This window comes from Mirounga angustirostris, unplaced genomic scaffold, assembly GCF_029215605.1.
Source record: "Mirounga angustirostris isolate CCGP_5_RB_7025 unplaced genomic scaffold, mMirAng1.0.hap1 SCAF_13, whole genome shotgun sequence".
Taxonomy (NCBI): Eukaryota; Metazoa; Chordata; class Mammalia; order Carnivora; family Phocidae; genus Mirounga; species Mirounga angustirostris.
Window position 1 is genome coordinate 81,316,964 of NW_026991721.1, and position 72,089 is coordinate 81,389,052.

A 72,089-nucleotide genomic window follows, 5' to 3' on the forward strand; every position below is an offset into this window, starting at 1 on the left:
AGCCATGGCACACTTGCCTGACCACGATTGGACTGGCATTAGGGGGAAGACAAATAGAAGACAACCAGCAGTAAGATAAGAACCACAGATGTTTTCCCTCAAGAACAACTGAGCAGAAATCACAGGAAGAGAAAAACCCTTGTTGCAAGCAGGTGGACTTTAGTAGCAGCCTTACAAATTGCGGCTCTCAGGCCCATCTGATGATCTGTGAGCCTTTAGGCAGGACTTACTCTTTCCTGATGGGATAAAGGCCTTATCAACTGTCTAGGATAAGCACAATCTGCAAGGGGCCTTCCTGAAGCATGGCTTCTCTCTGTCAAGGAAGAACTCTGGGGATGAAACTGAACTTTCCTAGGATGTGATCCCTTTCCAGGACTAGGAATCTTATGCCACTGGGTCGCTATGTTTGTAAAGGTGGTGGAAGAATCAAACTAATACATGACATCTGTCTCTCCGAGTGCCACTTTTCTCATCCATAAGTTTAGGGTGTTGGGGTTCCTGATTCCATCTCTCATGCTACCTGTCAAATCCTTTGAGGAAAAATCAAGGGAAGACAATTGTGCAATGTCCTATGCACAAAGCTCAGACATGTGGGTTTTTGAAAAGCTTGTCCATCCATCCATCTGTCCATCCATCCAATCATCCATCCATCCATTCATCCATCCTTATGTCCATCCACCCACCCACTCACCCATCTACCATCCATCCATCCATCCATCCATCCATCCATCCATCCATCCATTCATCCACTGATTCTTTGGCACTTTAATTATTCATTCATTGATTCAGTGAATAACACTGAGCACTTAGAGTATAGCCAAACTCATGATACTTTAAGCTCTATGAGGGCAAGGACTATCTCCTTTTGTTGACACTGTATCTGTCCCTAGTGCTTGACAAATCATCAATGCCAAATCATCAATTGCCAAATGAATGAGAAAGATAACTACACTACCTGTTTGATAAGAACACAGGGTGGGGAGTGGTTCTGCTTCACTCTACTCCATTTTCCTAATATCTTGGCAGTTGTACATACTTCAGTGCTAAATAAATGTTTGTTAAAGGAAGGAGTATCTGTGAGGCTGCAGTTATTTGTTTCACAAGTCTTGGTCATATGCTTGTGTACCATGTCCTTAGGCAGTCTGGTGTAGTGAGGAAGGCATGATGGGTCTGGAATTGGGGGACCTGGATTCACCTCCTTGCTCTGTTTCTAGTAAGCTGTGCCAATTTGGATAAATCATGTAGTCTTTCTGGACTCTCTTTTCTCATCTGTGAAGTAAGAAGTCTCTTTTGGCTCCTTCCAGCTTTAAAATACATGATTAGAACATGAGAAATAAAAATGAAGGCAGAGGGTATGCCCCTAAAAATGATAGCTGTTATTATTTTAAAGACCAGGGCTTATTTTCATTACAGTATTAAGGAAAGGGTTGCATATCCTTTAAGTGTAGTAAATGCTTCTGAATTACAATAATAAAATAATTGGGAAGTGTTTACTTAGACACATTCATGGGGCTCACTGTGGGCCAGGCACTGTTACACAGGCTTTACAACTATTAATAAATTTAATCTTTATAACAACTAAATGAGGTAGGTACCAATACTGGCCCCAGTTTACGTAACAGAAAACTGGGACCTGGAGGGGTGAACTCAGCTCCCTGTAGTTACCCAGCCAGTAAAGGGCAGAGCCAGCATTTTGAAGCCAGGTGTTTGGGCACTAAAGCCTGTGATATTAACCACCTTGCTATGCTGTAGTGTGCTTGACAACCACATTATCCTGTGATGGATAAAACAGAACATGAACCTTAGTCCCTACCATGAGGTGCTCACAGTCTAATTGGGCACATGAAATATTTAGAGAATAAGAGAGTGGGCGATAAAGCCTCAATGGGAGGTATAGATCATTGGAGAACAGGAAAGCATATAATAGGTACCTTACTTTTATATAACACTTTATGCCTTTCTGTGTGTTTTTATATCCATCATCTCATTTGCTCCCCATAACAGCTATCATTATTTATTGAGAGCTTACTATGTGCCAGGCACTGGGCTAAGTGCTTCACTTATATTATCTTAACCAAGCCTCACAGCAGACCTATTATACAGGGACCACTTCTATTCTAGTGTTAAAAACCTGATTTGATTCATTCATGTAAACACAAAGTGGAGGAGTTAGGATTGGCTTCAAACACAGCTGGTTCCAGGGCCTCAAACACTGTCACTGGGATGTGGTCTGTCGGTCTTTCTCTTCCCTCTCGTCCTTCCTCTGTCCCTCTCCTTTCCCATTGTGGCTCTGGGTTCCTTTATGTTGGCTTCATACTCAGATGAATTCTTTCCTTAGAGCGGCCCCAGGCATCCTTATTGCAAATGATCCCAGCAGAGAGAGGACCTCTCCTTCTCAACATTTCCTACAAACATCCTGGAACTGAGCTCCATGCATGTGGCCTGTCTCTGAATGGATCACTGTGGCCAGAGGGATGGAATATATTTATCGGTCAGACCTGGGTCACAAGACAAGCCCCATACCCCCTGGAAGGAATTGGCCCATCAGACCCCAAAGGAAAGCAAAGATGATGTTTCTAGAATAAGGGAGGATCAATGCTGGGCAGACACAAAAGTAAAAAAAAACATGATTATATACCCCATTTTATGAATGGGCTCTGGGAGGTTAAATATTTTGATGAGGACCACATATCTAGAGAGCAGCAGAGCAGGAGTTTGTGTGATGCGTATCTGGTTCCTCCTATCCATTTTACAGATGGGAAAAGTGAGGCACAAAGTGGTTGAATGCCTTCTTGATATATCTAGATAGAGGGAGATGTTCTAGGATTGAGGGCAGTGTTTTCTGCAGCGCAGCAGCTGACAAAGACAGCCCTGACACAGACGTCTTCACTGTGTTAGGGAGCCTATCCAAGGTGTGTAAAAAAAAAAAAAAAAAATCTGGACAATTGGCATTGCATTCTGTATCAAACTTTTGGGATACCTGGCTGGCTCAGTCATTAGAGCATATGACTCTTGATCTTGGGTGGTGGGTTTGAGCCCCACATTGGGTGTGGAGATTACTTAAAAATAAACAAAATTAAAAAAAAAGTCTGTGACTTAGGCTTTTGAACCACAGTTTATGGTTGCAAACCCACACAATCCCTAAATTTGGAGTAGAGACATGAGTGGCTCCTGTTGGGTAGCTTCTTTCATAAGCTGGTTTTCAAAACATCATGCTGCTGGTGGCACCAGGCCCAGGGAACGGGGGACTCTGGCTGTGAATTAGAGGCAGCAGACTTGCTCGTGGACCTCCACCAACACCACTGCACACAGACAGCCAAAGTGCTGGTGCTTGTGGGCTGTGTGCAACAGTCTTGCTTTGTGTCTGGTCCTTGGGAATGTCCCTGATGAGCGTTCAAGAATGATCTCAGTGAGAGATCTGCAGGCAGCGTTGTGAGTGGGGAATGCATGGATGAAAGAGTCAGAAGCCCTAAGTCTAAGTTTTGATTCTGTCCTTATCAGCTGTGTGGCCTTGGGTGTCTTAGCTCTGCAGCCATTTCCCCATCTGTGAGATGGGACCTGTGGGTCAGGTCTCCTTAGTCAGGAGACAGGTGTCCTTAGAGCTAAGACCACAGCTATGGAAAAGGCCCCACACTGAAGACAGGTCTCCCCAGCTAAGGCAGAAATGGATAATCCAGCAGTTCTAAGCAGTTGTTCTGGAGGGAGTGTGCTCAGAGAGCTGGCTTCTATGTCACCCTTTGTGCCCATGGGTGCATGTGACTATGCTTGCCAGTGGTAGACAAATGCTCTCCTTGGCTCCTACCTCCCACAGCTACAATGATCTGTACTCCCAGCTCTGTGCCTTCATGTTGTCTGCCCAGTCTCCCAAGGCCAGTGAGCATAAATTTGCTTATAGCTCACTCCTGTCCTCCTTGTCTTTCACTCAAAGACCTGAATTCAAACCACAGGGGCCAGGGCAGGGATCCCGATATGACTAACCAGGGTTCAAATCTCTGTGCCTTAGCTGTGTACACAAGAACAAATCTCTTTATGCATCCTAAGCCTTGGTGTTCTGATCTGTTCTTATAAAGAATAAATCAGATAACATTTGCAAGTGCTTAGCTGATTATTTTGTCATGTTATATGGAGACTGATAATGTGACTCTTGAAGACTTGGGGTCTCCATGTTGTTTTTCTTCCCTGACAGGCCCAGAAAAACACACTTCTGTGTGTCCTTGAGGGGCATGGACCTGGCTGCCCTCCCAGGACTGAATGTGGCGTAACTCCTGAGCAGCTCTGCTCCCTTCCAGCCCTCCAGTGCTCCCGTGGCACATGGCCATGCTTCATGGCCTCCTAACCTCTGTCCAGCCCAGCTATCAGCCCTGCCCTGGCTCAGTTTTCTCTCTCTATCCCCTCACTTATCTCTGTTCTGGCTGATCTCAGGAGCTATTTGTATCCCGTCAGGTCCTAAAGGACACTCGTCAGAGTGAGTTCCCAGTTCTATACAATGCAGCTCCCTCTCCCCAACCCAGGGGATTTGGGGAAAAGGGAAATTGTTCCTGGGTCATAACCTTTTCCAGCCTGCTCACCCATAGGGCTTTAGTGAGGGCCACTTCCACTGAAATACATCTCCTCCCTTGCCCTCCCTCCCACGTTATGCCTCTCCCTGCTTTCCACAAGTTTCCCTCTCCTTCCTATCTCTTCCTGAGTGTCCTTACCCAAGTCCTGGCTAATCACCTCCTGCCCCTCTCTCAACCTGCTCTTCTATGCCTGTCTTTTTTAGCAGGATATTCCTCACTATAGAAAGGAAACTGTCTCCTCCATTGGCTCCAGGCTGAGATGTGAGTATAGGGTGAAGATAATGTGGTGTTTTTTCTTCTGTTCTACTTCTCAAGTAAGAAGTTTGTCTTTTTTCCCATTCCAGACTTCCTGCTTATACACCACCATTGCAAAGGGGATAAAATGGAATTCCTCACCAGCACACCGCACTGTTAACCCCACTTTATTTAACCTTTGTTAGTAAGAGCATGTGTCAGTAGCTTTGTTCCTTGTGTGCTGACCAAGCAGCACATGTCCTGGCCTCAGTGTGGATGTGCAGTGGCAAGAATGTGGACCCTGGGTGAGAAGACCAGGAGCTCATCCCCAGGTCCTGCTTGTGACTCCAAGGCAGGCAGCGCTTTAGCTCCCTCATTTGTGAAAGGGGAATGATAACCAGGCAGAAGGGGGGAGTAGATGGCATGCGTACCTTATATGAAAATGCTTTATAAGGTACAGAGAATTATATAAACGGTAGGTTTTTTTTTTTTAATTGTGGTGAAATACACATAACATAAAATTTAACCATATTAAATTCAGTAGCATTAAGTACATTTATAATGTGCAACCATCAGCACAGTCTAGTTCCAGAACATTTCCATCACCCCAAACTGAAACCCATTCCCATTAGCAGTCACTCGCCAGTCCCAGCTCTCACCCCAGCCCCTGGCAGCCAGTAATCTACCTTCTGTATCTATAAATTTGCCCAGTCTGGGTATTCCATATAAGTAAAACCATACAATATGTGGCCTTTTGTATCTGACTTCTTTCCCCCAGCACAATGTTATCAGGGTTTATCCACATTGTAGCATGAATCAGTGCTTCAATCCCTTTTATGGCTGAATAATATTTTACTTTGTGGCTATACAACATTTTGCTTATAAAAATGATAGTTCTGGTTTGAAATCTCATCCAGAGAACTATTAACCATCATGGAGAAGTGGTAATTTGAGATGAGGAGACAGGGATGCTTAATTTGGAGAACAGGAGCCCTGGGGGAAGTCATGAGACCGGCTTTGAAACATCTCAGAAGCTCTCATAGAAGAGCAGGACCTAGTCTCCATGCCTGCCACTGGGAAGACCAGGGCCAATGGGACACAATTTTTGACCCACTTCTGATGTGCTTGAGAACCCTCCATGGGCCGGTCCTGGGGAGGGATGTTTGGGTGCTTTGGAGTCATTGAGAACTGTGATCTATATGCAATGGAATACTACTCAGCCATCAGAAAGGATGAATACCCAACTTTTACATCAACATGGATGGGACTGGAGGAAATTATGCTAAGTGAAATGAGTCAAGCAGAGAAAGTCAATTATCATATGGTTTCACTTATTTGTGGAACATAAGGAATAGCATGGAGGACATTAGGAGAAGGAAGGGAAAAATGCGGTGGGGGGGAATTGGAGGGAGAGATGAGCCATGAGAGACTATGGACTCTGAGAAACAAACAGGGTTTTAGAGGGGAGGGGGGAGGGGGGATTGGTTAGCCCGGTGATGGGTATTAAGGAGGGCACGTACTGCATGGAGCACTGGTTGTTATCCGAAAACAATGGATCATGGATCACCACATCAAAAACCAATGATGTATTGTATGGTGACTAACATAACATAATAAAATTAAAAAAAAAAAAAGAGAACTGTGATCTGATAGAGAAGAGCAAATAGAATGAAGAAGGTGTCAAGCCAGAACCGAGGAGCAGCCCAAGAGTCTGATGAGAGATGGTGTGAGGCCCTGGGCCAGAGCTGAGGCAAGTGGGGAAGGTTATGGATATGCAGAGAGGCTGCAATTGAGGTAGGATAAGGAAGGGGCTTAGGACCCAGGCCAGGAACAAAACTTGGGAGCTGGCTGTAAGGGCTCAACACCTCATGGAATGTCTCCACCCTGGCTGTCACCACCCTAGTTCATTTTTGGATCATCTCTACAGCTTGCCTACAAGTCCCATGGCCCAGTTCTTGTCCTGACTTCCCCCACCTCATTCCTACCCCTTATTCCTCCTTTAACCTGCTAACTCTTAAATCAGGTTTCCACTTGGATGTTCTTCCCAGAAAACCTTTCCTGATCTGCATCTTCACAACCCACAAAAATATCTTGGCTGGCATCTCTCCTATTTGTCCCCAAAAGTCCCTGTACTTTTTCTTTTGCAGCACTAGACTGTGAGTGCCTGTTTGCTGGTGTCTGTCTCTGCAAGACTGTGCTTTCCCATTCAGGATGGGAATCAGTGTGTCTTGTTCACCATGGCATCTCTGACATTGTAGACCAGTGCCTGGCACATGCTTGGTGATGTGCACATATTTGCTGAGTGAATGAATGAATGAATGAATGGGGCTGGTGCAGATAACAAAGTGAGGGAGGCTTGAGCTTATTTTTCCGACAAATAACCATCATGGAGTAGAACACTTTGTGGAGAAGTGAGGTCTCCCACAGTAGAAGAGTTCCATCGGGAGTTTGGATGACCATGTCTCTGCTGTATTGTAGGTGGATTTGAACCAGTTAGGGGAATGGGCCACATGGCCCCCAAAACCCCATCCAGCTCGAATCCCCTGTGATTTGATGACTCAAAAAACTGCACTGTGTCCTCTGTCTGGGGCATTTCTCACACCAGCAGAAACCCCATAGGAGACCAGGTGCAGCACAGATGCTGACCAGGATTCTTCAACCTTGCAGGTGCTGCTTTTTATAGAATTTACTCTAGTAATGCATTGCCTCCATGGCCTTTTCATTAACCACCCCCTCTTATGTGGAGCCTGGAGTGGAGGCCAGGAGGCCATAGAGAAGAGAAAAAGGAGAATCTGATGTCTTAAGTAGCACTGTCCTGAGCCAGGAGAAGGCACAAGTTGTGAGAAGCATGGACAACATGGGGCTTTGAGGGATGGAGAGGGTTGAAGAACAAGATTGTGGGCTGATGGTGAACTGGACAGAGATTTCAGTGTTTCCCTCTTGGTGGAAGCTGTGCAAGTTCAAAACCAAGTATTTTCTCCACCAACTTTCCTAAAACTCTTCATGCTTGTTTCTCCTAAAGGTGGCAAAAAACACTCAACTCCTTTGTTGGAAGAGTGCTCTACATCCAACTAGTTCAAAATACTTTCACATCAAAAGACTATTATCCTCTCAATTCTCTTGATGTAGATGGGGACATTACTAGAGTATCCCTTTTATAGAAAGAGAAACTGAGGCACTGAAAAGTTCTATAGCTTGCCTGGAGACTGGCCCCTTTCTGGTATGCACACTATCCAGGCATCTTTAGCAGTAGCCAAAGGATAAAGAGAGATTAGAACCTATGTAGAAGTTGGGGTATGGTGGTACAGTGACAGGATGGAGAACTAGTAGATATGGTAAAACAGTCTTAGAAGCTCACTACAGGCGTAACCTTGTTTTATTGCACTTCACCTTACTGAGCTTCGCAGGTACTGTGTTTTTTACAAAGTGAAGGTTTGTGGCAACCCTGCATCAAGCAAGTCTATCAGAGCCAATTTTTTTCCAACAGTACTTGCTTCCTTTGTATCTCTGTGTCACATTTTGGTAAATCTTGCAATATTTCAAACTTTTGATTATTATTACATTTTTATGGTGGTCTGTGATCAGTGATTATGACTCGCTGAAAGCTCAGATGATGATTAGCATTTTTAGCAATAAAGTACCTTTTAATTAAGGTTTGTACATTGTTTCTTTAGACATAATGCTGGTGCACACTTAATAGGCAATAGTGTAAACATAACTTTTATATACATTGGGAAACCAAAAAATTCATTTGACTTGCTTTATTGTGATATTCACTTTATTGCAGTCGTCTGGAACTGAACCTGCAATATCTCTGAGATAGGCCCATACTCTTTTTGATTTCCTAGCAGGTGCCCAGAGACCGTTTGGTTTTGTTTTTCAGGAATATTTTTACTTCAGTTTCCTTCTGCAAAGTTACTTGCCTCACAGGGCCTATTCTGTCCATGACCCTTTTATTCTGGAAACAGAGTATTCAGTGAGCTATTTTCTTCTCTCTGTCCACTCTCTCCAAGATTTTCCTTCTATGCAATGCATGCAAAGGCCTTTTCCTCAGAGGAGCTGGCCCCACCAACACACACAGAGTCTCCCTTTGGTTACTTTCTTTTTCCCCCCTGCACTTTGGATAATGAAAATTGAGAAATATAGTAAAAGGCAGAAATGTGCACAGAGATAAGCTCATGAAGCTGAGCACAGGGAATGTGGCAAATTAAATGCTGCCCAGCAAGCATAGGGAGCCTGAGAACAGAGAGATGGGAGCATAAAATGCAGGTCAGACAAAGCAGGAGAGTGCGAACAAGCAAGGGCACTCTGGAAGCCCAGGTTTCTGGGAATGGAGGCCTAGCGTGCCGGTGAAATAATGAAATAATGGTACCCTCCTGATGGACCCCCGCCTCATCCTGGCCTGCTGTGCCCAGTCGGCTGTCCTCTGCTAGCTGTGGCAGTAATTTATCTTCCAGTGGGAGCCCTCACTCATTGAGGTGGTGAGGACTTGATTAATTAGCGGAGATCTCCTTCACACAGCCAGCTGGCTTGCTGGGAAGGCCAGAGCTCTTTAAGGATGAAGATGCACAGTGCTGGAGCTGCCTCCTGGTCCTGGGCTTGCCACCACGCCCTCACCTGAGCGCAGCCCATGCTCCCAGGCCTGCATGCACACTCAAGCGCAGGTTCAGCCCCACTCGTGCACATGCCCTCCCTCTCCACTTGCCAATGCAAAACTCCATTGTTTTCCTTCCTCTTGGGACTAATTTCGAAGGTACCCGCAATGAGACCTCTGGAAGGAAATGGCACTTTCTCCCTTAGAAAACAGGGTGTAATGGTTGAGGCGACAGTTGGATTAGGTGGGCAGAGGGTGGGATCCATTTCTCTTTTTAACAGCTTTGTCCGGTGATCAGGTCTGGGGGGTTCAGGGATTCCCCCTTTTCAGGACAAATGCATCCATCTGGGGTGCTTAGCAGGGGGGTCCCCACACTGCTCATCTCATTAAAAGAGAGCCTTGCCTTAGAGTGGCACAGGTAATGAAGCATCACGGGGTGCCTGCCGGCTCTAATAAGATGGAATGAACTGAGGGGAGAATTAACCTGGTAGGATTAGTTCACTCTGCAGCAAGATACTTGGAATCACCTCTTACATCCCGTGCAGGGAATCTTAAACACACTCCTCCCTCAGGAGGTGTGCTGGCTGGGGAGGAGGGCACTGGGCTAGGCTGAGCTAGAAAAGACAAGCAAGATGCAGAGCAGAGGCCTGTGGCTTAGGGGCTGAAATGCTGGTCTTTGCTGGGAGGAGGCCAGTTTTCTTTCCCTCACATGCCTCAGGCTGGTGGGTTGAATCGGAACTGTAGACCAGAGGCCCCCTGCTTTGTCCAACCTGTTCCCATCACGAGGTCCAGGCTGGGCCAGGGTTGAGAGGGGAGGGGAGAAAGCAGCTAAGTCTCTAGGGACCATGCTGCACTTGGTGATACTAGGGTGCCCTGGGCCCCAGACAGATGCCCAAGGTTGAAACTGTAGACATTTGGCTTGCCAATTCTGATCCTAATTCAAGTGTTTCCTGGGTCACAGCAGGAGGTAGAAAGAACAGAAAGAACACAGACCTATAGAACTAAGGGCATCATCATTCAAGATTCAGTGGTATATCTACTCCATGCCACACACTGAGTTGGTGCTGTGGATGGACACATGAGTAAGATATGTCCTCTGCCCTCAAATTGTTCATAGACATAAGAGAGAGATGAGAGGGCAGCTAGCTCCAATACCAGGCACATGCTTAAAGGCAGACAGGAATCAATTAATTCTGCTTAGCAAAAGTGGTGGGAAAATGCCCAGGGGGCCTTTACAGCAAAAACAGGTTTCTTTACCTTCTTCTTCATTCCACATAGGCTGTTGCATCAAACGAGAGGGTCAGATGGGGTGCTTGGGTGGCTCAGTTGGTTGAGCACCTGACTCTTGATTTTTGCTCAGGTCATGATCTCAAGGTTGTGAGATCGAGCCCTGCACATTAGGCTCTGCACTGAGCATTGAGTCTGCTTGGGATTCTCTCTCCCTCTTCCTTTGCTCCCCCCAACCCCACCCGCCCCCCACCCGCAAAACAAAAACAAAAACCCAGAGGGTCAGAGAACACCGGGGCATATGCGGTCTCAGAGACCCAGTGGTTCCAACATTGTGATTCACACTGGGCCCATGTTAAAAATACAGATCATGAGCTGATACCCAAGACAGACTGAATGAGAATTTCCCATTGTGCCTGGGAACCTGCATTTAGACAAGTGTCACAGGTGATTCTGGTAATTAGTTAAATTTGAGATATGCTGAAGTAGACCATTCTCTCCTGTTAGAGAGGGGGTAACTTTGGTCCCAAGATGGGGGTGTATGATGACTAGTTCAGGACAATTAGCTGCTACCTGGGCAGCACCAGGCTCTGAGCTCAGATTCATTTATCTCCAGATTTGGCCCTCTGTTCACTAAGGAGGCTGCTTATGGCATTTCACACAGCAGGGGAGGAGCTAAGAAACAGTGCTGGGACCCATGACACAGCATTCTGTGTCAGGGCAAAGTCTCCTGTGGGACTCAAGGAGCAGATCCAGAAAAGGGGGGAGAGCTGGGGTGTTTGGCAGATTACCATTGATCTGCTGGCTCTGGCTAGCTATATCCCTTGTTAACCCCACCTGCTCCAGACTGCAGCTCGCCTCATTCCTAGAAGGTCATGTCTTCCTGCTTTGAGGCTAACAAAATGCCAAACCAACTGGTGGTTTTCTCATACTCTAAATACAGATGGCGGTATTTAGGAGGGAACAAAGCCTTACCACAGAAAGTTGCCAAACTCTTGTTTCCAGAGACAACAGTATAAGAAAGCCAGGGAGCAGAAAAAAACGTAACTTTAGGGCATAATAGTTTTCCTGAAAGAGCACCAGATGCCTTTTCAATCCTGGGGTGATGCCCTTTATAAAATCTCTCCTTGTCGAGCAGGAAGCTGCTGTTGCTTGCTAGCATGTGGCCCTGGCTCACCAGCCATCTTATATTTAACATGAAAAAAGAAATGTGTTTCCACAAAGTATACATCCAGTTACATCTAAGCTGAGAAGCCTTCCCTGGTTTCCCAAGGCAAACGTTCTAAATCTCAGTTTGGCTTTCAAATTGTGGGTGGGCTGGCCCCATGCCCAAAGCTGCCTCACATCCTGTGTGTCTCCTGTGGGCACAGCCCTTTGACACCAGCCCTTTCTCTGAGCCCACCAGAGCTCTCTGATGTACAAAAGGAAGGACTACAGGTAGTATTTCTTCTATTTGGCAGGTAAGGCAAAAGACTCCAAGAGGTTAAGGACTTTTGTCCTAATGCTGTGTAAGTGGTAAATTTGAGACCTACCCACATATCTGGGTTCTAGAACCTCCCTTCCAGATAGTCTTAAATCTGATCAGGCAAGTTGTACCACCCCAGGTGCATGTCCACCTCTGAGACTGTGCAGTTGTTTTCCCCTCTGGAAGGCTTTCCTTTACTTCAACTTTCCATACCCTTCAAAATGTAGCTTGAAACTCCTCCAAGAAGCCATTTTCAAAGACTAGCCCTCAATCCTCTCTGAACCTGAATGACACTAGTTAGTGCTTAATTATGTTCCATCATATTGTTTGCTAATTATTTAATGTGTGCCATTTTTCTTGGCACATCTCTTTTATAAATTTCATGACAATGGGTACTCATGATTCTTTGATCATAGTCGGCCCAATGCTAAGCACAGAGTTTAAAACTTTTTGCTGAAAATCTGCATGGAGAAAGCCAGTGGCATTTATCTTCCTAAGGGAATTAACGACAATGACCCCATTTAGCATATCTCAATGTGTTTGGTTTCTCCCCATCTTATTAGCTTCCCAACAGAAGCTTTCTGGCTCAGAAAAAGCATCCAGCTGTTCAGAGCAGCTGGAAGCCAAGTAAGGGTTATTTTGGGATGAGTTATTTCTTGCTTCTTAAGCCCTTTCAAATAATATTGGCTGAGATGATGCTGCCTGATGGAGAGGAGTCCCCTCACTCCCACAAAACTGAGATAGAGAAATTGCTCCTGAGAAAGACCAAGGATGGGCTAAGATGAGCAGAAACGAGATCACTCAGCTTTGGCGGCCAGATGTTTTAGGTCTTATTTGGTCCTCATCACTGCTTCTGTACAACACCTGTTCCTAGGGGCAGAGAGGGATAGCTGATGGCTTCAGAGACTGCAGTGGATCTAAACTCGCTTTCATGTATCCCTTCATGCATTTTGGGGTCTACTATTTGCTTATTCCTTATTCTTTCTCTGCCTCTAAGGATGTCACACTCTCAATGCAGATAGAAAAGAAACATGCATATAAAGAAATAAGGTAATTGCAATTTGGTAAGTGTTTGGAGAGAAATAATCTACATGAAGGGAATAATGGGAGGGAGTGTATGGGTGTTGGGGTGGGAGCCACTTTAGACAGGGTGGTCTGGGTGGTCACTGAAGGTGCACTGAAGAGATTTAACTGAGACATGAGGGGGAGAAGCCCACCAGCCAAAGACTGGGGAAGCGTTCAGGGGAAAGGCATGCACACATGCTGGAGAAGCTGGGTAGGGACAGATGGAGACCAAAGTTGTGAGAGGAGTGAGGCGGGGGAGTATACAGGGGGCACCCAAGAGAGGCAGTGAAGAGCCATTTCAGCAGGCTAGATGGAGGTGAGGTAAAGAGGAGCAAAGGATGGATTCAGGAGCTGTAGTTGGGGTGCATGTTGAAGATTGAGTAGCCAGGCCTGTTGTGGACTGGATCGGGGGGGGGCATGGGGGAGGGAGGGACTGAGGATGAATCCCAGCTTCCTAATTTGATTGAAGAATACTGGGCAATAAGTCAGGAGTGTGTGCACTTGTGTGTGTGTGTGGTGGGGGCTGGCAGTGCTGTAAATCAAGAACTCTAGTCTGGTTGTATTGATATCAGACAGATAATAATGGCTATCTGTTATTTATTTAGCCACTGCTCATTGTGCACCTATTATGTATCAGGCAGGAAACAAAACAGACAAAACTTCTCTCCCTCACAGAACATAGTCTGGAAGACAGTAATAAATAAATAAAATATATATTATGCTAGAAAGGGAGCAGTGCTTAGGAGAAAATAGAAAAGGGGAATACAAAGAGGTTTGGTTTTAAATAGGATGTCCAGAGAAATTCTTACTGTTGATGAAATTTAAGCCAAGACTTCAAAGAACTGAGCAGGTTTTGGAGGAAAGACTTTCAGGCAAGGGGGAACAGTAAGTGCATAGGTCTGAAGGTAAGAGAATGCCCATGCTGACCCAGGAGCAGTAAGGTGTGACTTTACACTTTAAAGTGTGACCAGAGCAGAGTGAGCAGAACTGACAACAGGGATGTCACAGAGGTAGGGGGATGGCAGACCATGTGGGCCTGGCAGTTCAGAGCAAGGCCTTGTGAGGTCACCTGGACTGAGCTGGAGCTCAGTGAAGGGTTTCAGCAGAGAGCTAAAATGATCTGGCCTCTTCAATGTTGCTCTGATAGCTGTACTTAGGACAGACTGTGGAGTGACAAGGGAAGAGCAGGAAGTAGGTCCAGTAGGTCTTTCCATAATCCAGTGTGGTTGGATCATGGGGCCTGCAGTAACATGGTGGAAGGGGAGTCCAGAGTGGACAGATTCTCTGTACATGCAAGGGGATGCTGACTGTATTTACTAAAGGATTGGATGTGGGATGAGGAAGAGGGAAATATCAAGGGTGACTCCAGTGTTTTCGGCCTTGCAACTGAAAGGATGAAGTTGTATTAACTGATACTGAGAAGAAATGGGAAGAACAGTTTGAACATTGAGAGCATGATTGTAAGCATATTAGATGTTAAAAATCTGTTAGACATCCTTATGGGACTATTTACCAGGCAGTGTAATAAATGAGTTGAGTGTGGAGCAAAGTTCAGGGCTAGAGATACAAATATGGAGTCATTACACAGAGATGATATTGAAAACCAGGGACTGGATGATCAAACCTAGGCAGTGGGAGTAGCTAGAGAAGACATCTAAAGTCTCAACCCTGGGGCACTCTAGAGTTTAGAGGTGAAGCAAGGTAGAACCAAAGTCAGAAACTGACAAGAGATGGTCAGAACATTGTTGGAAACCAGGTGGGTGTGTGATCCATGGAGCCATGCTAAGAAAGGTGTCTAAGGAGGACAAGTGATCAACAGTGTAAAATATTACTGATAATTAAGAAAATAAGGACTGAAAATTGACATTGGCTTTAGCAAAGATGACATTAATAGCCTTAATAAGGGTTGTTGGAAAGGTAGGAGAGGACATGGAAGTAGAATGATTTCAAGATAGAATGGGAGGAGATGCATATTTGACAATAGGCACAGACAAGCTTTTCAAGAAACTTTGCTCTAGGGAAAGAGAAATGGAGAATAGCCAGAGGAGGAGGCATGGTTGAGAGATTTTTTTGAATAGGAAAAAGAACTACATGTTTGTGTGTTGATGGAAAAAATCCAGTAGAGTGAGAAAAATTGATGTTGCAAGAGAAAGAGGGGGAAATTGCTAGAGCACCATCCTTGAATAGATGAGGAGGAATGGGATAAAATGGGCCAGTGGAAGGCTGGCCTTAGACAGGAGCACAGTCACTCATAACATTAGGGGAGAAGGAAATGTTACATTCCAAATGCTGGAAGGTGGATAGATGGGTGGTGGAAGCCTGTGGCTGTTCTTTTCATATTTTTTCAATTTTCTTAATCATATAGAAACAAGGTCATTGCTAAGAGTGAGGACTGGTGAGGTGCTGTTCTCCATTAAAGACGAGAACGCATGACAAATCCATATGACAGAGCACGAGAGTATACTAGTATACCATAGCTATGAATGCTAGTCCAGGATCCTAGGCCCTCTTGGTTGCCAGCACAGTTGTGTGCTTTTCTTAAACATATTCAGTGCAGGTGCAGTCCAATTTGGTTGGACAAATGGGATTGGGATTTAGCTGAGTGCAAGAGAGTAAGTGGTAGTAGAGAGGAGGAGGGCAAGAGCACTGAAGGGTAGAGCATAAACACTGACACGGCATTTGCCTTGGCAATGTGGGAAGTTAGGGATGGGACAGGTTGGAAAATTAATGCATTAAAAATTCTGGGGGTGGAGGGGTAGGATAATCTCTGGAATTGAGCAAATGGACTTGCAATTTAGGAAGTGGTGGTCAGAATGCAGGACGTCTGAAATTAGGCGTATGAGGAGACTGTGGTTCTTGGTAATGACGAGATCAAAGGTGATTGGATGAATTAGGAAAGAGGAAAAGCTGCGTGGAGCAGTGGAGGTTGGGGTATTTGAAGTATGATTATTTGTTTAGTAAATCAGCAAAGTGAAGAAAAGAAGAATGTCAGAGAAAGGTATTATCAGGAGCTAAATTCTTCAAGGTAAAAGAGGCATGAGATAACTGTGACAAAGATGGGAAGCAGGTGGTTTTGTCAGGTGACATGAGATCTCACGCAAGCAGGGCACAGGGAATATGGGGAGATAGCCCTAAAGAACAGGCAGATGCATTCCAGGAGGGCCAGAGGCCAACAGAGCTCTTTGAGAGGACAGAAGAGGAAGCTGTGTCCCCAGGGAAGAGCTGTATTTTAGTTTAGAGGCACAAGGTGGAGAAGGTGAGGACATGATTGACCTTGAGTTCTGGAGGGTGAGAAGTAGGGTGTCAGGAGAAGGAGAGAGATTAGGAAAAGGTGATGTGGAGAGCCTGCGGGTGTCAGAGTCTGGGGCTTGAAGGCTGCTTGTGGTGCCTGAATATGAACAGGGAGAAAGGTGAACAAAAATACCTAAGATTCAGTGGGTGCATTTTATGTGCCAGACATGTTTTTAATCTTTTTCCTTGTATTAACTCACTTGATTCTCACAACAACTTTAGGAAGTAGGCACTGTTATCTTCATTTTGCAGATGAAGAAAATGAAGCACAGAGAGGTTAAACTCACCAAGGTCACACTGCTTGTTGAGTACAGAGCTAGAATTTGAACCCAGGCAGAGAGATTCCAGAATCCATGGTATCCCTGACTACTTCATTCTGTTTTCAGGTTAGTGTTTGCACTGCCCCTAATCCATTATGTTGTCTTGGAAAAATTGGGTAACCTTTCTGAGGTTAACTTTTCACATCTGCAAAACAGGGATGATAATACCAGAATTAGTGATGCTGTACCTGGCGATTGTAGTGAGGGACTCAGAAAATTAGTAGCACATGGCTATGATAAGGGGCTAGGTAAGAAATGCTATTTTAATAGAGGCATCATATGCTATGGAAGCAAAGAAAGAGAAATATAAATTCCTGGTGATTCAAGCAGGGGAGGACTTTCCATTCATGAAAAGTGGCTGGAATTTTGGGGGTGGGAGGAGAGCAGAGGCGCCAATCCTGTGCAAACTATGGCCAGATTGCTGACCCTGTTTTCTGCATAAGAGGAGCCACTCAAGACTTACCTTACTCAGAACTCCAATCTCTCCAAATACATGCCTGTTGCCTTTCTTTTGTCTTTCTTCATTTCTTTTTTTTCCCCTTTTTAGCCATCTTCTAAAGAGTAGAAATGGAGAGACTGGATAGTGGAGGAATAGAGTGGAAACTGCCTTCTCAGTAATGATATGCTCTGGAGACTGAGATAACATAAATGAAGGTGCTTAGTAAATTGTGACTGGAGGTGTTCTTGCTGAAGAAATGCAGTGTGGTAGAGTGGCATTGACATCAGAAGAAATGTGAGTTTTCAGATGTGGACCAGATATCTTTGGAAGAGTCCTCTTGGCCTAGAGATTGATAATTATAGGAAGGCAGCAATTCCTTTTAGAGAGAATGGAAGACAGAGAGACTCTTCCAAGGTTCCTGTTCTAGTATTGAGCACCAAGTTTGGGCTGGTCTCAGATGTACCTGCTTGCACTGGCAGTCAGAGGGGAGATGAGGTGCATCTGTAAGAGCAAAACAAAGTACCCTTGTCATGTGGCTGCTCATCTCCGTATATATGGGGTGAGTCTCAGATTGCCTGCTTTGTACCACAGAGGCTTTACATGTTGCCACCACCCTTTGAACCAGTAATGTTAAAGCGGACCCTGCCCCAAAACAACAGTCAGAATGTCCTAATTCACATAGATTGTGGAGTTGGCCTCAGGGATCTCTAAGGTCTTTGATATTCCACCTTGCTGAGATTCCCTTACTAACCCAGGGGTAAATCAGGACTCATGAGAGCAAACTGCTTGGAGGAATAGTGTCTGAAGACTCTGATCACTGACCTGGTGGCAGGGCAGTCGGGGTTTGGAAAGTAACCAGACCCTGGAGAAGGGAACTTGAAGACTTGAAAATGCTGGTCTGATTCCTGCAAATTCCCATGCTCCCGCACAACATTCCAAGAAGTTCTCTGAGCCAATATCTTCTGGGACAGAGAGGATGGTGGCACTTCGCTGTTCCATGTGCACTGAGCAACAGAAAGAGAGACAGTGATTTCAGCAGGAAGATTTTGAGGTAGACTCATTCCCCTTGTTTCTCCCCTGCAGCTTGTAAGGGTGGCTATAAGAGATAAATGTCCAGCAGGTTAAACTTGTCTTCACCCTCCTTAAAAGTATATCTGTGGCAGCTGGGGCACCAGACAGGTGGGAGGAGTGAAAGCAGGGGCAAGAGGGTTCAGGCTGAGTTAGCCTTGACATAACACTACCCCAGAGCCAAGGGTGGCTAGATTTTCTGAAGGTCTTGATTTTCCAACAGGCCTGTTTGCTAAGCTGGGGGCATTTCAAGCTCCTGTCTCTTTTTTCCTCCTTGGAGCTCCAGCAGGTTTTCTCTCCTGCTGCATACAACATGCATACTAATTGGAACCTCTCCCTCAGAAGAAGCCTTCTTTCTGACAGATTCTTTAAGAATAGACGTAGGTTTTGAAAAACCCAAGATGGCATTGCCTGTAATTATAAAGTAATTGGTGTAATTGAGAGCTCAGGGTCTTATGCAAATCACTCTCCTGTTTTTAACTTTACATCAAGACTATTTTTATTTTTGAATGCCAAAAAGCTCCAAAAACCCAACATGTGCCTTTGGGTATGGCACTTGTGCATTTTGGCCTAGGACCCTACGTGTGCCAAAATACTAGAGTAGCTGTGGAGGAGGATTTGGCCTTGGATGGAAGATTAAGCCACTTCTGGTCTTCATGCATCTTGCAGAAAGTCTCCAGGCTTCTCTCAGACTTTTTCTTCATCTGTGTAATGGGGAATATAAGAGTAAACTCCCATTGTTGTGAGAATTAAAGAATATAGATGCATGAGCACTGTAAAGTATACAGGGCTGTCATGGTGTTATGTTTCCCCTTCCTCTTTGTTATTCCTTTCCTCTTCTCTTGCAGGTGGAGTGTGGGGCAGTGGGAAGGGCAATGCTTTGGAGTAGAAGGCTGGAGTGCCTGTCTCAGCTCCTGTTTATAAACTGGGTAAGTGACCCTATTTTTTCTCTTTTGTGCAAAAAAGATTAGGTGGGATCAGAGGATCGACTGATGGGATAAATGGGAAAGCACTTTGAGAAGTTCCTGGGCCATCAAACTACTTGTTTAACCAGTGACCCAACCCTCTGTACTTCGTCTTCATTGAGGTCTTGTGAGTACTTCGGTAGTTGCTATGATTTCTGCTGAGGGGAAATCTTCCAGTATGAGACCTAACCAGCATTCTGGTTAGGAATGATTTGAGTTTCTTGTGGCTGCTGTAACAAATAACCACAAACTTGGTGGCCCAAAACAATAGAGATTTATTCTCTTACAGTTCTGTCCAGGAGTACCATGCTCCCTCTGAGGACACAAGGGGAGAATCACTCCACTGACTGCCTCCACATTTACCTGGCTGTCTTCTCCTTGTGTCTCCACAGGTGTTTCCATATGTGTCCGTGTAATCTGCCCCTGTGTCTCTTCTGAGGACACTTGTGATAGCATGTAGGTTCAGGCAGATAATTAAGGGTATCCTCACCCAAGATCTGTAACTTAATTACATCTGCAAAGAGCCTTTTTTTTTTTCCAAATAGCAGAACATTTATGGGTTCCTGGGATTAAGACTTGATATATTTGTGGGGCTATTATTCAGCCGACCAAAGGAGTGAAGGCTCCCTGGAGCTTCCCAGATTGGAATCATATCTTTACTACTTTGCAGCTGTGTGACCTTGGGCAAGTTATTTCATCTCTCTGCATCCCAGTTTCTTCATCTGTAAACTGGGGGGGAAATAATAGCATCTACCTCATGGGGTAGTTGTGAGAGTTAAATAAATTAATATACAGAAAACACTTAGATGAGTCCTTGGCTCATAGTAAGCTCTCTCAAAATATTTGCTGTTATTATCTTTGGTTTTCCTTTAACACCTGGTTCTAGATTTGCCATCATAATTTCCTCCAAACTCTTCCAGAACTTGATTATATTTGGCCTATACAAACATTGTGGTGTGAGTTACTTTTCATTTGCTCAAAAATTATTTTTTTCATGTTTAAAAATATTTAACAATTTGTAAAAGTTTTTGCTTTTACAATCATTTCATGATTTTATAGAATTTCATTGTATCCCTTCTCAACATACAATTTTTCATGTTTTTCTCTGAAGAAACAAAATATTTCTACCCATACAAAAGAAGGAAATTTTTGACTCTCATGATATATTGCATTATATAATATCCTGGTTCTTTCTAATGTTTCCTTATCAATAATTGTTACATTGACTCCTCTCCTCTGTTACCAACCACCAGGAACCACAGGTTTTGAAATAATTTTACTTATGATACAAATATAATTAAGTACCAATTAGTTAAGTTTTAACCAATGAAGAAACATATATGCTTGCCAATCAGTTTGTCATCAAGCTGATTTGAAATACTTATATCAAAGGGCAAAAACACTTTTTATCTGGGGCATTCCATTCGGTTTTAAAATAGCAATAGATCTTCAACACATTAAAGACCATATATGAAAAACACACAATTAACATTATACTCAATGGTGAAAGACTGGAAAAATTTCCGTATAATCAAGAAATAGATAGGGATGCCCATTTAGACCACTTCTACTCAACAGAGTATTGGAAGTTCTAGCCAGAAAAACTGGGCAAGCAAAAGAAATTAACAAGTATCCAAATTGGAAAAGAAGAAGTAGAAATATCTCTGTTAACAGATGACATGATCTTATATGTAGAAAACCCTAAAGGCTGTTAGAACCAATAAACAAATTCCATGAAGTTGTGGATACAAAATCAACATGTAAAAATCAGTTGTATGTCTATACACTAATGATGAATAATCTTAAAAGGAAATTAAGAAACTGATATTATTTACAATAGCATCAAAAAGAATAAAATACTTAGGAATAAACTTATCCAAGGAAGTGAGAGATTTGTATACTGAAAACTACAAATTAATGCTGAAGGAAAATAATGAGGACATAAAAAGGGAAAGGCATCCCATATTCATGGATTGGAAAACTTAATATTGTTAAAATGACATTACTACTGAAAGAGATCTACAGATTCAATACAATCCCTATCAAAAAAATTTTTAAAGATATAATTTGTTTATTTGAGAGAGAGAGAGAGAGAGAGAGAGAGCATGCATGCATGACCAGGGGGGAGGGTCAGAGGCAGAGGGAGAAACAGACTCCCTGCCGAACAGGGAGCCCGATGTGGGACTCGATCTCAGGACCCTGGGACTTAACCAACTGAGCCACCCAGACACCCAATCCTTATCAAAATCTTAACTTGTTTGCAGAAATAGAAACACCCACCCTAAAATGCATATGAAATCTCAGGGATCCTGGATAGTCAAAAACAATTTTGAAAGCACAAAACCGGAAGACTTACATTTCTTGATTTCCAAACTTACTACAGAGCTACAGTACACATCCCTTTGAGTGTGGTACTGGCATAAAGATAGACATATACAATGATGGAATAGAATAGAAAGCTCAAAACTAAACCCTCACATATACAGTTGACCTTTGAACAACATAGGGTTTAGGGGTGCTGACCCCCCATGAAATCTAAAATCTGTATATAACTTTTGACTCTCTAAAAACTTAACTACTAATAGACTACTGTTGACCAGAAGCCTATCAATAACATAAAGCCTGATTAACCCATATTTTGTATGTTATATGTTTTATATACCATATTCTATGATAAGCTAGAGAAAAGAAAATGTTATCGGAAAAATCATTAGGAAGAGAAAATATATTTACAGTACTGTACTGTATTTATTAAAAAAATCCACACATAGGTGGAACCATACAGTTCAAACCCATGTTGTTCAAGGGTCAACAATATAAAAAACCGATTTTCAATAAGTTGCCAAGACCACTGAATGGGGCAAGGACAGTGTTTTCAACAAATGGTGCTGGGAAACTGGATATTCACATGCAAAAAAGGAAGTTCAACTTCTTCCTTACACCATATACAAAAAGTAACTCAAACTGGATCAAAGACCTATATGTAAGAGCTAAGACTATAAACTTCTTAGAGGAAAGCAGGGGAAAAGCTTCATGATATTAGTTTGGGCAATGATTTCTTGAAAATGATAATAACAGTATAAGCAACAACAATGCAAATAACTAAATTGGACTGCATCAAAGTTAAAGAAAACCTTCTGTGCATTAAATGAACCATCAGCAGAGTGAAAAGGGAATCCACAGAAAGGGAGAAAATATTTACTAATCACATATATGACAAGGGATTAATATCCAGAATAGCTAAAGAACTCCAACACAATAAAAAGCTAAACAATCCAATTAAAATATAGGCAAAGGAATTGAATAGAGACATTCCTCTAAAGAATATATAGAAATGGCCACTAAACATAATCAACTATGCTCATCATCACCAGTCATTAGGGAAATGCAAATTAAAACCACAGTGAGATATCACTTTATACCCTTAAGGATGCCTATTATCAAGAAAACCAGAAAATAACAACTGTTGGCCAGGATGTGGAGAAATTGGAGCTCTTGTGTATTGCTAGTGAGAATGTCAGATAGTGTAGTCACTATGGAAAACAGTATAATGGATCCTCAAAAAGTTAAATATAGAATTACCATATGACATAGCAATTCCACTCCTAAGCATATACCCAGAAGGATTGAAAGCAGGGACTCAGATATTTGAACAACAATTTACATAGCAGCATTGTTCACAGTAGCCAAAAGATGTCCATCGACAGATGAATGGCTAAACAAAATGTGGTATATGCATAAAATGGAATATTATCTAGCCTTAAAAAGGAATGAAGTATTGACACAGCTATAACATGGATGGACCTTGCAAACATTATAAATCAGCCAGACACAAAAGGGTATCATAGCATAACCCATGTCACAAACCTTGCAGGAACTTTCCAGCCCACACCCCTGGTTTTTTAGGCAAGGAAGTAAAGCCTTGTAAGTTCTTTGTTGGTAAGAAAGAATGGCCCTACAATTTCCTCCTGATGACTAATAGTTGGGTCATGGGCTGCTGATCTGTAAGAGGGAATAAAGTCGAGGTGGCATGTTATGTGTTCCTACAATGGGGAAATACTGGTGAAGATCCTGAAGAACCAAGGGCTCTTGACTGGGGTCTGCATTTTGCCATGCTGGGCACTTGCAAAAACAATCAAGACATAATTGATAAGTTTTTTATATGTACTGGGCATGGTATTAAAGCAAAGATAAATTCCTTTAAGGAGCTTACAGGCTTGTTGGAAAGGTGAGGCATAAATACCTAAATAAAGGAAACACTTAGTATATCAGGACAACAATGGCCGAGCTATCACGGGCCGTTTATGATTAACTGTCAAAGCAATTGAAGAGACACTAATTGCTCATGGAGCTCATGGCAGGGCTTGCTCACTTGAGGCTGGTGGCTGGTAGGAGATATTATTGCCTGGTGGTATGGAGGGGCCAGGTCCTGGGCTCTTACCCCAGCATCTCCAGTTCTTGTTGACTAAGAACCAGTTTCTGAACCTCCTCAGGCCTCTATTTTCTCACCTGTAAGATGGAGTAATGTTACTTCCCCCACATGGTTGTTGTGAAGGTGATGTGAGGTAATGTGTATAGAGCACTCAGTGCAGCACCAAGCACATTTAGTACACATTGGAGATGGGTCTTGAAGGGGGAAGAAGAAGAGGGAAAGGAGATTCTAGGAGTGAACAACAGTGAGGTGGGTGGCTGATGTGTTTGGGAGCAGAAGTAGCAAATGTGGCTATTGTGAAAAATGCTTCTTCTTAGTTTTCCTTTCCTGCAGAGAAAGGGTTGGACTTCTGGTGTGCCAGCTACAGGGCTTATGGAGAAAATGTGGGTTTGCAGTCTTAGAAAGACTGGCTCTGAAGCAGGAGGAAAGCCCAGGCTGTGGGTACACTCTTGCTGCCTTTGCTGCATCCTGTCTCCCTTTGGCCAATGTTCTCTGGGTCACCTGGTACCATAATCCTAAGCATTTAGTCTTTTTTTTTTTTAAAGATTTTATTTATTTATTTGAGAGAGAGAATGAGATAGAGAGAGCATGAGAGTGGGGAGGGTCAGGGGGAGAAGCAGACTCCCTGCTAAGCAGGGAGCCCGATGTGGGACTCGATCCCAGGACTCCAGGATCATGACCTGAGCCGAAGGCAGTCGCTTAACCAACTGAGTCACCCAGGCGCCCATAGTCTTGATGCCAATGTACAGACTGACTAGAGGAGTCAGCATCCCACCCTGGTGTGTCATGCACCATCCTTGCAAAGAACTTTTCAATCATTTATTAGCTCATCCGAAATTTAATGAAAAGTAGGTAACAATTTCTGCCTCATAGAATGAATGGGATTGTTTGCAGGATATTTATGGTCTTTAAATGGTGCAATACAAGCAATAATGTTACTTTGCAATAATGAACTTAATGTTACTTTGCAATAATGAACTTTGAATAATATTCAGTAGGTATCAGGGGTTACCTTGTGGGGAAATGGCAAATGGCTAAAACAATGTTAAAAGGAGGAAAGATGAACCAATATTATCCTGTGTTTCTTGTGTAGTGACTTTTACCAATATTTCCCTGAAATTGTGGGTGTATGCTGTGATTCTCTGAAATTATCTTATTTTTCTAATTGAGGTCTGTTTAGGTAATTAATTAATCTGTGTAGTAAATGTCGTAACTGAATGCTAGTCTTATTTCAGTTTTTTCAATGAAAAAGGATTTATCTGCTCAGTGAACAAGGTAAACCAAGAACTTGATCACCATTTTTCAGAATGTTTTTCTTTTTCTTAATGTCCCTTTTGAGTTGTGGTTCTACCTATAATGGTACAGTAAGGGTCTTAGAGAGGGCTCAAAGGACCTTCCGTATCCTCCTGGCTTGGATAAGGCAGAGACAAGCATGGCACTGTGTGGGAGTTCATGGTGACCCCTTTCTAATCCCTACCCTATGCCCTGTTCTGTTTCTTTCTTCCTGTCTCTTCCTCAACTTCTCTAGCTCCCTTTCTAAACTCCCATTTGCTCTCTATGTTCCTGCTGCATGTCATCAGCCTTTCAGAGGCAGCTATAGCCATGCTGTGCCATGCAGGCTGTCGTGGCATGCAGGGCAATGGAGGTGCTCCCCTGAGGCCTGGCATCTACATGTGTTCTCAGGCCTTCTCTCCTCTATCTCCTCCACCCCCAGATTCTCTGCTGTGACCTGGGTTGCACTGGCTATAGTCAAAGAAGTTCTCCAAAGCATCATTCATACATTATTCAACAGGTATTTATTGAGTACCTACTATATGTCAGATACAAACCTGCTATGTATAAGGAGACAGCATTGAACCAAACTAAGTTCCTGTCCTCAAAGAGCTTACCTTCCAGTGAGGAAACAGAGAAGAGACAAGTAGAGAACAAGTGCACAGATGGACTTGTGGATGGTGATGATGGCTTTCAGAAACATTAAAATACCAAGAGTAGTAAGGCAGTCAGAAAAGGCCTTTGTACTAAGACTGGCATTTGAGGGAAGATCTGAATGAAATGAGGGAGACAGACACACAGATCTCAAGAGGACATACACTGTAGACAGAGGGAACAGAAACAACAGAGGCCTGGGGCAAGAGGCTCCAGGGTGTGTTTGAGGAGCAGAGCATGTCCTGAGGTTTAGAGGGAGGTGAGTGAAGTGGGGAATGCTAGATGACTGACCTGGCAGCCTGATGGTCTGTAGTTTTTCTGGCAAATTGTTAGGCTGAAAAATACTTCATCTTTCTTTTGATAGAGTCACTTTAACTGATGTCTTTCCATCTGCATTTCAATATTTTTTTGGGATAGCTAGGAGGAGGAGTATAAAGTAGACATCTGCTGCTTTTGCCACCTACCATCCATTTCTTGTTCTTTGACAACTGTGCCCTGCTTTTTCTCTGTGGCACTACCTCATCCCTGGACTAGCCCATGTGCTCAGATGGGGTATGATTCTTCACTGACAGGTGGAGGATGCGACCTCAGGCTGCCCCGATTCACATGTTGCGGTTCCTTGGCCATTAGATCACAGGGCCTGATCTGAGCCAATGAAACCCGATGAAACTTTTCCTGGGAATACTGGAAAAGAGACTTGCTTCTTCTCACTAATTAAAGGCTATGCAAGCATCTGATAGGCAATGACTGCAGCCACCTTGTACCCACCTGGGAGTCTGTCTGAGAGTGGAACCTCCTCTAGGAAGTGCAGCTGAGGTAGACAGGACCTGAATCCTGGTGACATCATTGGAGGCCCTGCATCAAACCAGACTTGAAGCCAGTAAAATATCTTGGGTTTTCTGTGAGCCATGAAATTTCATTACTGGTTAAGCCAGCTCGAGTGGGGTTTAAAAAATATTTTTGTGGTTACCTGCAGCAAAAGCGGCTCTAAATACTTGATGTGGGGGATATGAGATAGTATATATAGTGAGGCAGTTAAGACCACAGACTCTGAATTCAAAAATAGCTCTTTAACCCTTAGCCTAAGCATAAATGTCCTCACCTGTAAAATATGAATAACTATAGAACCCACCTTAAGACTGTAGTAAGAATGAATGTAACGTATGTAAATTCGAAGCATATACTAAGTGCTGAGTCTCTGTGGCTGTTACTGTTTTTCTCACTTTGTCAGAAAAGGTTTCTGAAGCTAGACTGTACTAAGTGACTTCCCCCAGCTACACACAATGTCAGAGTTGGAGCTGAAATTCAACTCCAGGATTCTGGAGGGGAAGCTGTCAGCAGTTATTCACCCATCGTACAAGGCATTTCTGAGTGCCCGCTATGCTCCAGCACTCCACTGACCCTGGACAAAGATTGCAGCTTCATTGAGAATGAGGGTTGCTATATGAATACGTTTATTTCCCTCCAGTTCTAGTACAAGGTTCTTCACCCAGTGGGTGATTAATCAGTGGTGTTGACTAACCTTCTCCGACACTACTCAGCCTCCCAGGAAGGAAAGGCATTTTCTGAAGAGGCTTTGTTTGGGGAATCAGTGATCCACATAGATGGAAGCCCCACTCCTGGGGCCAGGCTCTCATGGTTGGCCTGGCAGCACCTCTGCCCTGCAGGGTGGCAGAGCCAGCAGGCTGAGGCTTGGAGCTGCCCTTCTGCCCAGCTTCCCTGGGCATCTGCTTCAGTAACTTGCTCTTGGTCTCATGATAAATTCATTACCAGAAAATGAAGCTGGAGTTTCCTAGTGACATAAAATATTGATGAGAGAAATAAGGACTAAGATAAATTATCGGGTGCTCCTTGCAGGGCTTGCTGCATTCTGTTCTGCCAGCTCTGCATACATTTGTTCTTCTCCCTTTTTGATTTGTTCGGGTGGGGTCTGGTCCTCTTAATAGGAAGCATGTTGGAACACTAGTGAAGTGCTCCAACCCCAGCGTCACACCAGAGTGGGAAAAATAGACATGTCTCCTGGTTACTGTCAAAACTATGAAACCCAATCCTGCCACTTAACAACCTTCTTGGCAGGTTCTTGGCACCCTCAGGATAGCGTGCAAAAACACATCGCTCCCCTGCTCAGAAACTGCTAATGGCTTCCAATTGCTGTAGAATAAAATCTAAGCTCCTTAAGATGCCATTCAAGGCCTTCTGCAGTGCCATCCTAGCCTGCCTTTTCAATCTAATCCTGACTATGTTACCCAGAACTCCTGTGCTTCAGTACATCCATATTCCTGGATTCTCCAAAGAGCACCAGCTTCCAAGCTGCTGTGCTAAGTTTCTTGCCCTGAAATGCCCTTCCTCAACTACTTAGCATATTGAAATCTTACAGCTCACTCAGGGGCCAGCTCGTGTGAATGCCACTTGACTCACAAAACGTCTTCTTTGAACTTCTCCTACACATAATTAATTCATGCAGAGACAAGATAAAAGAAATGTGCCCAGTGTTGGTGAGAACATGGAGAAATGGGTATTCTCCTTTAGTACGCATAGTCAGCTATAGGTTTCAGAATACTTAACCAGGTTCTCATGCTGGCAATTCCACATCTAAGAATTCATACTAAGGAAACAATTAGGAAGGGAGGTATAAAATTTATTTTGAATATAAGGCTATTCATCATAGTGTCCTTTAAAATTGTGAAAAATTGGATGGAATCTAAATGTCCACAAATAGGGAATTTGTTAAATAAATTGAGATACGTCTATATGATAGAATGATATTCATGTACTTAAAAATTATGGTGTAGACAAGTAGCTGATGGTTTAGGAAAATGTTCATGATGTTTCTGTAAGTGAAAGAAATAGAATGTAAAATTATGTGAAGTTTGTGGATGGGTAGGGAGAGAGAGAAAGAGAGAAAGAGAAATTGAGAGAGGGAGAGAGACGGTTTAAGAGAGATTTGAGCCTGGAGAAAGCATTGCAAGGATATGTACCAGAATGTTGAGTTGTGAGACTATAGGTAATGTATATACTACTTCTCTCTTACAATCCCAGTCAACAGAATTCTACTGATGTAAATAAGCTGCCTCCCATCTTCTTCATTGTAAACGTGGCTTTCCTGGCTTTGGCCCCATGGTAGATGAACAGATAACCTGATAATCCTTCTTATACTTTAACTTTGTAAATCTGTCCGTAGGCTTCTTCTCTTCAGTTAAACTCACTCACTTGCTATGATATTTCTCCCAAGGGCCTTCTTTCTCCTCTTTTGTTATGTCCATAGCTTTCCTCCCAACCTTTTCAAGTCCCAGGCTTAGACAGTGTTTCTTCTCATGTGGCATGTGGCTTTAATAAAGCTCTGACCAATGCTGTGTTCTACAATGTTGTTTTCATATATTTTTTACGTCTTAACCACATGAGCTCATCCTTACTATTTTTAATGCCTATCAGGGTGTGGCAGGAAATTTTTATAGTAGAGGTTTTCAACCATCTTCTCTAACACATATACATCCAAGATGCTTTCAGACATTATGTTAGGCAGCGTACTCCAGAGAAACAGAACCAGCAAGGTTCTGCCCACCCCTTGTGGTGGGTAGGTATACGTATAAAAAAGATCTTTATTATAAGGAATTAGTCACACAATTAAAAGTCCCAAGATCTGCAGTCAGCAAGCTAGAGACCCAAGAAAGAGTTGAAGTTTCAGTTTGAATCCAAAGGCAGGAAAAGGCAGATGTCCCAGCATTGCAGTCAGGTAGGAGGGGTTCCCTCTTACTCAGGCTCTGAGTTTCATTCAGGTCTTCAACTGACTGGATGAGGCTTGTTCACACTAGGGAGGGCGATCTGCTTTGCTCATTTCAGCAACTCAAATGTTCATCTCATCCACAACACCCTCACAGACACATCCAGAATTATGTTTGACCAAATGTCTGGACACCTTGTGCCCACTGGAGTTGATGCATATAATTAACCATCACAGAGGATTGGAGGCCAGTTGGTGATAGATGCTCTTCCAGCCACAGGTCATGTATACTCACCAATGTCATCCTTTTTTTCCTTGGTGTGTCCAGACAAGGCAAGAACCCCTGGACAAGAACAGCTTTTTTTTTTAATAAAAGCTAGAATCATGGGTTGTTAAAGGTGTGACAATGAGGAAAGTGAGGTCTACAGAAACAGGGACTTGTCCCAAACCACACATCTTTTAAGTGGCAGAGTCAGGACTAGACCCAGGACCTGCATAGCATACTGCCCTGGTGTTTGTTCTTAAGGAGGGCAGGAGGATGAGAAGAAAATCTAGTTCTTGTGGGTCTTGAAAAAGGAGCTCACCCTTATTGCATCCCCAGTAACTTGTCATGTCCCTGCTTCCCTCTTACCTTGTTCATTCCCAACTGCAGACTGTTTGCGTTCCATGCTGATTTCCTGGCTCTATCAATACTTTCTGACCTTTTGACATATCTCTCCTTACAAGTGCAGCTGTGGTGTTGTGACAAGTTGTGTGGAACAAAATTAATTAGTTAATGTCTGTGAATGCCTCTGCCCACCCCTTGTGAAGTCCAGGGCCTGTGATGCTGTGGGGCTCCTGGCACAGAGCAGGGCTTGGGTCCCCTGACCAGTCAGAGAAGGAGGATCTGAAATACTGAGAGCCCTTCTCAAGTTTTCCAGTTTGTTCTATTCAGTTTTTGCTCTTGGGTTGTTTGCTGTGTTCTAGATCCTTTTGTTTTTATGATAGGCTGTCTCCTTTTGAAATCTATGTCTACCCTACCCCATGATTTCAATGTCCAGTAACTTTTAAGGTATATCTTTGTTCATACTGTGACACTGTTTCTGCTTGGAAGATTCTTACATCTAAACAGATGGAATGCATTATAGACTGAGAGGACTGAATGTGGGGCCAGGAGCATGATTATACCTCAGGCTCCTTAATGTCCACTTGCACTAACAAATCTGGGTAACTAGAGGTCAAGGTCTTTGGCTTCAGTTACTTGGGAAACAAGCATGTGTTGCTCCAAATTATGCATACTGGGGCTTTTGCAGTTTTCTTTGTCACTGTTGCTTTTGAGCTCTTTGCAGATATTCTATTTAGTATTTTTGCAGGGCTTAGTTTTACCCCAGAGTATTACATAAAGTACATGTTCCTTCTGCCTCCTCCCCAGTACTCCACCTTCTCCTTAATTCTTTCAGTTAGAAGCAGATTTGCTCCCACAGCTTATAACGCCCAGACCTAGCAGGGGAGCAGAGAGCTCTGCATAAGCCCCATACCCTGCCTCACACACTTAACTGTCCAATGGGAAGGGTGATGCTGAGGGTTAGCAGGTGTATAGAAAAGGCAGGATAGAGCACACTAAAGCATTTTGGAACTCTGGAGCAGGCAAACTGGAATCAAATCCTAATTCCCAGGTGCTTAGGGGCACAGCTTCCTAGATGAGAGCCCCGCAGGGCACTGTGGTGTTTTAACCATATGTCCACATGCCTTGAGCTAGTGTTCTAGTCAACCCAGGGCTGTACCCCTCTCCAACCCAGCTGAAGCTCGAGGCCTGTGCCTTCAGGCAGACAGGGCTCTCCTCTGCACCCCTCCCCCCAGGGAAGGAAAAACTGCCTGTGTGACAGCTTCCACAGCTGTGTGCCTGGCCTTTGGTGCTGGTGGCCAGAGTCTTTAGAACCAGGGAGGCTAATATCATTTTGAATTACTCAATCTTTGCAGGGTTGGAACTAGAGAATCTGATTTAAAACCTCTTAACACTTCCTTTGAAAGACCACAGCTACTTCCCAAAGAGGCAGTTCTATTTGAAAAGTGTATTTGAACATCAGTCTTTGAAACACTGGGACAGTAAAAAAAAGATGGTGGCCAAGATTCTCCAGCTTGTTGTTGCCCCCCGCCCACACACACCTTGACAAATATTACCTAGCTAAAAAGTGGGGGCTCATCCTCTGACCTGGAGCATTACCGATGCCCCCTCCTCCCCTCTATCCCTGCTTTCCCTCACCCACCCATCCCTGCTGATTCTAGTTCCTGTCCAAACCCTGTTTAGACTATTAGCCTCAGAAGAATCACTAACCGTGACTCTCCACCAAACCTAAAACTAAGACCTGGGGATTGCTGTGTTCCACAGGAAGAGGGTGATGAAAGATCCCATGGATGGTCAATGAAAAGGGACAGGAAGCAAGAGCAATCTAAATAATTTCCTGGGGCTGGTTGTAATATACACCTGGGAAGGGAAGAAACATCTGGGCTGTGGTGGGGACCAGGGCAGTGTGCTGCACTTCTAGCCCTTGCCTCCATGTACTGAGCATAAATGGAGTGCTGAGCAGCAGGGGAGAGTTTTATGTGGAGTCTCAATCCCATGAAGTCATACTATTATTATCCGAGTTTACAGAGAAGGTAAGTGACACTGCCATACAGTTAAGTAGCTCTCCTTTGGTTTTGATCATACACTGTGAAGTCGGGATGCTGATTTTGTCCCCAGGCAGTCTGGTACCTAAACCCCTCTCTCTCAGCTATTGCAGGCCAAAGATCGGTCATTGGTTTTTTTTTTTTTTTTTAAAGATTTTATTTATTTATTTGAGAGAGAGAATGAGATAGAGAGAGCATGAGAGGGGGAGGGTCAGAGGGAGAAGCAGACCCCCTGCCGAGCAGGGAGCCCGATGCGGGACTCGATCCCGGGACTCCAGGATCATGACCTGAGCCGAAGGCAGTCGCTTAACCAACTGAGCCACCCAGGCGCCCGGTCATTGTTTTCTGTAAAGGACCAGATGGCAAATATTTTGGGCCATGCAGAGTCTGTTGCAAGAGTCTAAATAGGTGCCGGACTCTGCCTTTGTAGTGGGAAAGCGATGGTAAATATACAAACCAGGTGGGCAGGATTTGGCCACGGGCAGCAGGGCCAAGTGCCATGGCTAAGGGCAAATACGTGGCCTTCAGAGGGAGAGAGACCTGAGCTGCACTCCTCACCTGCTCCTCAGGTGATCCTGGGCTACAGGTTCCTCTTCGGTAAAATGGGGATAGTAACAGCTCTCTGGGCACAGTTGTAAAAGGATTTAATGAGATAATATATGTGAAAGATTCACCCAGTGTCTGGCACATAATTACCTCTCAATAAGTGTAGCTTTTTTTTCCTCCCTACCTAAGGGCAGTCCCGAAGGAGGGAATCACGAGCTGTAGAGCCCCAGGGCAGGAATGATAACTAGCACTTAGACCGTAGTCTATGACGTGAAGAGGGCATCGGCCGCACTCTCACATCTGGGTTTCACACAAACCTGAGTTAGATCAGAAGACTGCTGCCATCTTACAGATGAGAGAATGAACCCTTAGCAGGTGTAAGAGACCCACCTGAGTCCACCCAGCTAGAGTCTCATCCCTGAATCCCACATATTTCATAAACTCAAGCCCCAGCTTTGCAGCTTCCTCTGTGGCTTTGTGTCTCAGTTTCTCTTACATAAAATTGGGGATAATAAAGACATTTCTCCCCTAAGGTGGAAATTACAATGATTTATTTTTAACAAATCTCATTTATTACCCTTCTGAAAGTCTGATTCACTGCCTCTTTTAGGACTCTCGGCTCGCTAAAGTTAAGTCACAAGTGCTGTCCCTCTGAACCTCTGGGCTAGCTCTGCTCGCCCTGGTCTGTTGTGCTCTCTCTTCTCTGCCCCATCTCACCCTTTACATAAAGCCACAAACTATGTGGATGGTGGTGGCAGTCAGTGGGAAGTGACCACAATGCCTTTGTAAGAGCAGACAGGGGTGCTAAGCACAAGGGGTTTGACCTCTCCTGACTAGCAGACACAGCACACAGCGAACCTTTCCCTCCCCCCTACCATGGATCTGATGTGCTGTATTTGGCTCACAGGGAAACCAGGGTTGGGCCTGGCCAGACTGGGATATCTCTCCTTCAGGCAGAGCACTCTTCCTGGAGCAGTTATTCTGCATTTACTGTTTTTGAGGATGGTGGCAGTGGTAACAATAGACCTGAGTACACAGTTGGAGAATGGCCCCAATTCTTTCCTAGTAATCCGGTGGAGAAAAGCAGTTTAATTTACAAAATTGGTGGATTCATAACACAGCACGACTGTTTCTTGCCATTCACCATTCTTTACAGTATTGGTTCAGGGGCTCCATTTCATTGGCTACAGTGAGTCCTTTTAGGCAAATTTCTTAATCCTTGGATGCCTCAGTTTCCACGTATTTGGAATAGGAATAATGATGTTAGAGATATTTTGAAAATAAATAAGTTGTTGAATGAAAAAATATTCTGTAAATGGTAGAATGTGGGTCAAACATAAATCTTGTATGTGTATATCAACCCATAGGCATTTAAAATGAAAAAATAAATAAATAAATAAAATAAAATGACCCTTCAGGGAAAAGCTGTTACCCTCATAAAGGTGTGGCCATGAGCACAGTGGGTGCTCTAGTTCTTTCCTTGGGTGCACACACCTTAGGTTTTTCATTTTAAAAATTGTAGTTGTGGGGGCGCCTGGGTGGCTCAGTTGGTTAAGCGACTGCCTTCGGCTCAGGTCATGATCCTGGAGTCCCGGGATCGAGTCCCACATCGGGCTCCCTGCTCAGCAGGGAGTCTGCTTCTCCCTCTGACCCTCCCCCCTCTCATGTACTCTCTCTCATTCTCGCTCTCTCAAATAAATAAATAAAATCTTAAAAAAAAAAATTGTTGCTGTGGTCACCGTCTTTCCCTGTTTGGAAATGGCTCATCTCTTCTCCATCAGCCCTTAAGCACTGAGAGCCACTACAATTCTGATTTGCTGCACAAGGCTGGCAGGCAGTAGTTTTCTCTGCTGTTGCCCGAAAGCCAGGGCCAGCCATAGTGTGCGTGTGTGTGTGTTTATAACAATTTTCTCAAGGTATGACATAAGATTCACCCTTTTAAAGTATACAATTCATTGTTTCTTTTAGTATATTCACAACGCAGTATACAAACATCACCACTAATTCAGAACATTTTCAGCACCCTAAAAAAAATACCCTCTATACTTATTAGCAGGCAGACATTATTCTCCCCTTCTTCCGGTTCCCTCCAACCACTAATCTACTTGGTATCCTTATGGATTTGCCTATCCCAAACATTGCATCTGAATGGAGTCCTACATATGTGGCCTTTAGGTCTGGCTTCTCCCACTTAGCATAATGTATTCAAGTTCACCTACGCTGTAAAATGATCACTACTTCATTCCTTTCTACGGCCTAATAATATTCCATTGTATGACTATGCCATATTTTGTTTATTTATCCATAAGGATACTGGTTTGTAGTTTTATTATCTTGAGATGTCTTCGTCTGGTTTTGGTATTGGAATGATAATGGGTGGTAATAGAATGATTTGTCAAGTGTCTCTTCCTCTTCTATTTTTTTGAGAGTTTATGAAGGCTTGATGTTACTGCCGCTTTTAGCATTTGATACAATAGACCAGTGAGGCCTTTCTTTTCAGGAAGCTTACTAATTCAATCTCTTTACTTGTTATAGGTCTATTTTGATGTTTGATGTCTTTCTGAGTCAGTATTGGTAGTTTGTGTGCTTCTAGGAATTTATCCATTTCATCTAGGTTACAGATGCCCTATAATTATTCATAAAATCCTCCTTATAATCCCTTCTACTTCTGTAAATTTGGTAATGATGTCCCCTCTTTCATTCCTGATTTCAATAATCTGAATTTTGCTTCTTTTTTTTTGTCAGTCTTGCTAACAGTTGTCAATTTTGTTGTTTTTTTTCTGAAGAATTCACTTTGCTTTTGTTGATTTTCTGTTTTGCTTTTCCATTCTTTATTTCATGTATTTCCACTTTTGTCTTTATTATTTCCTTCCTTCTTGCTTTGAGTCTCATTTGCTCCTCTTTTTCTGGTTTCTTAAAGGAAAAGATTTAGTTATCGATTCAAGATCTCTGTTCTTTTAAAATATACATATTTATAGCTATAATTTTCTCTCTAAGTCCTGCTTTTGCCACATCCCTTTAGTTTGAGGATGCCCTGTCTTCATTTTCATTCATCTTAAGATGTTTTCTAATTTCCCTTGTGATTTCTTCTTTGGATCATTGATTACTTAGGATTTTGTTGTTTAACTTGAACATATTTATGAATTTTCCAAGTTTCCTTCTTATATTGATTTCTAATTTCATTCCATGGTGATCTGAGAACATACTTTGCCTGATTTCAATTCTTTTAAAAAAATTTGTTGGGGCTTGTTTTATGACCTAACATATGGTCTATTCTGAAGAATGTTCCATGTGTACCTGAGAAGAATATATATTCTGCTGTTGTTGGGTGAAATACTCTATAGATGTCTATTGGCGGAGTTGGTTTATAGTCTTGTTCAAATTTTCCATTTTTTTCATTAATCTTTTGCCTTGTTGTTTTACACATTATTGAAACTTTTATTGTTGAATTGTCTGTTTCTCCCTTCCATTGTATCAATTTTTGTTTAATGCGGTTAGGGCCACCACCATATTGTTACGTGTTGCACTCAAGGCATCCCTTCTTGGGCCTGATAAGTTTCTATCATGCTATATTTGTTTTCTTAATTCAGTTTCTCTGTGGTGCAGTCAGGTTGTATCTGAGCATCCATCCAAGGCTTTGTGACTAGTTTTATTCTAGAACTTGCTCATAATTGATTCAGTCTTTCCATTAAGTGGTACTTTTGGATGATGCTGCATAAAAGATCATAAAATTTTGGAAATTGAAAAGCCTTTGGATATTACTTCATCCATTTTCCTCTTTTTTTTTTTTTCGGATGAAGAAAGTGGGGCCCAGAGAAGTCAAGTGATCTATCCCAGTTCACACAGCAAATTAATGACAGGGACAAGGTTAAAACTCAAGCTATTTAACTCTTTGTTCACTACTCTTTTTACTGAGCCATCCACATCTGCATATTATTTTTCAGTGGTTTCTTTGTGCATGTCTACAGCCTTGTGTTTGGCTGGAGATTCACTGGGGAATCTTGTTTAAAAATATCTATGTCTATGAATATGTATATGTGTGTATTCCCTGTTTGTTTCTCTCTCAGGGATTCTCATTCAGTATGTTTGAAACAGGACCATAAATCTGCCTTTCAGGAAATTTCCCCCAGGTGATGCTAATGTACAGCCAGGTTGCAACGCACTGAGTACTTCCACAGACTCACAACCCTTACTTGGTCCTGTGGTTTTATGACATACACACTCTAGTAAAATTTTCCTTAAAAAATAACTCTGTTTTATAATCTTTTAAATCAGTTTGTCATTAGACAGTTTTATTTAAACCTAATTATCACAATTCTCTGGACTCTTCTCTTTTGCTTCTTTCACATTGCAAGTGAAACACAGAAGGTAATGAGTATTTCCTAACCCATCTAGGCAGAAGCCAGGAGAGGGGATTGACTTGCTAGTGGGAGGAAGAACTGAGAGGATTTTCAGTCTCCTTATGCCTTGTGTGTGGGTGTGACTTTTCCTTTATGTGCTCAAAGCTGGAGACTCAAGGTTTATGGAATTATAGAAAGGCAGGCCCTATAAACCAGGGACTTAAAATCAGATCTATGGATACCTAGAAACCTAAGATGGGCATCAGAGTTTCTATGAACTCCCAGAAAGGCTAGTCTGAATTTTGTATGCACATACTTGCATTATTCTGAGCAGGTACCTTATAGGTTTTATCAGGCCCAGTGAAGTCCTATGACACCCAGTAATGAAGGATTACTGATAAAGCTGGCTCTTTGCTAGCAGCATGATTTCAGGTGCCAGCTTATCACCTCCCGTGTGTGTACTGGGGCCTTGGGTTAGTCACTCAGAACTGTAAGATTTTCCGTAAGGTGTGGATAATTGAGGAAGAGTGGAAAAAGAACTCATAATACCCACTTATGCTTCCTTTCAGAAGACAGTTCCCTTCCCTGTTAAAAGAGGCACAGAATAGATAGGTTGAGCAGGTAGCGATGAGAAAGAAATGTGAAAACTGAGGAAGACTTGCGGTATTTATCAATTATCAATAGCCATTTAAGGTCTTTGACATTTTCAATGTGGGGAGCAAGTTTTCATGCTAAACTCAACATAAACCAAAAAGTAAGATGTTAATCAGAAAGATAACCTGTGGCAGGGGATCAGCAAACTTTTTCTGTAAAAAGGCAGGTGGTAAATATTTTAGTCTTTTTTGGCCATACAACACTGTAATTACTCCTCTACTATTGTAGCACTAAAGTGGCCACAGACATTCTGTAAATGGATTGATGTAGTTGTGTTCCAATAAAACTTTATTTATGGACACTAAAATTGGAATTTACATATTTTGTACATGTCACAAAATAGTTTTCTTCTTTTGGTTTCTTTTCAATAATTTAAAAATGTAAATGCCGTTTTTAACCTCTGGCCCATATAAAAACAGGCAGTGAGCTGGATTTGCCTGTGGGCTGTGGTTTCTTGACCCCTGAACTTGGGTGACCTAGAAGCTTTGGATCTGAGAATCCAAACTGAATGAACATTGTTCTCCACTTATCTGCTTTGGCCTTGGCTATAGAACTCAGAGGTAAGTTAGGCAGCAGTTATAATAATTGAGTTTTAATGTTAAAAAGTACTTATAATTTGATTAAATCTTGTTCTATATTTTCTCTTCTTTTAATTATGCCTAGCCATTGCGTGGTATTTTTCAGCTCATAAAAGGCTTACACATAATTATCTCATTTAATTTTGTTAAAAATCACTTAAAATTTATTTTACTCTTATAAGTAGAACACAAAACTCTTATTATTAAAGAAAAAAAAATCAAATAGAAAAAGTGAGTCTCCATTCGTCCCCTTCTCAAATTCACTGTCCTCACCAGGGGAAACTGTTTTGAATTTGGTGTGAATTTTTCTAAAACTTTGCTTGTGTATTTATATAGTGTTTGCATATATAGTTGTGGTTGGTGGGTTTTTCTTATTGTTTGTTATCTGGTAACATGTACATATGTTACAATTTGCTTTCTGTTTCTTTAAAATGAACAGATCATTAAGACCATTTAAAGTCAGCACACGTAAAATACCTATTTTATTTTAATTTATTCAGACTAGTTCAAAGTTTGTATGTATCATAGCTTGTTTTTTTTTTCTTTACTGATGATTGTTTCAGTTGTTTCTAATTTTTCCGTTACAAACAATGATTCTGTAAACACTGACACATAAAGAAGAATGTCTGGTAGAGTATCATCCACATATTACATTTTATTAGATACCATCTAACTGCCCTCCAGAAAGAATGAAAAGTTTACACTTCTACCAATAGCATACAAGAACCCATACCATCCTGTAACCTGGCTATGTGTGTGTGTGAGTAAGCAGAACCCCAAATGGCATCAACTTGATTTAATGTGCATCTTTTCACACTATTCTTAGACGTATGTATTTTCCTATCTGCAGCTTTGTAAAGGCTGTCTTTGGTTGCATAGGCACTTGTTTGTAGCTTATTGATAATTTTTCCTCTTTGGCCACTTCTTTTTGTATCTAGTGTAAGAAATTGGATCTTTGATAATAAAAATTAAGATTTCTGATCAATAAAGGAAACTATAGATAACTTAGATGAGTGAAAATTTGATAGATATTTGCAAAAGAAAATAAATAAGATTAATATATAATTCATACAAGGAGTTCTTACAAGCCAACCAGAAAAAATATTAAAAGCCTAACAGAAATGTAATAATACTGATAATAATAATAATAGAGATATGAATAGCAATTGACAGAAGGGGGAACCTCAATAGCTAACAATATCAATAAAGAAATGCTCAATCTTACTAGGAGTTAGAGAAATGCAAATGGAAGCAGCATTGAGCTCAAAGTTATACCTATTAGATTAGCAAACATAAAAGTTAAATAATGCTAAATGTTGCCAAGGATGTAAGGAAATGGGAAAACTCTTGCATTGCCACTAGGACTAGTCAGCTAGTCTGCTGCAGCCATTCCAGTCATTGTCTCAAACTTGGTGGTCCCACTCCTTGGTGTGTACCCTGGAGAAACTCTTGTATGAGTCCATGAAAGTGCAGGCTTCTTTGTGATAGCAGAGAATTAACAGCAACCTAAATGTTCATCTCTATGGAGATGGATCTATCTAATGGATAGGCCAAATGTGATGGGTATTAAGGCACCATACATAATAATATGGAGTGGAGAGCAGAATGTAAGACTGAACAAGATCTATACCTCGGTGCTATTTGTGCACATTTATACCATTAATGTAAGCAAACGTTATGAAACTTCATTAGAGTGGTGCCTATGAGGAATTGGAGAATTAGAGTGGGGATCAGGAAGAAAAGCAGGGAACGCATAAGAAAACACCTGTATAGATCAATGATGACAAAAGTCTACCACTGGGGACTCTGTTAACTTAATCCTCTGCATCTGTGTTCTAAAGGGATGAGGAGTCTTATTGCATGATTAAAAACATATTATCCAATAGTTATTTATAATATTCATATTATTTGCTTTCTAGATTTAGTGTTTTTATTGGGATTTGTTTTTCTGTATGTTTTCAATTAGAGATGTAACTTAAATATCTTCTCATTGATAGTCTGTGGTTTTAACACTAAGAAACCATGCTTTCCTCACTAACTTGAGACACAACTTTTGTCATATGCTAAATTCTCATGTGAATATGGGTTCCACTCATTTATTTGCATGTTTTTGTGGAATTTTCATACTACTTTAATTGCTGTAGCTTTATAAAATGTTTGTATGTTCTGCCAGGCATATATCCACTTATTGGTCCTCATTTTCAATATTTTATCAGCTGTTTTTACACTTTTATCATCCATATTAATCTTTTAAGCAGCTTATAATTTTCATTAAAAATTTTATGAAGATTTTTGATGTGATTGAATTTATTATTGTGTTTATAGACTAATTTAGGGAGACTATTTAAGATAATGAGTTTTTCCGGGCGCCTGGGTGGCTCAGTTGGTTAAGCGACTGCCTTCGGCTCAGGTCATGATCCTGGAGTCCCAGGATCAAGTCCCGCATCGGGCTCCCTGCTCAGCGGGGAGTCTGCTTCTCCCTCTGACCCTCCTCCCTCTCATGCTCTCTGTCTCTCATTCTCTCTCTCTCAAATAAATAAATAAAATCTAAAAAAAAAAAAGATAATGAGTTTTTCCATCTGGAAATGGTATGCCTGTCCACTTATCCAAGTCTCTATTTTCTTCAATAAAGCTGGATAGTGTGGTTCATATAGATCTGATATATTTCATATTAGGTTTGATCATAAGCATTTCATGGAATTTTTCCTATTATTAATAATATGGCTATTTCTATTGTAATTTTTAAATGTAATATTGCTGGATATTCAAATCTTTGGGCAAACTGTTGTCAATCAGTTCTAACAGTTTTAAAATTTATTTCTGTAGACTTTTCAGGTAGATGATTCTATATTTAGCACATAATGACAGTTTTCTTCTCCCCTATATTTTTTTCTTATTGCACTGTGTAGAACCCCCCCTTCCACTGTAATACTGTTGAAAGTGAGTTGCTTTACTTTCATGAGAAGTCTTCTGATGTATCACCAATGTAGTATTAGATTGACTTTTCATTTTCTGCTAATATTTCTTATTGAATTAAGGGGAAGGAAGTTTTCTTGTCTTTCTAATTTCTAATAGTTTTTTTTTTAAGTCAAGAGTGAGTATCATGTTTTGTCAGTCTTTTTCCTTTGATTTTCTTGAGAGAGAGAAAAAGAGTGAGAGAGAGATAGCAGGGGTGGGGAGGGGCAGAGGAAGAGTGAGAGAGAGAGAGAACCTTAAGCAGGCTCCATGCCCAGTGCAGAACCTGATGTGGGACTCAGTCTCACAACCCTGAGATCATGACCTGAGCTGAAATCAAGAGTCAGACACTTAACTGAGTCACCCAGGCACCCCAGTTTTTTCCCCTTTGATTCTATTGTGATAGTGATTCTAAGTATTTTCTCTTTTAATTGGTCTAATTTTCTCAAAACCTCAGCAGGGTAGATACTAAGATCCCCATTTTGCAGAGAAGGAAACTGAAAACATAGAAGATAAGAAATTTGCTCAAGGTTGAAGAAGTAGTGTGGCGCAATGTGCAATTAAAAATGGGACTTTCTGCATGATGGTAGGCTGTTTGCAATGTGATAGCCACGGCTTATTTAAGTTTGTGAAACAAAGATAGAGATTAGGAATGTTCTAAAATTCCATATTGTTGATTCTGCCTTTGAGGATGTATCCTAGGAAAATAAAGTGTGGGCACAATTTATCAACTAGAATGTTTATCACATCACAAAGTACAAATAGTGAAAAAATAGAAAGATTCCAGTAGGAAGTGAGGTGTCATCTATAACACAGCCATTAAATGAAATGTTATGTTCTTAATAAAATATTTCTGAAAACTATTAGTGACAAGAGAAGTGCTCATAATAAATAATAATGTGAATAAAAGCAGTAAGTATGTAAGTATGTTATATTCTTGAAAATCTCCAGAAAGAACACTAGTAAGAGGAATGAAAGCAAGGAGTGTATTGGGGTACCAATAATAAGGAAGCTGTTCCTTGAATGCTTTGGCATTAAGCAAATTTTACTTACACAGACTTCCCAGGGACATTTGTTCAAATATGTAGCTAGTCGAGGTTATGTGGGGGCTGCAGTACGAGCACTTTCCATTCCTGTTATGAAGTTCTTGGTGTATGCTTTACCTGAGTCTAGTCAACCCTTGTACTATGTCAGTGAAAATTCTGCATCATCAGCCTTCTCTCTTGGTCTCTCTGTCTGTCTCGGTTTCTGTCTCAGTCTTTGCCTCTCTGTCTCTGTTTCTCTGTCTCTCTCCCTCTTTCTCCTGGGACTCTTCTACCTCTGTCAACTCCCCTGCCCTCCCACCAGCCAGCAGCTGTCAATTTGTTACTGCTGACTCTGTCCAAAGAGCCTGGCACCCTTCATTTTAATGATCTTCAAGACAAGGAAAATGAGGCAGCTCTGTGAGTACCCCTTTCACCTGGAAATGAATTAGTGGCTTATTAGCTTAATGAGGCACTCTTCTGGCCTCCACCAAGAGAAATGGAGAAGATGTTTTGGACTCAGGATGTAGTCATGGCCAATTGGAAACTGGTCCACAGTCCTCTCTGCCCATACTCTTGAAGTTTTTGGGGTGATGCCTATCAGCTGCTTTATTCCTTCCCTTTTGCAAGCAACTTGTCATTTGATCTAAATTTAAACAGCCTTGGTTTTTCTGGGGGAAGAGAATAGGTGGGGAAGGGCCTACAAGTAGCAAATGCTTCTCACAGCTGATATGACAGCCTGCAAGAAATTCCCTTTCCAGTTTGGCTCTTGTTTCTGCCTCAAATTCTTTCTTTCTAAGGCATGGATCAGCTCCAAAAATGAGGCATGAGTGTGGGGGCTTTCAGGCCCTTTTGGAGTTCTACAACATATTAACTATCAATTTTTACTATGTGCCAGTTGTTTTGCTAGGTATTTTTCAAGAATTACCACATTTTAACTGCACAATAATCCAATTTGTTGAAAGCTATTATTATCCCCATTTTTGAGATGAGAAAACTGAGACCTGGGGAGGGGCAGGAAACTTGGCCAAGATTTCATAGCCACTGTGGAGCTGAGCATGATAACAATAGAGCTATATTTGCTGAGTACTTGCTATCTGCTAAGCATGTTATCTATATGAGCTCATTTATCCATACAACAACCTGTGAAATTCATGGTATTATCACCATTTTAGGACTGAGGAAACTGAAGGTCAGAGGTTAATTAACTTGCTTAAGGCTGTTCTGTAAGTGGCAGAAGTGGAGTTTATACCTAAATCGGTCTGACTCCAGAACTATTAACCAGTATACTAAATTTCAGCAAATACTAATTTAGTGCCAATAACTTAGCAGGTACCATGTTGGGTTCTTGGAAACTCAGATTGAATAAGGCCATGCCACCAGAGAATGCATAGTTTAGAGAGAAGCAGACACAAAACAGGTAATTCCAACATAAGAAAGCAAGCACAAAAGATGGGCACTAGAATCATAAGAGGCTTCTTAGGGATATATTTGATTTAAATCTTAAAAGGTGGACTGAAGTCAGTTGAATATGTAATTGTGGGGTGAAACATGAAGGGCTGAGGGATGGTGCAGGAGGCAGAAGAGTGGAAGCATGACTTCACAGGACTGTGGGCAGTTGGGAAAAGCCTGAGGTTCAGAGTGGCTAATGGATGTGGGGATCTGGGGTTGGCGAAGCTGACCAAGCAGGCAGTACTCTGATCATACAATACACATGCCATGATAAAGAGTTTGGAATTTATCTTGGAGATAGCCAACTGCAAATAGGATTGTCAAATCTGGAGTGACATGATGAGAATAAAGGAGAGACTTGAGGACTAGTTAGTAGGGCTCTGCAACCACTGAGACTAGAGAAGACAAAAGCCTGAGGAGATTCTGTGCTGAGTGTAATTTTCTACACCCTGTGTTTGATCTGAGCCTCCCTTGGTTCAGATGGATGGGGCTGTTGACAGGTGAGAACCCTCCCCATCTACATTTGGGTTCTGAGAGCCAGGACTGGGGCCTTCAGCTTGTTCTTCCAGGCCTGGGCTAGGGCTGCTATGGAGAAGCTGTAGATGATGCAAAGCTGCATTAGCTTTGTCTAGGTCTTTGTTGACAAATTCTAAATTTGCAGTTTAATGGTTTGGTTACAGTTGGGGTTAGTTTATAAAATTCATGAGCTGTTAGGGGAGACTTGGAAATCCCTACAGATCAATGCACACAGTGGCAACCTCCACCAGCCTTAGGAAGCACAGCTGCTCTGAGTTCTCTGTGGTGCCCCTGATTGGAAACTGATTTCTCCTGGGATGGATTGGTATTGCGAGCCCCAAACCAACAAAATGTTTAATTTTAGATTCCTTAATTGTGTTGGGAAGAGAATTTTTGGAAATTGTAGAGTGATTAATGGAGCAAAGTGGTGGTGGCAGTGGGACATGGATATGGGTCGGGAAAAGAAAAAGCAATCCACTTCTAGTGGGTTTGAAAGATTTACCTGGAAGGAATATTTTCAAGCAACTCTTTGTGCCAGCATCTTTTTGGGTGAGAAAAGTTAGAAACACATGCCATGTTTTCCTATAAAAGATTTTGACCTTAACCATGTCTGTAGAAAGCGAGGAGACCCTGGAAAGATCATTTGTATTACTCTGAGCCATTTCTTCATCTGATATTTGAGAACCTGTAGACTGAATGATTTCCAAGGTATCTCTAAAGAGAGCCTTCCAAAGGGGGATAATCCATAGTGTGAACAGTGGGAAAGATGAAAATGGGATGGTGGGCATTTATGGCAAATGAATGCTTTCCCCAATCTTGGATCTGGGATTGAGAACTAGACAGCTTAGCTGTTGGTGTGAGAAATGCCACTCAAAAATAGGTTTTTATTGTTAAGACATATATATACAAGAAGCAAAATTTACAAGGGATCAAAGGATATGTAGAGTGCAAAGTAAATCTTCAGCTGTCCCCCATCTACCAGCATCTTGTTTCTCTTCATGGAGGTAGGAGCTATCAGTTTCATGTGTCTTCTTCCAGAGACAGTCCATGTATTTACTGTGTGTGTGTGTGTGTGTGTGTGTGTGTGTGTGTGATATGTCTTAAACACAATGCAGGATGCTCTATGTATTGTTTCTACCCTGGCTTTTCAGTGGTGCCAACACCACATGTAGAAAAGTGATTACAGAGCAAGCTTGATTAATTAGGTGTGAAAATTTAGGACCAGTGTGGTAATAAATGATGGAACTGCAGAGCCAGTTCTTTGCCTTGGTTTGTTTGCTGACTATTTGCAAAGTTCTTTTGCACCTTGGAATACTTATGAGCTCTGAGCTTGAAATGGTATTAGCAAATTCTGACCCTTCAGCTTCAATTTTTCTGGACTGATGTCTTCCCTCCTAGCAACCAAAATTGATTGTTTGGTTTTATAGCTGAAAATTTTTCACTTTTTTCATGAAGTGAGGAAGACCACAAGAAGGAGACAAGCAAAAGTGGCTATGCAAATAGTTACCAATTAATTTGACAGGCAAATAGTTCGGGGTGCAGTAGGGAAAAGGGTATGATCCAGGAAATATTAAATCAGCGTACTTGCTGTAGAGAGCCAAATGACAAGAGCTGTTTATGAATACTGTGAGATTCAAAAGGAACAATTGTTTATTAATCTCATTCAGTATATTGGGGTGGAGTGGCTGCAGAATTCACAGGCAATTGTCCTTTTTTCAGATTGCCTCCTCCAGCTTGAGAATTACAGTTCCCTAGGAATGAACAGCTTGATGGGGCAATGACTGCCAGTCTTTAATCCTAGAGCTCCTGTGGGGTTTGCAATGGGAATAAGGAGGCTAATTTAGCCTCATCCATATGTGCCATGCACTCAGGAATAATATATTTTGACATGTGTATTTCCTCTAGGATCTCTTTTCTCAGCAAAACACCCCAGTTTTAGAGAAGTAATTACAAGAATTACATAGTCTATAGAATATTAATTAATGTTCCTTGTAAGTAGAAATGTTGCTTCTCATGCTGTTTCTCTCTCTTGGTAGCTGACATATTTTTATAATCTGATAGTTGTTTCCTGTTTGTAGAGAATATATTTTCTCTGTCCACCCTATTAAATTTCTGTTTCCTAAGATGGGATGGCCTCCCTAATTTTCAGTATTTTATGCAAGCTTTTGGGTTTTCAAATATCATCTTCTCATAAGTCAAGTCACAAATTTCCATTTATTCCTAGGTGTTTGCAATCACTAATATTAATTCTCATTAGCTCTCTGGGCTGCCAGCCACATCTGTTTGGTAACTCCATAGGAATTGGCCTGCCATGTACTGGCAAGAACAGCAGTTATATGGAAAATGTGGTTGCCCCTTGTTTGCTCCAAGGACCCTGGAAAGCTACATGGCTAAACACATAAAATGAAAGGTCTTTACAAGTCATTGAATCATTTTTCCAGATTAGATTTCCAAATGTCAAAAGAAACAGCAGCTCATTAAAACTGCAGCTGTAAAATCCACCAACACCACATGTAGAAAAGTGATTACAGAGCAAGCTTGATTAATTAGGTGTGAAAATTTAGGACCAGTGTGGTAATAAATGATGGAACTCACCCAGCAGCCCGCTTCCCTTCCACTGTGTTTCGCTGAATGGCCAATTTTCCACTTGTCTGTTGTACAGAGATCACATTTCAGAGCTGGTAAAGTTTACATCTAAATCATGGTGCCAACAGAAGACCATGCATGAGCTCCAGACAGAGTTCCAACTTTGGCTTCATTATCTTCTTTCTTTGTGACCTTTGAGACATTACTAAATCTTTCTGAGTCTTATTTTCTCCATTTTTAAAAGGTGAATTTCTGTTTCTACTTATATCCCAAGACTTTGAATAGAAGCAGTTTCATTAAAATACAAATAAAACACACTGTGCAAAATCCTGTATGTGGCTGAAATCTCTGGGTCTAAGAAATTCTATGATATGTAAATATTATGTTCATTTCCTAACAAAGTTTGGAAATCTGATGATCTGGTTTATGAAACTTATCTTTTAAATGGAGTAAAATAGCATTTGTAAAAGTGCCTAGCCTGGGGCTTAGAACATAGAAGGAATTCAATAATCCTTTGATAAATTGCCATTATCTGAATGGAGGGAACAGATTTCCAGTTCCAAAGAATGACAATAGAAAACAGTATAGTTATTGGGACAGAATTACTATGGTAAGCACAACATAATTTTTCCTTGATGATTCAGAAGGTAGCATTGTGTCATGCTTTTGGGTCATAAATATTAATCATAGTTGTGAATACAGTACTGATAACATTCCATTTCTTCTAAGCTCCAATTTTCCAGTGACTTCCAATTTGCTACAAAATAAAGTTCAATTTCTTTGACTTGTAATGATTCTGCACCCAATTCCAGTATGGGTTGAGGGGTGATTTCCTCACAGCACCAAGGAATGCTCTGACAGCAGCTCTGTATCCTATAATCCGACTCAATTCTGACACTATTTACCCAGAGGTAGCATCAGATTCCACAGGTTAAAGACTCAGTCCCACTAGACTGCCCTCTACTTCAGACGCCAACAGCAATTACAGGTTTTATCAGTGTCTCTGACCCAATGGCTATAAATCATAGATTCCTACAATCCCCTCCTTGGGTTTGATTAATTTGCTAGAGTGACCCACAGGACTCAGGAAACCAGTTTACTCACCAGGTTGCTGGTTCATTAAAAAGGATATTAAATGATATGAGTCAACATCCAGATGAAGAGATACACAGGTTGAGGTACTGAACAAAGGAACTGCTGTCCTCATGGAGTTTGAGGCCCAGCACAGTGGCATGTGGAAGCATTCTGGTTCATCAACCTAGAAGCTCTCCAAACCCCATCCTTTTGGGGCTTTATGGAAGCTTTATTACATAGGTATGATTGATTGAATTGTTAGCCATTGGCAGTTGATTCAACCTCCAGCCCATTTCCCTCCCTGGAAATCAGGGAGTGGGACTAAAGTTTTAATCCTCTACTTGTGTTTGGTTCCCCTGGAAACCAGCCCCCATCATTAGGTGCTTTCCAAAAGTCACCTCATTAACAAAACTAAAGACAAATTCCAAGGTTTTTAGGAACTTTGTGCCTGAGATGGAGAGGAAGAGCAAATATATATTTCTTATTATAAATCACAATATCACAGCTTGTTATTCAAAGGCATCCATTATTTGACCCCAGTGTTCTCACTATTAATCTTTGTACATCTGAACCAGCCAAATTATATTGCTTCTTGCATATGTCCCAGAATTCCCAGCTTTCAAGATTTTGTCACTCATTAAATACTTTGCAGAGTATTTACTCTAATTTAGGCACTGTGCTAGATCCTAGGGAATTTGGACTTGATCTCTGGTAGGTTTTTGTCTAGTCAGGACAGACCTACAAATAGACATTTATAATCCACTGTGATACATAGAGTGATAAATCTCTACTATCTAGCTTTAGGGGCTCACAACTTCCTCAAATTCCAACGTCTCCCTTCACTTTATATTAGCTATGCACTAAAGCTGACCACAGCCAGAATAATGTGTTTACCTAGAACAGTTCCATCTCCAAAATTTACCTTTAAGCACACCACTGCCTGACTAGTTTCCCTTTGCTGTGATATTCACTTCATTATTTTAGTCTCATTGAAACTGCCAGTCTTTTATTTCTACTATTTTTTCTCCTGTCAATCTGTTTGTCTTCCCCCTTTCTGCTCCTTCTCTATCAAGCCTGGGCCCCATGCATTATTCCTTTAAATTTCATTGACTCTCTGGACAATGTCCTGAACGCTATTATTATACCACACTAATCTTGGATCAGTCCTTCTGTGTACCTTCTCTGTTTCTATACTTAACCTTTTGTGTGGTGCTGAAGACATCTAGCCAGGAAAATACCTCTATAAAAATCAAGTTCTTTCCATTCATTTGGGCCAATGGTGCTGCCCCGAGATCCTTTATGGGTTCCTCATTAGTTGTTAAGTGACAATTTTAGAACTTCTTTCTCCTGCAATGGACAGGTCATAGTGGGTTTTATATTTCATGTTAAGGAACCTGGATCTGATTCCCAAGAAATGTATTGTTGGCAGAGTTCAAAATATGTGTGTGTGTTTGTGTGTGTGTGTTTGTGTAACTGACATCTGGCAGATGTTCAGTGGTGAGTCTGAGGGGATAAGATGTTGTTGGGAGGCTGTTACACTACTCTAGATAAGGCTGATAAGGTACCGAGCTAGGGCCTTGGTATGAGTGATGGGAAAAAAAGGGTCAGATTTGAGAAATATATAGTGAGTAAAATCAGCAAACTCCAACTGGGGCAGAAAACACAAGAGGAGGTGACATTTTAGGGGAAAAAACTAATGATTTTCATTTTCAACATGCGGAGTTTTAGTTGCCTGTGGGATATTGAAGTGGAACTTTGATATATGAGTCTGAAGCTCGGGGGATGAGACCAAGCCTGGAAATATAGATTTAGGAATCACTGGCATATAGATGGTAATTAAAATCACGAGAATGGCTGTGGTAACCCAGGGAGCATGTGGAATGAGAAAAACAGTGGGTGGAGGACAGAACCCTGTGAAATGGCAGACTTTAAGGAGCAGATGGAAGAAGACAAACCCACAAAGGGGGCCAGAGAAGGAGCTGTCCAAGGTACAAGGAGAGCCAGAGAATATGGTATCATGGAAGCCTCAAGAACAAGGAGTGATTAACTATATCACACATAGCAAGGAGATCCAGTAAGATTAGGATCTTAAAATGCCCATTCCATTTGACATTTAAGAACTCCTAAGTGGCATTTTCTGAGAAAATATTCAGCTGAAGGTGGGAGCAGAAGCCAGATTACTTGAGAGTTCAGGAGAGAAGAAAGGGGATTTGGCAAGTATAGATTTCTCTGGAAAATTACGGAGAAGAAGGGGAAGAGTAGATCAGATGGTTAGTATCTAGATGGTTACTAAGTAGACTAATGATTACTATCAGGGTATAACTGATGCTGTTTCTTTTTGCTGGAAGGCCCTGCTTCCATAACTGCTCCACGTTCTTATCCATAGTTCAAGGAATAATGACATCAATAGTTCTTCCATGGGAAATCTCTGATGATCTCCTCATGGGGAAGTAGTATCTCTCTTGCCTAATCTCCCGCAACACCAAATCTATGGTCCTTTTATGGCATTCATTTCTGTTTTTATATAATCCCCATATTATAGTTATTTATAAATTTATTCCTTTAATTAAACTGTTAAGTACCTCGTGTACATTATATTTTTCAACATTTGTTTTTCTATATTCTATATACTTATATTTTAGGATGTAAGTATCTAATGGAATGCTCTAATGTCAGTAGGAATGCAATAAACAATTATTGAAGGAATACATGTGTCTGAACATAAATCACAATTACAAAAATATTCTGGGATTTTGTTTGACATTAAGTTTTGTTAATAGAATCAATTAACAGAAGGTGATCTATAGGTAATCTTTTTGCCCTAATTGTTAACAGATTCTTTAAATTGGGCTTCTGTTACACATCATTTTGGGAAAAGTAGAAGCTGAATTTCTTATAAAAATGACAATTCCTACCACCCCATGGTACGGTGACTTAAATTATTGGGAAGAAAAGTCAACAGGAAAGGCTTAGAATTTGGTTCTCTCATATCCTCTTCTTCTTTTTTGAGATATATTTATTTATTTGGGTGGGAGGGGCAGAGGGAAAGAATCTCAAGCAGACACCCCGCTGAGCATAAACCCCATGCAGGGCTGTATCTCACCAACTCTGAGATCATGACCTGAGTTGAAACCAAGAGTTGGACACTTAATCAACTGAGGTGCCCAGGCACCCCTCTCATATCTTTGATAATAACAAACAATTCTGTTGATAAAAACTGCTCTTACAGGTTGGCTCACTTTAGTCCTAGAATTTATAGAAACGTAAATACAGCTTTCTCTTTTTGTGTCATTTTAAAGGCTGATGGTTGCGAAATCCTTGTTGTTTTAATATTTATATTTATATGAAGAATTACATTAGTTTGGATATTCTCAAAAAAGCGTTTTAGAAATCAACAAGGATGCATTCCCCCCACCCCCTAGGAAGTAACTGTAGTGAGGGCATGGAAAGACAGAGGTGTCAGTTCCTATATCTTCCCAGAAATCCTAGCACAAGGATAACCCTTGTTTTCTTCTAAAAAAGGAAATTTTAGAGAGACTGGGCGCCTAAGAATTTAGAGAGACTGGGTGCATTTATTTCCTTCTCAAAGGAGCTCATGTTGGACCTCTTTTATCCCAAGAAATAGGAAACAATGATTTGGATTGTATTCCTGGGGGAAATGGGGGATGCTTTCTTGGAATGAGCTGCTTGTGTGAGGGTTTTCTATTGACCGCTACACTTTTGGGCACTCTCTGATCATGTGGCAAAATCCCCTTGCCTCTGAGTATCTCCAAGTGAATGGCAGAAGTAGCAGCAGGCCAGCCTCACAGACCTGAGACCTGTACAGTCACACAAAGCCTAGCTCAGGGAAAGCCCTCAGGCTTGATGTAACGTTCTGCTGCCGCTGACTTGAAGTTCATTTTATGCTTGGCCCCTCACATTGTGCAACCTGTCTTTAAGTATCAGTATGGGACCATGCTCAGGCAAACCCTAAGCTCTGCTTGTCTCCATGACTAGAAGATTCCCCTGGGATCTGTTGTTGGTTAAAGAGTTGGATCTCCAGGGGCAGCAAATGGGAGAATGGGAATGGCTAGACACTCACTTGTTACTCTGGGAACAGCTGAGTATCCATGGGCCAGCAGAGTCATCTTGATATATGATAATGTGAATATTTTATGTGCTTAATGAGACCACTGGAGTGTCTCTTCCAATTGCTTTTTTGGGGAAAAAGAATAGAACATGCTGGCATGAACGAATAGCACCTGAAAAAGTCAAGTCTATTTGGTCTCTCCACTTGGTATGCTTGTCTCATTGCTCTAACTCTCGGTGCCTTCATCAGATGCGTGTTTCAGAGTCCTATGTGGCACACCCAGGGTTGGATGGAGCTGGTGCATTGTGCATTTATCTGGATTTAACTGTCTTTTATTAACTTTTCTTTTCAAAGAGGCTTATGCAGAACAACAGAGAATGAAGGTTCTATTGGAATGTCATTGGGGGACATGAAAAAAAGCATTTGCCAGATAAAAGACGTTTTAAGATTGTGAATTCAAACAAGTGAGTCAGAGATTGCCTGAGGAGTGATTTTCTTAAAATGGTTGTGACAAAACCTCATACAGATGCAAAGAAGATGTCATGAAGCCTATAGCCATCCTTCATTTTGGATGACCGCTGAAGACTGCAAATATTTGTGGAGAAGTTACAAGATGCCAATAGCGATGTGGGACTTAAAGTGGAAGCATAATTTGAGTGTAGACAAGGATGACAGAGCAGAGCTTCTTGATTAAGTTAATATGTATTGATATTTCTCCTGTTGTTTTGACTTCTTAGGCTGTTTAAATTCAGCCTTGTCACAACAAAATACAAAAGAGGCTGCTGTGACATTGATTTTTTTTTTTAATAAATCCTGTCTCTGAAGGATAGTGGGTTTTTTGTTTTGTTTTGTTTTGTTTTGTGTATATGTGTGTGTTTGTATTCCAAAGTTGACAGTCAGGAAGGTAGAAATGTTAAAATTGTGGCACAAATAATTATGTTAAATTGTTGAGCATAAATTATCAAGGGAAATACATTTTGATTGTAAGCATAAATCAATTTTATGCATCACAAAATTGCCACCATTAGAGTTTGCTGAGGTGACTTATTTCTGGCAGTAGTGAATACAGTGATAGTTTGAAAATAGAAACTCTGAGGACTTCATAAAAACCTGGACTCATCGATTCATGGGGGATAAAACAAGAATGAGGGAGGGGTTTGTGCAGGTGAAGAAATGCACATTTCACACTCTTTAACTTGAGACAAAAGAGTTTTCACATTCCTTCAGCAAGGCTCTAGCCACGCTGATTTAGCCTCTTCATTGAGTATAGCCTGGAATACCTGCACTTCCAAGTCAGAACCAAATTTAGCTGTAAACTTCCAGCTTATTCTTGCACCATTAAATATACCTCATCATAATTTTAAAAGACTTGTCTTGTTTTGGCAGGCAGACAATGCATTATTGCCTAGCCATCTCTCTATTATTGAAACAGAAAGAACCAATCATATCTATAAACAGAATATCTATAAACTAGAATGTTAGTCTTTGCATTTTGTATTTGGATTTTGGTGGGGGGAGGAGAGGAGAAGGGGTATTCACACTTGAATAAGGATGTGCCTAATCTAAGTATTTTTAATACTCAAAACAAAATAATAGTGTGTCTCTTAAAAAGCCCCACTCAGGGATGCTATAAAGTTGTCTTTCTTGCCCAGATTGTAACCCTGCTCAGCACTTCTCTCCGTGGACACACAGCATCATTGTTGAGGTGGATGGAAAGCAGCTGCCTTCAGAAACATGCCTTTCCTCTCTTTCCTCTCCTGTTCTGTGGTTGAACTCTCCTTGGGACAGCAGAAGTACTTGACTATTTTGGTTTGGAGGGACTGCTAGCTGGACTGCTGGGAGGAGAAGAAGCAGAGAGCAAGGTAATGACACTGTATTCCTTATTCTACTTAGCTGTGCCAAAAAGGACTTTATTAAATAGCATTGGCTGATAAAAGAGGTGAAGTGAAGCTGACCCCTGATTGCTATCTGAGGTGTTGGCGCTTCCTCCTGAGATGAAGTGCCATGGGGTGCAGAAGACAGAGCATGATGTTGAGAACGCTCTGTGGCCAGGCTCCTGGTTCTTACTAGCTCTGTGACTTTTGGCAAAGTATTTAACCTCTTCCTGCCTCTGATTTCTCATCAATAAAATGAGGAAAATAACAGTACCCATCTCAAAGCTTTGTTAGGTGAAATGAGATAATATATAGAAAATGGTTAGAAGAAGTTGCGGCAGAAACTGGAAGAAACAGGATGTGTTGGGAGCCTGGGTGGCTCAGTCGTTAAGCGTCTGCCTTCGGCTCAGGTCATGATCCCAGGATCCTGGGATTGAGTCCCACATCGGGCTCCCTGCCCGGCGGGAAGCCTGCTTCTCCCTCTCCCACTCCCCCTGCTTCTGTTCCCTCTCTCGCTGTGTCTCTCTCTGTCAAATAAATAAATAAAATCTTAAAAAAAAAAAAAAGAAAAGAAACAGGATGTGTCTTAGTTATGATTTATCTATACATGGGCAGGGCAGAATGTGTCAGTCATTCCTCATACAGGCATTCAGGAAATAGCTACAATTAGAACATTACACCTAAATTCATTTCTACCCTTTGATTTGGAAAGGAGAGTTCCAGTACTCATTCCGTAATTCTTTTAACTACTTTTATTTCCCCATCCACAGTCTGGGGCATATTAGTCAAATTTCTGGGAATTTTGCAGGACTCTCAAAAATGAATGGGAATATTAAGATGTCCCCAAAAGAGAATAGATCATGTTAGCCTGTGGGAAATGGTCAGTATTGGGGGTTAAACTCACCCCCAAGCAGTCTGAATTAAAGCAGATGTTTTAATATGCTTTTTAAGAAAAGAATAAATGCAAACAATAAATCAAAGTTCAAATAATTGGAAAATCCAAAACTGTCATAAGCAGATAACATGATCATATGCAAAGAAAAACCAACAGAATTAAACCATTATAACTAAAAACAGAGGTCGGCAAAATTTTCACACACAAAATTAACTTACAAAGATCAAAAACATTTTTGTATACTAGCAATAACCAACTAGAATATTTTAAAATCTAAGATACCACCTACAAAAGCCAAAACAAAAGCAAAATATAGTAATTAGCAAAAAATACACTAGATATTTATGTAAAAATCTAAAAATATATCAATGGATATATATATATAATCCAAATATATGGTGAATCATTTCATACTCTTAATATAAGTTATAATCATCAGGATGTTGGTATTCTTGAATTAATCTATAAATTCAATACATTTCCAATCAAAGTACTAGCTGGATTAAAAAAAAAACTAAATAACGTATTCTAAAATTTATATGAAAGGAAAAGATCCATGTATAAGTCAACTTTGTAAAAAAATAGTGTTGTTCTCCTATGTATTATGCTATAAAGTCATAGTAATTCAACATGTGAGCATTAGTATAAGAACAGACAAATAGAGCCATGGAGCAAAATAAGATGTTAGAGATAGAACCAAATTCATATAATATATTTTATAAGTGGTACTGGAAAACAATCAGGAAGAGATTGTCTTTTTCATTGATGTAATTGGGAAAAATGGCTTACTATATGGAGAAAAATAAAACTGGATTCCTAAGCTGAAACCATATATAAAGGTGGATGCCAGGTTAATTAAAGGCCTATAGATGAAAAGTAGAGCTTTAAAGTTAATAGAAAGCATTAGGGAAATATTTGTGACCGAGGGCTGGGGAAGACTTTTTAAAATATTAGAAGTACAAAAAGTGCATAAAAGTACAAAAGACAAAATGTGATTATAATAAGATTAAAGATAGTTCTTCAACAAAGGATATCATAGCTAAAGTTGATAGTAACAGATTGAGAGATGGCATATGTGATGACAAACTAACTGAGATTAATACCTAGAAACTCTTGCAAATCAGCAAGAGAATACAGGACCTCCAACAGAAAAGTGGATTATGAACAGGAAATTTGCATAGGATGAAACCAAAATGAGATCAAGCAAACATACAAAGAGATGTCAAAAATCATCTGAAATTAAAGAAAGGAAAATTACCCCCCCATTTTATTGTCAATAATTTAGAACCTGAATAGTATGTCAGTCAGTGGGGATGGGGGGAAAGGGGAACCCTCATGGTGGGAGTATAGACTGAAGCTTCCATTTTGAAGAGCAGTCTGGCACTACTTGCTTAAACTGAGTATACACATACCCTCACATCAAGCAGTCTCCTCCTGGCTACATATCCCAGAAAGGGTTTTCCAGGCCAATTAAGGCACATGTACAAAAATGCTTATTACAGCATTGCTCATGGTAGTGGAGAGATGGAGGCAAACTGAATGTATGCCACCAGAGGAATGGATAAATGAATCATGAGGAAAGCATATTATGAATTACAGTGACACATTTAGATGTAACAGAACAGATCTACCCAGCTAGCCTGTCTAAATCTTAAAACCACAGTGTTCAATATAGAAAAAAAATGAGGTCTACAGCATAATACAATATACATTAAGTGAAATACATGTATACAAATCAAATAACACATTTTATAAGTATATGTATAAAGGGATATATGTGTGTGTGTTTATACACATCTATCTATCTATCTATGTATCTATCATCTGTCTATCTATCATCTATCATCTATTATCAACATCTATCACCTATCATCTATTATCTATCATCTATCTATCATCTATCTATCTATCTATCTATCTATCTATCTATCTATCTATCTATCTATCTATCTATCTATCTATCGTCTACCTCCCTATCATCTATCATCTCAGAGATGTTCAAATGGTTGCCTGTGGCAGAGAGGGAGATAGGAGTGAAGATGAACACACAAATGGGACCATAAATGAACCACTGGTATGGTGTGCCCATAAATAAGACTTATGATTAACTCAATTCTCTACACCTGAGATCAATACTCGTGTGAGTTCACATGTACACATAGGGACACACATGAGACTGGGAAAACATAGCAAGGAGTTTAGAAACCAGCCTTCCACACAACCTTACCAAACACCCATTAAAGACCATCCAGCAAGTGTGCCTTACATGCAACAGGAAAGCCTCTGTGTTACAGAATGATTTATTTGCTTCTGCAGAGACTGAAGTTGATGTAACTTTATTTTTGACATGGAGCCACTTTTCCACAAGTGGAATATCAAGACATTCCTCTCCACCAGAGCAATTTGGGAATTTCATTTAGCTTCATTATAATAAAACTTCACCTAACCTGAGCACATGATAAGCAACTTCTATTGTGTTTTCTATATTCCTATATCTAAGGAAAAGGCAAGTTGTTCTCCAAATTTATGTAGATGCTAGAATTCTAAGATGAAAAATAGTGGGGGAGAAAACAGCTCACATGCCTCAGATGCTAAGCAAGGTTTCAGCAACTGTTTCCAGATTTTCAGAAAATCTTTAACTTCATCAAGGGACAAATCAATTTGCAGGTGCATTGACAGCTATTTAAGCTGAAGGAAGCATATTAAAGGCACAGCCAATTAACCCTTCATGCCTGGATCATTTAATCTGGGTTTTCACAGACTTTTTGGGTATTTATTATGATTTCTATGAACTTAATTTTTAGAGGTCATTATTTTTTAAATTAAAATTTATCTATTAAAAAAACAATTTACAAAAAAAGTAAGGCAAAACCAGAAATAGAATAAATCATTCTCCAGTCTGAGATGCATTAAAACTTTCTGGGAACAAGAATATTCTATGTGTGGGGCACCTGGGTGGCTCAGATGGTTAAGCATCTGCCTTCGGCTCAGGTCATGATCCCAGGGTCCTGGGATCGAGCCCCGCATCGGACTCCCTGCTCAGCAGGGGGCCTGCTTCTCCCCCTCCCTCTGCTTCTCCCCATGCTCATGTTCTCTCTCTCTCTCTCTCTGTATCTCTGTGTCTCAAATGAATAAATAAAAAAATCTTTAAAAAAAGAATATTCTATGTGCATTTAGAAATGCAGTGCATTTATTGTATCCTGTATGTGCTTAGTAGTAAGCACTAAATAATTATTTATGTGCACTAAGATAAAAGATTAATTGAGCTCCCAAGGTTAATGGACTTCCATATTAGCAGAATTTTTCTCAAAAGTGTTTCCTATGCAAGAAATTTTTATTGCTATTTTTATAGTCTTCATTCATTCATTCTTAAATCCATGTTTTCATTCATTAGTGAATGCCGACTCCGTGCCAAGGACTGCTGGAACCTTTGGTGTCACCCTCATTGGTCTGCTTGTCCATGACAGGGTCCGGGTCTTAATTCATCTCTGTAGTTCCAACGCCAGCAGAGTCCATAAGAAATAGGACACACATGTAGGTCTGGTTGAAAAGGAACAGTAGAGGGTCCTTTTGCTCCCTCCACCAATTCCATGTGGGACATTGCCCTTTTTCCTTGGAAGACTTTTTAGGGAGATCCTTTCTCCCACTCCCTATATCTCTGTCCCCTGTCCTTGACTCAGTATTTAATAACATAAGTGCTGTTTATTACTCTTTGTGAGGAAATTTAGTTCCTATCATTGTTTCTCAGCATCATAGCAAAGAAAGTGAGTAGCGATGCTTATTTTGTGTGAGGCACTGTTCTAAGAATTGTACATGCAGTTAATCATCTAGGCCTTGCTACAACTTCTGAGGAGGTGTCCAGCTCACATCTCTCAGAGGCTAAATAAGTCAAAATCTGCTTCCAGATTTTCAGAAAATCTTTAACTTCATGAAAAATAAATCAACTTGCAAGTACAATTGACAGCTACTATTATAACAGTTATTATTCCCATTTTACAGATGACGAAACTGGAGCAGAGAGACTAAGTGACATGTTCAAGCTGTACAACTAGCAAATAGAGAAGACAAATTCTACCATGTGACATGGCTCAGATAGCTTTTCCAAAAGAGTCTCCATTCCCTTAGATTTGACCCAGAAGATAGAGGAGTATTCTGCTCAAGCAAGAGCCAATCATCTGGGGAAAAGCAAGTCTATTCCCGCCCTTGGCTTCCATCCCTGTGGTCTGAGATGGTGTCAGCAAGTCCCCAGTGAGGATCCATTGCTCTGGCAAATGGATAAACTGAAATAATGTCCTGAAGGCATGTATCCTATATTTAGTGGCAATGAGAAAGGAAGTGTTGGGGGGAGAGCTGGAAGGGAGATAATGCTGGGGGTGGAGAACAGACAGACCATAGAAATGAAGGTACTGAAAAAGGAAGTGTAGGTGGCCATTAATGAAAGGTCATAGGGGAAATGTTAGTGCTAATCTGAATAATTTAGCTAATGAGTGTGTGACAAGAGCAGCTGTCCTTGCAGAGAAGGGGTGTCCTTGTCTCTCTATTTTTATTTATCTGTCTTAATGGAAGGTCTTCTTTCTCCAGTTTCCTCCCATACTTACCTTATGTAAGGAGATTTTATAGAGGGCAAATATTTCATTTCAGAATCTTCTAAAGATGGGTGGATTTCGATTTTAACTCTAATGTGTACCTTGCAGAGTTTGCAACAGCTTATTTTATTTGGAAGTGGTAGTAGAAAGTAGTTGCTGTGAAAGAGTTCTTTCTTATTTTCCTCTTTTCCCCCTCCTTAAGCAAAGGGTTTCTCTTATGTAGAATAGCTCTTATAAACTAACATTTTGATGAAATTAGAGGCATACATATTAATGCCACTTGTTTTTCCAAATTTTCCAGAGAATGGTCTTGGAGTACAGTGTTTTAGGTTCTGTCAAACATGTCAGACAGGGCTGCTTGAGAGCTGAATTTATTATCTGAATAGCCCCTCACTCCCCTGTCCCTGCCATGTATCCTGCAGCATGGCTTAGAGTCTGCTAAGCTGTGGATGGTGCCCCTCTGTCAGGAATCTTGCCTATGCCTTTGGCTCTGATTGAAGAAATGTGGCATATGTCCCCTATATATAGAAAAGCACATATCTATACACAGCTACGTAGCTACAGATAGACACACCGACACCCCCACACATGGGTCTGTGCAAATTTTTTCTCCACTCTTTCCTTCAACCCAATGATTTTCTAACGATCTGTTACCCATCTAAGACAGATTGCTTTTCATGGTTCAGCAGTCCCAGCACAGACATTCATTTTAATCAATAGAGCAGTCAAAAGAAAGAATAGATTTACTTGTTTTTTTCTTTTTTTACATTTAATTGAAAATTTTTAAGTGATTACTAACTTGTGTAGGTCTAAGTTTAGGAAGCAGTAATAGGTAAGCCCATGAAGTAAGTGCAAAAGCGTCAACCAGCAGGATTCAGGTCTGCAGAGGCTACACTTGGGTGAAGTAGAACACCTGTTTCCATGCCATACCCCAGGCAGATGCCCTCTTGTCTCTCTCCACCATTACCACCAGAAAGGCCTCGTACTCAGGAATGTCTCTATAAATCCCCTTCCTTACCCTCCCTGACAGTACCCTAGTCCAAGTCTTGTCATCCCTTCCCTGTGCTCCTGAGTATCTGATCCATCCTGCTTTCAAAATGCTCCTTGAATTAGCTTTCCAAAGAAAAATCCAACCATGCCACTTCCTTGCTCAAAGACCATATCTAACTCTCCACCGCTATGTTGCCTTGATGTGAGCTTCAGTTTTCTTACCTATAAAATGGGAATAAGAAGTCCATATGCTGTATCAGAAAAAGCAGAGTTCTTCAGCCTCCGCCTGCAACTTCCTCTCCATTTTCTACTGAATTACCTGGTCTCTGAATACACCATCCCTTTTCACAAAACCCTATCTCCCTCTGGCAAACTTGTACCTTTTCCTCAGGGTTCAGGCCAAATGTCCCCTCTGCTGTAAAATCATTACTCTTTGGGGGGATTTAGCATCTCCCCATTCTGGGTTCCCCCTGCAGGTTTGTTGGCCATTGTCTGATGACAACACTGGCTGTTGGTAGCATCGATACCCCCTGTAACCAGGCACTGGACTTCTGGAGGGCAGAGAGAGGCATGCCTCATTTTTCTATCCACTATCACCAGCACAATGCTTAGCACAGAGCTGAGTAAGCAGTGTGAAGGAGCAAGCATATCATCTGGAAAGAGTCTGGTTCATAAGGCAATGCCTGGAAACTGGTCTTCTTTATGTTTCCTATTCAAAGTTGTCCCCTTGGTTGATGTTTGATCAGAATCTAAAGCCGTCCTAGGGCTCCTAGTTCCCTACAGGTAAGTTATTCAGAGAAAAAACCGTTTGGGCCACCAATCTTGATTGGTTTTAGAATACTTCTTTTCTTTGGTGCACTTAAAATGTGTAGGTCATTTCATGTGCAGACCATTTCCTTCCATAATATTTTTTGTCTCATACAGCCTATCCTTGTATTTTCCTACTATGGTTATAATTTTATGGGATACATATTATCACTCCATATTTCATGGTGAAGACACTGAGGCTCTGGAGGGGTATCACTTGGGAGAGACTTAAGAGCTCTGCTACCCAGATCAATTATATGAGAATGCTGGGGGTTGGCCCAGGTATCAGTTATTTCAAAGCTCCTCATGCAATCCCAATTTGTAGCCAATTTGAGAACACTGCCCTAGCCCTAGAGAGTTTAGATTCTAAGTCCATGGTTGGTTCAAGGTGGTGGAAGCCAGGCTAGAGCCTGAGTCTCTGACTTGTGCTGGGCCTGATTTCAAGACTCTGTGCTGTCCTTTCACTATGTCCCCACACAGTATAGGCATCAAATTCCATACAAGAGTGCCGGCTTCCCCTGTAATGACTGAGGCAGGTCCACTCGTCTCTCTTTCCTCACCCATAGACCAGGGTTATTCTTTCCTTAAAACACTTCTATGTGAATCCAATGAGATGTGACTCTATAGTTGGGGGCAACTCAAGTCACAGAGGGTAATAGGTATTATAAAATTAAGAAATAATAATTTCTGTTATGAAAATAGATCCCTTAGAGTAGGTGGGCTTTTTATAGAAGACTTGGGGGAAGCTTGGAGGTTTGAAGCCCATGTACATGGTGTTCTCCTCCATGGCAATTTTTGGGATGGAATTTTCAGCATTGTGTATTTAGAGCTATTCCTGAAGCCTCACCTTGGGCAGGGTGGTATGGGCTGAAGGAATTCGTGTCTTCTTAGTATGTTGTTCTAGTCAGCTTTCTGCCTCAAAGTGTATGGTAATTTGCCTACCCCCTGAAAAGAAACCAAGTATAGACTGAGTGTTCTGCAGGCAAAATCATACTTAGAGTGTCTCAGGTTATCAGAGTAAGTGGTAGTTGTCTGATTATAAAGTGGGAAGATATTATTCAGACATGGATATATATGTAATCAGCAATGATGAAGGAGGTATACAGGAAGTGAATGGTAATTAAAGGGGACTTAAGGGACTTTTTTGCTTGGGTGTACTGATTCTCTCATATGCCTAGAGAATGACCCATTGACTTTTCAAAGTCCCATTAACATTGCAATTCTCAAATGGCTTGGGAATGGGGATGCATCTACTCTAATTTTGGGAGGATTCAAACAGCAACATCCTTGAAAGGATCTAATAAGTTTGGTTTCCAATCAAGACAAATACAGGACAAAAACCTGGTCTTCACCAGGGGTTGCAAAGAATAATTAAGCTGAAGCCAGCCTACGCATGTGCAGGACACTTATTCTGAGAAGTGTGAGACTGAAAAGATTTAGAGATGAAGAATTTTACTCCCAAGGGAAGGAAGATGAGTAGTTTGACTTGGTTATGGGGTCATCAGATTGGAGCTCGGAGGACTGATTCTATTCTCCTCTGCCAGCTGAATGACTTGTAAAGTCGTCTTTCTGCTGTTAGGCTTATGTAGGTCTTAGCAGCTGAACAGACCTATATTGATAATCAAGTAAGCAGATGTTATCTGACTTTTTTGAATGCGGATACTTAAAAATTAGCACATAACTATGACTGATAGCTTATAAAAGAACTCAGCTTTCCTGGTGACCCTGGTGTTGTCACAAAATAAGTCTCTGGTAGCTTATGGGGTTGTGAGACAGAACATGGCACTGTCTGAACAAGCAATAGACAGTGGCACAGCAAGCCGCCGTAAGTGCTCAAGCAATGCGAGACCTCTTGCTTTTGTGATGGTGTATGAACCTGACCTCATGAACTGAGGATATGTACAGACCTTCCCTCTAATTTTGATCACTTCTTTTCACTGGGAGCAAAGCAGAGACAACCTTGTTTCATATGCAAATTGCAGGAAATGTTCCACCTGTCCCTGTGGTTTCCCTTGACTTGGAAAATCATTCATAGTCCTGCCGCTGTCTGGGGGGGGGACCATTCACAAGCCTTCCTTGTCCCTTTAAATGGATGTTTATTAAGCTTGGAAATGGCATTGCCTCCAAGAAAGCCAACGTTGGAGAATTAGAGCCTGTTTCCTTAGATGAATATGAAACTTTAAAATAGTCCAAGAAGACCCCTGCAATCCCTGCTAAATGAGATTTGATTTCTCTTTAAGCTGTTTTTAATAGCTGGAATTACAGAACATTGCTGTTTACCAGTTAATAGGTTTGTGAACAAGCAGCTTGCTTTGTGCGCAAGGTGATACCATTTACACCTGTATTCAAGAAGCAACCCCTCCAGTTTGCACGTCTCTCCACAAATTGAAGCTGAGCTTAGTGCTCAGTGAAGTTCTTGCCTGCCACCTGTCTCTTTCTGCTTAGTCCCTGTCATACTGCTGTCCCCCAATCTGCCTTTCTTCCCTGTTTCTCAATGTGTTTAATTCAGGTTTTTGTTTTTTTGCCCAAGAAATTTTACCCAAATTCTGCCTCTAGGTTGTCATGTTTTGGAGCCAGGAAATGGAGAAAATGAAAGAGCCCGAGAAAATTTGTCCCTTCTAATTAATTAAGAGAAATGTAGGTCATAGGCAAACTAAACTTTGCTTGCCTCCAGCAGACCAGGTCTTCCTTTGTACTTTGTTATGTGACATGACCCAGACCACATGCATACAGGTGCCCAGTGGGGAAAGGCAGCTGGGGGTGGGGTTGAATGGGAAGAGGCAGTCTGTCTTTAAACCATATCTTCCACCCAAAACTGTGAATGATGATTAGTTACAATATTTAATATGAATAACAGCATTAGTGAACACTAACAACATGCCAGACCCAGATTTCATGTGCATCTTGTCAGTCCTCTCAACTGCTTTTGGATATGGATGGAATCATTCCGATTTTACAGAGGGGGGTCATGAATGAGTTTGCCCTGCTGCGCCTCAAGGCAGAGCTGGAGAATGGCTGAGCAGGATTTGAATAGAGCTCCATCAGACTCCAAATGAGATGCTTGTGAGACTGCCAGCAGCAAAGAGTCACAGCACTAGCTGTGTGCGGGGCACCCTTTGGAGAGCTCTGCATCTGTTAAACCACTCAGGTTTCACATCTGCCCTGTGGCAGACTTGCGCTACTTTCCATTTGATGACTGAGGAAACTGAGGTACAGGAGGTTATGGACCTTGCCTCAGTCACACAGCCCAATCAGGGAGTGGAGGTGCTGGGGGTATGAAGCCAGGTTATCTGCTTCCAGAGTCTGTGCCCTTGACTGGCTATGCCTGACCTCCTCCATGTTCCCTAAGTTCCCACCAGAGTGTCTGTAGCTGTCTGAATCCACTCACCAAATACGTGGAAGCACCTACAAGATTTAATCTCTGGGTAGAGAAACAACTAGAAATGCCACCTTGCTTGGAGTTGGGTGGGTGGGGAAGTACAAGGGAGCTGCCCACTCCCCCTCTCTAAACATTTTTAAGGTTTGATTTTGAAATCAAAATTTTGAAATACCTGTCTTTAAATGAAAGCTGCCAAGAGTGAGGTTTCCTTTTAAGTGCCACTACCTACCCAAGATAGGTTGTCCTAGGCCTCGCACATTTCTGAGGATGGTCCTGGTCTCTGTGCTGGAGAGCAGGGGTCTACGGGTGAATAGAGTGACTGAGTGAGGGAAGGAGCCCCTGGAAGCCAACAAATGAATTCCTCCCTCCCTCCCTCTGTCCCCCCTCGCTCGCTCTCTCCATCCAACAAAATGAACTGACTACTCTGGGCCTAGTCAGAGGTAGGTACTTAATACCATGGATCAACAGAATCACTGGTTTTCTCAGAAGAAGAGGGGTTTAGAAAACCTTCATAGATACGGGATCTTCTGGCATTTTCTAGAAAGGGAAGATGGCAATAGAGGTTTATTACTATTTAGAAATTCCCTAGAATCATCTCTGTGGCACAGAGCAGTGGTGCCTTTTCTCTTTTGCTTTAGCTTATTCTGACTTCACTCATCATATCTGTCAAGCCAGCCTCACTTCTCCCTATACTCACCTTGTCAATTCTTCTTCCTCATGCACAGCATGTTGTGGGAACGTGAGAAAAAACAGACACTGCAAACAGTGCGAAACAGATTAATAAATCATTTTAAAGTATTAAAATTGATACTGGGTTTTTTGGCAATATTTTATCATTTATAATTTATTAAGCATGTTATTTGTCACCTGGTTAAGCAAGAACAACCAATATGTCATTGGGGGATCTGATTTCTCAATGCCCTTAACTAGCATGGAATGGAAGTGACAGAACCTTCCCTGCGGAGAGCGGTAAAATGTCAGCCTGAAGGTCAGCTGGCAGGACCTTGTGATTTCTTAGTTTGTTTGTAGATTATGAAGACAGCCCAAAGCCCTCTGCATACCCAGGACAAGCAAAGTACACAAGCCTCCCCTCCCTAACCCTTGTCCCTTCCAGTGGGGTAAGACGGGGGATAGCCAAATCACATTCCCACTGTCTCAGGCTGTTCTGTGCTTGCCATCTTTCAGCAAATGTTTATCAAGAGCCTACTATGTGCATTAACTGTTGGAAGCGATTGGGATATATCAGTAAACAAAACAAATGGATTCCCTGTCTTCCCTGTGGAACTTCTCTGCTAGCAGGAGGAGACAGATCATAAAAATAAACACAATACATACATGTGATAGTAGGTTACCAGGTGCTAAGTGGCATACAGTAAAAAGGGGGAAGAAGACAAAGGCAGAGTTTGTGCAATGAGTTGACTGATGGCTCTTGTTTGCAAGCAGCAGTGTTACTTGCCTTAGAGTGAATTCCTGGCCTTTTCCTGGCTGGAATGGCATTTGGATTCCAAAGGATCTGGAGCCAAATGTAGTCTCCATTCACCAGCCCTGTGAAATGCCTTTAGGGCAGGAAACATCATCGAGGAAGGGCTTGTCTTGGACTGTGCTTCCCAATTCAGAGGAGATGCTGCTCTCCTCCCACCCGGCTCTTTCTACTCCCCACATGGCAGAGAACTGTGCTAATGTCCAGGACCCTCCTCTCCCTTGTTCTTATAGGAGCAAGGGGCAGATCTAAGTGGGAGACCACACCTGGATGTGGAGATGCAGAACTGCCCCTTCTCTTTCCAGAGGATGTGAAGGAAAGCCAGAGTGTTGGAACTCAGCATCTGTTGGCTGTGGGACAGTCTGGGAAGCTGAGGAGTGAAACTGTTCAGCAGCACAGATAGTAAATGTCTGTATCTGGACACCTGGGGCGACTCAGCTGCTTCCTCTTCAAATCTGTGCTGACCACTCCCTCAGTCTGGCTTTGGGTTATTTCTGGATGGAAATATAAAACCAGGGGCTTCATTCCTGGCAGTGGTGGATGAGCTTCTGGCAAGAATGAATACATGAATATCTGCTTTGCTGGGGTAGTGTTTTCCAGATTCTATTTGGTACAGGCTTCTAGTCTGAAGCGTCTCTGATTTCATCTAAGAGTTAGGCTGGGCTTCTGTTAGTTAGGTGTCATAGGGCACCCTAGAGATGGGGGAGTTAGGGATCAATGGGCAGCACCTGGGAAACCCCATCTTGGTAAGCCACCAGTGCCACTTGAAGCAGAGTTTTGGGGACACGGGGTTGTTAAAAATCAGTGAATGAAAGAAGAAAGGAGTTTATAGTTAGCACACAGAAAATCACAGAATCATGTAGTTCATTATATTTAGCACAGTCTTAGGGAAAAAATCTGGCTTTCCTGGCGGAAGTATGTCAGTCACACAAATGGTGCCTACCAAGTGCACTGTCGGGGGAAGAGGTGAGAATCCCTGACTTGGGAGGAGGGGTGGGATGGCAAGGGCTAGCTTTTTTAGAGGCAGCTCAGCATTTTCCAAATGCGTCTCATCATAAGAATCTTTGGGGGAACTTGATAAAAATGCTGATTCTTGGGCTTCATACCCCTGAACTAATCAGTCAAAATCTTTAGGAGAAGAGCCTGGGAATTCTAGCTTTAGCTAGTACTACAAGTGATTCTTTTAAGATGGAGCCCTTGGCTCTCAACAGAGCTCCACAGTAGAATTAACCAAGGAGCTTTTGATAATTGCCAGTGCTCAGGACTCACCCCAGAGAATCGGCTGCAATTCATCTGGGGGGTTGCTGAAGGACAGTTGCAGGTGCTTCAAAGTCCCACAGGTGATTCTCATGCACAGTTAGGGGTGAGGCTTCTGTGTAGAAGGGCAGGGTTGGAAACTCTTCCTCACTGTGACCCCTTAGGTAGGTGACTTCTGCATGCTGAACCTCAGGATCTTATGGATGAAGTGGAATTGTCCTGCCCTGCCCCATCAGGTCTCCCCTGGAAAACTGTTGAGACAGTGGATGTGAGTGCCCTCCTGCGTCTCTCTGCGGAGTGAGCCATCAGCACTGTGCTCCCTCTGGGCCTGTGTCTGGACTTCTCCAGCCATTCTCTCCTCTGTGTCCTGTCTGGATGAGAAATGCAAAGGGCGTGAGGAGTTTGTGTTACCCGGTGGCCGAGCCAGGTTCTGTTTGCTGCAGCAAGGCCCGGGTGCCTCTGGTAATAAGGAGGGAAGGCTCTGGGCAGGGAACCCGCTTTAGTGCCACCCTGTCCACCCCCACATTAGCCTGACTTATTACGTTGTAATAAATTGAACCATTCCACTTCATTATTTCATATTTGAGGAGATTTATAGATTGTCCTGGTGGCTGAAGAGGCAGTGATTAAAGAAGCAGCGTGCTAATGAATAAGGCTCTGCACAAAGCCGTTTTAATTAATGCACAGCCCAAGGGCTGTAAACCACTTGCTGATAACAAACCTGCCCATTGAAAACTTGAACTGACAACTTCCCACAGAATAAGGGCTGGCAGGCGACAAGGGAAAGTTACTCAAGTGGCAATTAGGGCTACTGAACTGAGTCTCCCTCCCTGCCCGCCCCGTTCACTATAGCAGAACCACCAACACAGAGTTAGTTTTTTCTGCACAAGAACTTCTACTCTCCCTGGTCTCCTGCCACCCCATTCTCCTCCATCTTCTTCCATCCCAGTGGCTCTGGAGTTTACAATCATACTTGAACTTTCTGAAAGTTTTGTTTGGCTCAGAAGATGCCTGGCATCCTTCTTCACAAAGCTCCTGTGATACAAGACAGTACTTTTCACCCCAACTTCTTCCAGAGCTCTGAAGATTTAGTGAAGTCTGGTGTTTATATGGAAGGCTTAAAAAAATTTTTTTTGTGTGGAGCCATACCTGCTGGCAGCTTGGTTTTGGAGAGGTCCATCTCACTGCTCTTCACTTGTTAAGTGGCCCAGCTTTCCTGTTTGGAGGTGCATGGGGGTGATTGGAGCCAGCCAGGGTCTCCACAGAGCAAGCCCCAAACATTCTCCATTGCTATCACACTGCTCTCTGCCCCAGGGTTTCTCAGTAAATGCTGCTTCCTGACAAATTAAGTCGAAAGGGTGACAAGTAGCAAAATAACCCTTTTCTGTTCTTTTAATGGTTTCCTGCCAGGATTTGATGTTTGGAGACATGGGAACATTGTGATAAGATGGCTTCTCTGCCTGCTGATTACTGTGGCACTTTCTGCTATGAGACAGAGCCTTATGAGTCATAGGACCAACACTAATAATAGTGATTCTAATAACAAAAGGAATGTAGCCATAATATGAGCTAAAAATCTTGGCCAACAGAATGGTTTGAGGAAGAAATATTGATAATGAAGTGAGGTTTATTGAATTAACTGTTCCCTTTAGCAGACACATCAGCAGAACCAAGGCATGGAAGAATGTAATCAAAATTGTGACTCTGGTGGGGTGCCTGGGTGACTCAGTCGTTAAGCGTCTGCCTTCAGCTCAGTTCGTGATCCCAGGGCCCTGGGATCGAGCCCCGCATCAGGCTCCCTGCTTGACAGGAAACCTGCTTCTCCCTCTCCCACTCCCCCTGCTTGTGTTCCCTCTCTCTGTGTGTCTCTCTCTGTCAAATAAATAAATAAAATCTTAAAAAAAAATGTGACTCTGGTGATGGAGGTGAACTAGACATGGAGATTGGGGAACAGCCAAGTCAATTCAGTTATAATCTTGATGACTGGGCTGCTACACATCACAAGGAAGCTGCACAGTCTAGCAGAGATTTCCAGAAGCCTGCCATGGAACCCAGAGGGTTTTATTTTGGCAACAAGTTATTATTGCTTCCAACCTCCTACCTGTAAGATACCTTTCCCAATGGAAATGTTGCCATGTGTATCAAGGGACTCAGTCCCCCTAGTACTGAAGTCTTTGCAGTGTTTGTAGAGCAGACCTCCCAGTCAGGAGGGGCAAAGACATATGCCAGCTGGGTAGGTCTGATATGCAGAAGCAAGTAGTGGATTTCACTTCTCTTCCCTTCCCTTGGTTAATATACCCTTGGTGTGTGGTGGCCCCCAGCTCTCTCCCTGCCCCCTCTGGTGTACATCTAGGGTCTGGTGGCTTCTTTGTTGCTCCAGGTTAACCCAGGGTCTATGATGTTGCTGTGCACCTGCCTCATCTTGCTCCCTAAATTTTCTTTTCTTCCTGTGATGAGTTGTCTTAGCTGTGCTGTACCCCTCCTTGCTAAGATTGTCTTCATTCTTCTTGAAGGAATATACCCTTTTCTCACCTATAGAAGGCAACTACAATATTTACATACAAACTAAAGTTTAAGAAATTCCAAGAAAAGGTTAGGGTGGGTCAGGGAATTAGTATTCTAATGTAATATATTAAGAACATATTAATCTCAGAAATAATAATTATATTGATAGTAGTACTTTGCATTTTTAAACAAGACATTTTCTCCTAAGTGTGCAGGGACTAGTACCATATTATTTAATTGACGTGCTTTTTTATTACCTCCATTTGATATTTGAAGAAACTGAGGGACCTAGGACATATGTGACTGAACCAGGCAGAGTGGTACAGTGGAGGTGAAATGATGTGAGACTCTAAGTAGGAACTGGATAGCTAGAAAGATCTGCTGGCTTCGTGAATTCTGCATTATCTCTGATTTTTAGTATGCAATTCTGAAGTCATCACTGAGCATTTTATGACCAGAATGTAGGGGAGCCTGAGACCAAGGTGGAGAAGGGGGATAATGGACAAAATTTTGTGATTTTCAGTGTACTTATCCTGGATTCCACTTTCTCCATCATTCCCAGACGGTCAACTATCAGGTGTCTTTTTAGAATTACACTGAGAAGGGGAATAAATTTAGGAAATAAAACAGAGTTCACTTCTAAATGACACATTATGCTTAATTTTTAATGGTGGAGAATACCTTGTATGTATATCTGTAAATGTGGAAGACAAAGCAACACAGAGGATAGGAATTTTAGCCAGCAGAACATGAAACATAAGCAGTCAATATTATATTAAAACAAAGGGAGAATGATTTTTTAACTCATGTCCTATCTCCAAGAATCTTACTCTGGTTCAAGTAGGGCCTACTTAGGAAGAAAGAGAGCAAAGAAACTGAACTCCTGCATGAGGACTGAATAGGGATGGCTAGTTTTCTCATTTGCCCAAACAGCAGGGGCTCCTGACAACCCCTGGAAGCAGGAAGAAAGAATGGTGAAGGTACTTTTGCAGTGCCAAGCTGCTTCATTGGAAAATGCAACTTCTTTGTAACTGAGAATTTCTAAGATGTAGAAATTATTTCTTTGCCCTTAAATTCGTAGATGCTGACCAGAATTCCAGTGACTTTGACCATCTCCAAATGTCTTCTACTCCCTTATATTCTTTTTAGATTGTGATCTGATTTAACCTTCCTTCTCCATTCTTTCCCATTTCATTATTGTTAAAGGTGCCACCTTCTCTGGAAGAGGTTAATGTGTTAAACATGCTAACACTTTCTTCTATTTCTTGTACCATTGAGCTGATCAGAAGAATTGGATCAATATGGCAGCTGCTTTAAAAAATATGGAATCCAATATTTAGAAAGGGCTGTCAAAGGTCAACCAAAAAGGTGTGGCATACCAGAAGGCCTGAGGGGTCAGGCATTTGACAGAAATGAGCACAATAATACCCCCTGATTAGTGCTAAGTGGCTCTTGCCAGCACCAAGTATAACACCTGTCCAGTTTGAATTACTTTTTAATAGTGTGTTTATGGCCAAAGCCAAATGGTTCCAAAACACTCAGAGAGCCACAACTTGTTCCAATGGCAGCTAATTTGTGATACTTTATGGCCACGTGCTTTCATGCAAATGTACCTTTAGTTGTAGAGGCCATCTGGCTTCCTGGCCAAGAAGGAGAGGGGGTAACATGTCTTCCTGGTGACCTTCACATCAGATTGACGTCTTTTATCCTTTCTCCTCAACAAACTATTTCCTATCACCCATGTTTCCTCCTTCTTTTCTCCTGTTCTCCTCCCTAAAATCTCCTCTTCTTGCTCTATATTCTTCTTTCTTTTCTCTCGGCATGCTTAGATGGAGGCAGATACCAGAGTCATTTGTAATACCTGGTAAAATAAGGAGAAAAGAGAGCCAGTGGTTTTTCCTTCAGGAAATCTCAGATGGCAAATACGGAGGGAAGGCAATCTTACAAACTCTTGCCAATGCTTGTAGTGGTTAATAAATCACATTTGAGAAGTTATTGCTCTCTATCTAAACCATTTTTGTTTAATTTTCAACAGTTCTCTTAGTGTTCTTTAGTTGGATTTAGAAAACAGCCAATTATTTCTTGTATTGTAATTAGGCCCTACATTTATTACCATAGTGGGCTTTCAGCTCTGGGAGTTCATTTTCTAAGTGCCTTGAGTCAAGTTCCTGAGGAAACAGGGATTTGAGTTCAGGTGATTTGTAGTGTGTGGTCTTGGGCACCTGTAAGGAAGTGAGAGAAGCAGGGCTGGCTTATGGGAGTAGCTGAGCTGCTCTGTAGTCACAACAATGGCCTAAGTGCATCCCACAGAATGTTCTAGAAGCTGGAATGCCCCTTCAGAGTTGTCCTTGATTGAAGTAAAGGAGCTAGGCCTTTGCACTACCACGTCAATCCCTTGACAAGGCAGCTCCCTCTAGCTGGAGGAAATCCTGGGCTGGTGGGGAGAAACTCATTGAACAATATTCTGTGGAGGGAGCTCTTGTGTTTTTGTGAAGGTAGAATCTAGTGTGAAGAAGGATCTAGTCTCTGCAGGAAGATGGATGGGGAAAATTTCCCACCTGACTTCTCT